This window comes from Enhydra lutris, unplaced genomic scaffold (genome assembly GCF_002288905.1).
Source record: "Enhydra lutris kenyoni isolate GAN:26980312 unplaced genomic scaffold, ASM228890v2 scaffoldscaffold55, whole genome shotgun sequence".
NCBI classification, from domain to species: Eukaryota; Metazoa; Chordata; class Mammalia; order Carnivora; family Mustelidae; genus Enhydra; species Enhydra lutris.
Window position 1 is genome coordinate 11,340,179 of NW_019154139.1, and position 67,461 is coordinate 11,407,639.

The 67,461-nt window shown below is 52.2% G+C and overlaps 2 protein-coding genes across 2 annotated transcripts; both read left to right on the plus strand.

Moving 5' to 3' along the window:
- The first annotated feature begins 26,148 nt into the window (after positions 1-26,148).
- LOC111157554 (eukaryotic translation initiation factor 3 subunit D) lies at positions 26,149-39,941 on the plus strand. Its single transcript, XM_022519060.1, has 15 exons — positions 26,149-26,290; positions 28,881-29,013; positions 29,321-29,366; positions 30,231-30,367; positions 30,869-30,954; positions 31,738-31,810; positions 32,692-32,804; positions 33,556-33,688; positions 34,167-34,314; positions 35,192-35,322; positions 35,981-36,066; positions 36,144-36,273; positions 38,753-38,895; positions 39,055-39,338; positions 39,792-39,941. The coding sequence occupies exons 2-15, from the start codon at positions 28,891-28,893 to the stop codon at positions 39,803-39,805; spliced, it is 1,647 nt and encodes a 548-aa protein (XP_022374768.1). The 5' UTR covers positions 26,149-26,290; positions 28,881-28,890; the 3' UTR covers positions 39,806-39,941.
- A 2,818-nt stretch (positions 39,942-42,759) lies between these two features.
- Positions 42,760-58,316, plus strand: LOC111157549 (FAD dependent oxidoreductase domain containing 2). The gene is made up of 8 exons (XM_022519056.1): positions 42,760-43,702; positions 45,183-45,434; positions 45,583-45,852; positions 46,817-46,983; positions 49,278-49,443; positions 50,698-50,939; positions 52,313-52,483; positions 56,177-58,316. Exons 1-8 carry the CDS (start codon positions 43,155-43,157, stop codon positions 56,419-56,421), a joined length of 2,061 nt encoding a protein of 686 aa, XP_022374764.1. The 5' UTR covers positions 42,760-43,154; the 3' UTR covers positions 56,422-58,316.
- The last annotated feature ends 9,145 nt before the right edge of the window (positions 58,317-67,461 follow it).

Below are 67,461 nucleotides of genomic sequence, written 5' to 3' on the forward strand. Positions count from 1 at the left end.
GGCTGCCATAGGCTTGCGAGATGCCGGAACCCTGGAATCCTCAGGGTGAGCTTCTTGGGGTCACCACCCCACGCTCCTGCCCTTAAGCAGGAGATGCTCACTCCCCGGGGGGGATATAAAGCAGCTCTCCCTCCTCACCTCTCACCTCAGGGCCACCTGATGACCCTGGGGCGATGGTGGACCCCCAGACTCATAGGCCCCCCTGCCCCCCTGGGAAGGGGGCTTATTGACCCTTTGGGGGTCCTTGGACTCACTGAAGCCCCCCTGGGGCCCAGCGGGTCCAACAACGACACTGCAAAAAGGTTTCTTTTTACAAAAGAAAAAGGAAAAACAAGTGGTGATTTTTTTTAATAAAAAAACCACAGACTATAAATAAATGTAAATATATAATAAGTGGATTTACTTGCAAGAAAATCAGATAGTATTTTTCTTTTAATTCTTTTCCAGCTTTAAACTGTGAAACAAAACAATGGGGTGGGGTGGGGGACTTAAAATTTAGCAGGGAACTTGTAAAGAGAAAACAGAAAACAAATATACAAATCCATTAAAAAAAGAAAAAAAAAAAAACACCTGCTGGGAGAGATCAGGGCTGGGCTCAAGGGGGAGGCCCAGGAGGAAGGCCCCCGGGGGGTTGGCAGGGAAGTCGTAAGACAGAGATCTCTTCCTTATACCAGGAAGGTGCTGCTAATGCGGAAGAGAAAGAGAATCACGACGGAGAACCAGGTCTACAAGAAGGAGATCGCACACCCACTCACACACACACACACACACACACACACACACACACAGTCCTCCAGGCCCCACGCTCCAATCCACCGGGATACACAGTCTAAACCCTTCCCTCCCCATACACAGCCAGAAGTAGGGTTCAGAGAACACTGACTCCTGCCCTCCAAAGCCATTGACAACAGGAACACCACTGACGCACACGTGCGTGTGCGCGCGCACACACACACACACGCACACATACACACCTCATTGGCATGCATGGAAAGGACCCCAGTCAAAAACCCAGCTCTGGATTCTGAAATCCCTTGCTGCGGTGGCCTCTCTGGGCCTCAGTTTCCCCCATATGTAAGCATATGGATTGACCTAGATGAGCTCCAAAGGCCTATTCTTATTCTTGGTGTTGAGGACTTTAAAATCTGCCACCTGCCCAGAGGAAGATGCCAGGGATGACCGAAATAGCAGCCATCCAGCCCCCAGACATCGAGAACATTCCCAAATCATCAGTCAGCCTCTCAGCCACACACACACACACACACACACACACACACACACACACACCCCATATGCCTCCTCACTGTGCTCCCAAACCCCTGCCCCCACATCAGATGTCAGAGCAAAAATACATACCTATGAGCAAACGTATCCTGCCATTCAGAGAAAGGGAAAGCCACCAGAGGTCCCCAAAGTCACTCTTCATTTTGTGTCCCCTTTCTTTAGTGCCCTAACCCAGTCACAGAGATTGAAGGGGGCTTCTTCGAGAGAAGAGATCAGCTGCCAGGCCTTCCCCGCTCTCTTTGGGCGTCAGAGAAAAAGAGGATCCTCTGGGGTTGGCTGGGAGGGGTTAAGGTCAAGGGGATGGAGGAGATGGCTTTACAGAATTTGGTCGCAGGTTGAGAACCAACCCCCAAAATAAAGCTGATGCCTCGGACTAAAGTCTGGGGCACCCCATGTTGCTCCCTATTCTTCCCAGACCAACAAGGCCCAGTTCAGACAGAGAAACCCAACAGCTGTCAGCCCAGCCTGCCGGCTACTTTGCTGCAGGAGGGGGCCCCCCCACCAGACCCATCGGCAGGTCTCGCGCTTTGCCTCTTCCCTGACCCCCGCCCAGCCTGAAGTTCTGAAGCAGGGAGTGGTTCTCGAGGCTTTGCGAGCGCTGGCACACTCCCAGCCTCCCTTCCCATGTTTTGTGGGGGAAACGAGAGCTCTGTTTTCAAGTTGGCTGCAGCAGGAACCCCAAACTCAGCCTGAGCCACAAGGCAGAGCCTCTGCCTACCCAGCCCCCAAGTGCACCGAAGGCCCCACAGGCTCCAGACAGAGCACGGGCGGCCAAGGCTGGTGCGGTGACGACCCAGCACCGGTCACTCTGGGCAGAAATCTCAGTCTCTCCCTCCCTTGCCCCACCAGCTCCCAAACCCAAACCAGAAAAGATGAAGGACTAGAGGGATGGAGAGGCCCCGAGGAGACAGTAAACAAGTGGGTGCCGTTCCAAGAGCAAAATTGGCCCCAGTTGTGGCAGAGGGTTTGGGATGGCGGCCGGGGCTTCTTTCCAGGCTGAAGCCCAGGGTCCCAGGGCTGCCTGAAGAAGGCCATCTGGGTGTGGAGTGCAGCCAGCACTGCTAAGAAAGGGCTAGGGGGCACCCCCTCGAGGGAAGGAGCGGGTAGTGGGATGCAAAGGGCGCTGCTTGCCAGGGGGGACAATTGCTCATGTCCAGCTCAAACCAGTTCAAGAAACCAACTTCTGTTTTATTTTCTTGGTGGGTCCTTTTTTTTTTTTTTTTTCCAGACTGTTAAAAGAAAAAAAAAATTTTAAAAAGCAGAAAACTTAAAAAAGAAAAAAAAAAGAAAAAAATCCTGGTACATGAAATAAAGATTTTTTTTTATAGCTTGGTCCTCATGTCAGTGGATTTCTTTCATTGCTTTCCCAATCCTGGCATCCCCATTTAACACAATCCTAAAGCCGCAGATTCTGAGAGCTGGGGAATGGGAGGCTTAGAAGCCATGCAGTAGAGTGTCGTCCCCCCGCCCCTGTCACGAATCTCCTCTTAAATATCCCTTAGGGATGTTTGCATACCGTCAGTGACAGGGAGCTCACCCCCCACAATAAGCAGCCCTGCCTGGGCTGGGCAGTGTTTATTCAACAGAGTCTCCTCCACAAGATGATTTTCAATCCACATCCTCCTTTGAATCCAGCAACACTGAACGAATGCCTTCCCTTTCCAACACAATCATCCTTCGGATACTTGAAGATCGCCGGCATGACGTCCTTGAGTTTCCTGTTTTAGAATAAACCAGCTCCACTCCACAGCCCAGCAACTCTCCAGGGTTTCAGTTTTTCCCATGAAAGTGTGCAGCCTGGAATGAACATGACCCTGCAGGTGTACTCAGAGGGCTCCCTGCACAGGGCTGCTCCCTGGAGAGGACTGTGGATTGGGAGACAAATGGGGAGGGGATAATAGGGAGTCCTGGGGATTCTCCTAACTTGGAGAGCTAGGAAAGGCAAAAAGGGACGTGTCCTAGTCTGCTCAGGTTGCCATAACAACAAACACGCCCTAGTCTGGGGGGCTGAAACAGCTGACATTTACTTCTCACAGTTCTGGAAGCTGGTCCGGAATCAAGGAGCCGGCAGATTCAGTTCCTGGTAAGAACTCTCTTCCTGACTTATAGATGGCCACCTTCTCTCCTGTGCTCATGGGGCACCAAGCTCTGGGCTCTCTTCCTCTTCATATAAGGTCACTAATGCCATTGTGGAAGCCCCACCCTCCTGACCTCATCTGACCCATGATCTCCCAAAGACCCCCACCTCCAAACATCCTCACACTGGAGGCTAAAGTTTCAATATATGTATTTCAGGGGGCTGCAAACGTTCAGCCCATCACAGGAGGCCAACAGTAGAATCTGACCCTCGACATTGACACTGGCGAAAGGCCCCATTTGCAGGGCGCTAAAGAGCCAGCCCGCCGATGTCTCGCCCTGGTCTGTTCCAACTGCCAGCATCAGCTATCTGAAAGATGGCTATGAACACCTCTCAAAACCCATCAAATACATTTAATCTAGTTCCTTTTAACTTTAAAAAAAACTGTCACGTTGGAGAGGAGGGGAGGAAAGAAGGTATTTCAAAATCAAATCAAGATTTAAAAAGCAAACAAAAAAGAACTCCTCTGCCGGCAAATTGTAAAATGCTTCCTTCCTCCTTCTTCTATTGCTTCCCGGGGCCCACCTTTCCATTACCACCTTCCTGAATTTATTATCCTTAACTAGGAAGGTCAGGTGCAGAGCACGTGACAAATAGGAAAACGGAAAGCTAACCAAAGCTTGTTTAAAAGGAAAACACGTTGTTCTGAAAAGAGAAAAGAGCTTCGTTCTGTCTTACTGACATCCACCATCACGGACAAAAAAAAAAAAAAAAAAGCATGGAGGTCTCATTCATGACAATAGCTGGACTTCTTTGGCCTGGTTATTTTCATATTTTCATTTGGAAAGCCAGAAGAGTGACCTGTGTGTGATCTTAGAAACAGCCAGGATAACACACAGTGATTGGCACTGGGGAGGGTCCCAGATGTCACGACCCCTGTCCTGACATCGACCGGGGTTTCTTCTTGAGCTCTGGAAGGTGGGGGTCCCTGGAGGGAGGAGGACACTGTGTACGATGTGGGAAGGAAACTTAGTCATTGTACATGTCTCATTGGGGCCCAAGAGAAAGGAGACCCAAGTGACACAGATGGAAGAGAAGACTATCCCACACCGCGAGACTCCAGAAAACTCTGCTCTGGAACCCGCCAACATTCAGAAGTCCCTTCTTCGCGCAAGTTACCTCGGGCCACACCGCCAAGCCACTCTGGTCTCAAGCATCTCTTTCTCCACACTCCCCCCTAATATTTGCAGGCCCCAGGGTAGGAACACAAACGGATCCCACATAACATAAATCTGAATATTTAACAGCTACAAATCAAACAAACAAACTTTCAAATGTTTAATCCTTCTCTCCTGACAAACATTTCTTCACGATGACCTAAAGCGCTCGGTGCGAATTCGGAAATCTCAACCTCGTCGGAATCCTGTACCCAAAAAGCGGCCTAGGGCAAACCCACCCCGGCTCCTAGCCCCCAGCCCGGTCCCCTGCCCCTCCCACCCCCAGCTCCACCCAGCCGGAGCAAGGCCCCTCCCACAAAGGGGCTACCCCGCCCCACTGCATATCTGCGCTCCAGCTCCAGCAGCCCCAAATAAGCACTGCTTGGCTACACCTCCGGCCGCCCCAGCCTGAGGACAGGTGGTAGCCAACCCTGGAGGCCGGTTCACGATCCCCTGGACAGAAGTTCTCGAGGAGCAGGCACCAGAGAGAAGTCTGAGAAGCTCAGGGTGAGCACATCCCCATGGAGAGGGGCGTGGCCAAGGAGGGCCAGAGCAAAATTCCCCAAAGCCCAATGCCCGAAGCAGGGGTCCCTCTTGCCCACATCTGGGGTCAGCACAGCTTCTCCCACCCAAAGGTTCTGACGACCTGAGGGCAAGAGGCCACCGAGCTCAGAAGACCTATCTCTTCAGGCAAAAACGCACTCTGGAGTCCAGCGAGGGCAAGCAACACGTCCACACCCGCACAGTGAACCGGATTCCAGCAGGCTCCAGGCCCCAGGCTCCAGGCCCCAGGCTCCAGGCCCCAGCCTCCCGACCCCCGCTGTCCCCAGCCACCCCTTCGGACAGAGGTTTGAAGAATCCCTTCTCCTTCTCCTGCACTCGTGCTCCAGGCTTAGCGCTCCCTCCTCGCAGTAGTGCTGACCTCCCCAAACTCCGAAGGCACTGGGAGCGTCTGCAGGAGGGGTGGGGGCCCAGGGAGGGAAGGCGGCTGTCTCGGGGAGTGTGTAGACCTGTCTACCAAGGAGCATCAGTTTGGACTGGCTGCTCCAATCCTGCGAACGCTGGCTGGTAGTCAACAGCCGCCTGCTCCCCTGGGGCACAGGCTCTGTGAAGATGTGTCTCTGGGGGTCGGAGGAACTTGACCACGGGCTGGCTCCAGCGTCCATCCAGCCGTGTGCTGGGACTGCCTCCTACAGGCTCACGGGGGCCAACCCTGCGTTCCCCCCAACTCTGTGTCCAAGATGCCACGTGGTGGAACCTCGAAAACAGCTACAAACAGAGTGTTTGCACTACAGAAAGGGGCAAATGCTATAAACTAGGGACCTTTCTTTAAATAAAGAGCAGATTATCAAACATTTACCTGCACACCATTGCATAAAACCGTAGATACAGTGCGTGCATATAGGTTCCCTGGGACACACCTTCCAGATACATCCATACCCCCCTCCACAGCGTGTGTGCCTGTGTGTGTGCTCACTTACATATTTTTACGCGTGTTCACACTTACACACACGCGCGCATGCGCTTCTGGAGTTAGACCCCTGACACAAACACATTCCTTCAGTCTGTCAGCTTTACTGACCACGTCCCCTCTTCCTAGTCTTCGATCTTGGTCCCAAGTGTACAGACATGACAAAGATATGAGCTGTCCTGCAGGGATGGGGACCGTGAACAGGGAAACAGAGGATTGCTGAGAAGTGGGATCAAGCTGGGGCACCTGGGTGGCTCAGTAGGTTAAGCCTCTGCCTTAGGCTCAGGTCCTGATCCCAGAATCCTGGGATCGAGACCCGCTGTATCAGGCTCTCCGCTCAGCGGGGAGCCTGCTTCCTCCTCTCTCTCTCTCTGCCTGCCTCTCTGCCTACTTGTGATCTGTCTGTCAAATAAATAAAAATAAAATCTTTAAAAAAAAAAAAAAAAGAAGTGGGATCAAGCTACATCAGGGCGTGGAGAGGCGTGGGAACTCCTCCAGGGTGCGGGGTGACCAGAGCAGGTGCCCAGAGACTCATCTGTGCACCCCCTTCCTGGTGCTGCCCTGGCCTGATTCTCAGAGACAGAACAGGACTGCTCTGATGCTTTTCATTCGTTCGTTCATTTATTCATTCATTTATTCAGATCCCATCACCTGCGGTACCTGCTCAATACTGGGGGGAGTGATCATGAAGACAGACCGGGTCCCAGCCTCCTGTAAGTCCCGTTCCAGAGGGGAAGCAGGAAAATTAGCAAGTTCAGAATCAAATAATCATAGAATCACAAATTTTCATGAGGGCTAGAAAGCACATGCATTGAGGCAATGATCTAAAAAAATAGCAGGGTTTGACCTCGCCTTCCGTCATCTGAAACTTAGTAGTTTAAAACCACAGTAGCCATTTTTCTTATTCCTCACAATCCCATGGTTCTTCTGGGCCCCAGGATGACAACGGGGGTGGAGGGGGGGCTGTGGTCATCCGGGGGCCCAGCCTTAGAAATCTCAGCAAGTCACCTCCACTACATTCTGTCGGTCAAAGCAAGTCTCCAGGCCAGTTCAGGGTGGGGAGGGGGAGGAGAAATTGAGCCATCAGGCTCCACCTCCAAAAGTTAGACACTGGGACCCCTGTAGATAGAACAGTCAGCAGAGGCTCTTGAGGATGCTTTCAGCTGCAATTGGCAAGGTAAGGAGGGTGAGCCGGGCAAAAAAGGGAGATGGGAGAGGAGGGAACAGCATGGGTAAAGCTCCTTTTTCTAAGGCAGAAAGAATCTGGCCTGTGAGTAGACGTAAAAGATGACCCAGGTGATTATCCTGATGAACAAGGGACAAGTGACATGGGATGAGTAGAAAGAGGTGGAAAGGGGTCAGTCCTCACGGGACAGGACTTTGGATTTTATTCTAAGCACAAGGAGAGCCCCTGACCCAGGCATGACGGGGAAAATCACCACTGAGCTTTCTATGCGAAATTCACCAAGCCAGGGCTAGACAATCTAAGGGGGCAGAGAGAAGGAAGGTACATCCCTTTCCTAAATCCGTGCACCCTGGAAAGGAAAAAGAAGCAATAGGACAAAAAGTACAAGCTTCCCGGCAGGCAAAGCAAGAAGGGAAACGTCACAAGTTCCATAGCGTTCATTGTCAAAGTCAACACTTTGGTTGCTACAGAGAAGAAAAATTGTTTCTCGACCTCGAGCTCTCTGAAGAAGAGAGGAAACACACATGAAGTGACAATTAACAACTTGGAGCTAAAAGTTAAAAAGGCCAGAAGAGCAGCTCAGGCAGAACCAAGATGGAAATCTCAGCGTCCTTGCGTGTGTCTCGTGTCTCGGTGCAGCCATCCTCTGAAAACAGCAGGGAAGGGCAGCTGGGAAAGCATGGGCAGGAGAGTTAGAAAGGCCTATATTTGCAGCCCAGCTCGCCCCTTCACCACCTTTGTGATGCACGCAGGAGCTGGCCTCCCAGAGCCTTTATCATTTCCTCCGCAGAATGGGTTTGATAATCCCTCCATAGGCTTGGCAGCCAGGATGCCCCCAGGAGACCTTGAATGTGAAAGCTCCTAGCACAGTGCCTAGATGTAGATGGGGCTCAATGAAGAGTCATAATAACACGGCAGAAGCTAGCCGGCTTTCCTTTTGTGTCGGGCATTAATTTAAACATTTTACTTTTTTTTTAAGATTTTATTTATTTATTTGAAACAGAGAGAGAGAGATCACAAGTAGGCAGAGAGGCAGGCATAGAGAGGAGAAAGCAGGCTCCCCGCTGAGCAGAGAGCCCGATGCGGGCCTCGATCCCAGGACCCTGAGATCATGACCTGAGCCGAAGGCAGAGGCTTAACCCACTGAGCCACCCAGGCACCCTAAACATTTTACATTTTAATGCCAACAGCAAAACTGTGAGATAGTTCCTACTTATTAGCCCCATTTTACAAATGAGGAAATGAGCATGGAGAGGTTAGGACACAGGACCAAAGTCACACAGCAGGAATATGGTGGAGCTGGGACAGTAAGCCAGGCAGTCTATTTGCTCCCCCTTCTAACTCCCATTCTACCCCACTTCTCTAACAGGGGTCTCTAACTTGTTCCCCTTTTTATCTTCATCCCCTAGTGCGTACCCATTCAGTCTTGCTAGACTCCCCACCGCTGACTTTTTTTTTTTTTTTTAAGATTTTATTTGTCAGAGAGAAGGAGAGGGAGAGAGCATACAAGCAGGTAGAGAGCCAGGCAGAAGCAGAGAGAGAAGCAGGCTCCCTGCCAAGCAAGGAGCCCGATTCGGGACTCGATCCCAGGACCCTGAGATCATAACCTGAGCCGAAGGCAGCAGCTTAACCCGCTGAGCCACCTAGGCGTCCCAACCACTGACTTTTGATAGAACCAAAACCCCTGGCCCATTGGCTCGCCTCACACTCACCTCCCTCTCTCCCATCTCCCAGAGTTGCTCTGCCTCTCTCCTTGTCTTAACTCTCCCCGATGGAAGTCTTGAAAAACCAGATTACATTTTTTTTCCCGTAGGACAGTCCTTTAGAGTCCATTGCTTCTGCCTAACAGACTGGCAAAGGGCTAACAGAGGGAAGGCTCAAAGCTCACCATGAAAGATGAAGAGGATTCTCACGGGCTCCTTGACCACAGAGACGCGACTCACTTGTCCCCTGCTTGGCCCACGGCAAGACCTCATCATTTCAGGAAGTGAATAAAGGTGAACGGGATTGAAGTGAACTTAGTTGGGTTGGACTGGATTGGCCTCAGCTGAATTGTAAGGCTGACTGGATGGAGGGTGAGTGGGTAGAGAGATGGATAGATGGATAGGTAGACAGTCGTTGGTTGGATGGAAGGGCGGATAGATGGATGATTGGATGGTGTTTAGATGAATGGTTGGTTGGATACATGGGAAAACAGGTGAATTTTTAAATGCTAAGATGATGGATGGATGGATGGATGGATGTAGATGTAGTGATTGTAGCAGGTAGGAAAATCTGGTACTGAGGTTGGAAACACTGAATAAATCAGTATGGCAGGGGCAGAGAGCTCATGCCAGGAAGAAATAGAAAAAGAAATTCTCCCTCCTATACGGACAGACGGAGGTTCTGGGGACGGTGTGATATACAAGTCACCTGCTCTGTGGCTGCTGGGAAGGGAGGAGTTAACAGCAGGATGGCTCCCCCACCACCAGCGACCAGGGTGACACTGACAGATTACAGCGTGTCCTCCGCACTAATAACACTGCGGCATCCTCCTCCTGCCGCTGCCCAGCCAGTCCGGCTCCAGTGGATCGATACCAAAAGACACACTGAAAATCCTCCGCCGACTCCCTCCAGGGCCTGGACACTTGAAAGCACAGAACTGCAGAAGGGACCTCGAAGATCAATTCATTCCCTGGGTGCTCCCTGGGCTAGGAACGGCATCCCATTCACCTTGGCATCCCCTCTCTCAACCTCTGTTTGGGCAAAAGGACCGGGAGGATTTCAGAAGTTTGCTGAGTGAATAAATCAACCTCTCGGCCTCACAGAAACCTATCTGTGCCAATGGTCCCTCTGCCTCTACTTACATACTTCTAGTCACAGGAGGCTCTCCCCCTTTCCCAAGCAAACAGAACCTTCCTTTGTTGGACAGATCTGACCGTTAAAATCATCTTCCCAATTTTGAACTACCCGCCCCCCGCTCCATTTATTTGTCCACAAACATCTATTTCCCAGTTTCTTCCTCTTCCATAGTCACCTCCCTTCCCCTGTCCCAAACCATCCAGTAATCCGGTCCTGGCCTCCTGGGATGCTGAAGTCCCGTGGTCGAGGAGGGATGAGAAGGGAATTCACACTCACTGAGCACCTGCTCTAAGCGAGATGGGTCAGAAATCGAAGCGCGTTGTCTCCTGTCATTTTCATGGTAACAAGAGGTAAGTGCTATTATGCCCATCTCACAGATGAGGATCCTGAGGCTCAGAGAGGGTAAGTCACATGCCCGGAGTCACTCAGACGCACAGCAGCAGAGCTGGGGCTTGAATCCAGGTCCACGGCAGCCCAGGGGTACATAGCTGGAATATTCCCCATGTCTTTGTCCTCGGCTTCAGATGAGTCTGGAAAGGCCCTAACCAGACCTCCAGTCCCCCACCCCCAGGGGAGGTGGAAGGGGCTGCCAGACTGTGGGCTCCTCGCCCAGAACTTGCTGCTTCTCTCTGTCTCCCCAGCCCAGAGTGTGGCCTCCGACTGGCGTTTCTCATGGAAGGGACCCAGGGCTCCTCAGAGAGATGGCCGATTCCAGGACTTGGGAAGGGAAGGCACAAAATGTTCTTCCAGAAAGCCAGGAAGTTATCAAAGATGACGCAGGCTGGGTCACAAGGCTCAGCGTCCAGCTTGAAGGGGCTCCCAGGGGTCACAGAGGAGACCATCTCAGCATGGAGAAGGGGAGGACACCAGAGAGACCCGCTTGTTATTTTGAAAACTGGTTTCACCCCAGGAGGAGGAGACAGTCCAACAAAATAATGTATATAGTACATATGATTCATGCATTATGCACACATTAGATGTAATGTGGAATAGTGTGTCGATACAGAGGCTCCCACCCTCTCCCTAGGAGAGCCCTGCAGCTGGGAACACTTGCTCAGAGGCAGCCTGGAAACGTCCAGAGAAGGATCCCATGCCCCCAGCCCATTCCAGCCCAGGGCCTCTCTCGAGCCCTTCCACTCCCCACCATGGTGAAGAATGACGGGGTAATGATCCTCTGGGAAGCGCTAACCAGCCCTGAAGCTCGGGGAGGGAAGCAGCTTGTACAGAATTCCCTCTCAGGCTGGACCTCTCGAACTCCTGAGTCCGTGGCCTTGCCATCAGCCCAGGACCAGCAACTCAGCTCTGGTGTGTATCAGACGAGCTGGAACTGCTCCAGGAGTCATGATGAGGGACTGTCCCCGCCCCCCATGGGCCACGGGTCTCCCTCGAAGCACCCTTCCAGCCCTGCTAACCAGCTGCCTTTTGTGGCGCCCCGCCACAATCTGCCCCCCCCCAGTCCCTCTTTGGGCCCCACTGGTCCTCATTCCCTCTCCTCCGTCCTGTCACTGTGTTGTCCCTCCACCCCCACACAGATACACCTTGCCATGTGCCCCTCTCCCTCCAAGCCTTCCTGCCCCTTGCTCAAACCCTAATTTAGGGATAAGACTCTTCACAATCACCTGAAAAAGTCAGGATTCAATCCCCCACGGGCTGCTCCCAAAGCCCAGGCGTGTGAATAGCATGCACTTGGCTTTTCTTACCCTTCGGGCTTCAGTCTGGGTAGAATATCTCCAAAAGAAAACACCGGTAACTACTAAGAGTGGTCCCTCTCTGGGGAGGGTGGGCTAGAAGGGGTTGTAAGCAAGAGCACCTTCCCTGGGCACCTTCTAAATTTTGTACATACGCATGAAAAATCTATATAAAATTAACGACTTAGCTTTCGTAAAGGTGACCGTTGAAAAGCAAAAAAAAAAAAAAAAAAAAGGCAAGTCTTGGCTCTAGTTCTGTGACCTCAGACAAGTCGCTGAAGCATATCCAGCCTCCAATTACTCATCTGAAAAATGGGAAGGATAACAGCACCCGCCTTGTAAGGTCAATAACAAGCCAGCGCTCGGGAAGGAGTTAGCATCGCGCACGGCAAACCGGCGGCGCTCCGTAAAGGTGAGCCAGGGTCTTCTCTTGTCCACGTTCTCCAGGACGTTCTGAGCTCTCTGATGGCAAGAACCACAGCGCTCAACTCTTGGTCTCAAGTCCAGCACGGCTCCTGGCATGATGGTTAAAAGTCTTGAAATGTTTTCTTTCGTCGATGAGAGGACAATCCGCTGTCCTTGGGATGGCTTCGAGGCCCCTCTGTGGCTGCCCCATGGTTTTTCCGGCTGCATCTCCTCCCCGTCCCCAAATGCACGACGACTTTGACAACTCTGCTTCTGTACGCACAGCATCGTCCCTGATCCTCCCTTCCCTCCGCCTGCAGGCTCCTTTGGCCGGTTTAATATGCAAATGTGTCTCATCTTTCAAGATCCCTCAAAAGGCTCCATCCCCTGGGTAGCCTGCTCCCTCAGCCCTGGTAGACCCCCCATGAACTTAGAACAGACCTCCAAGCCACACCGGCCAAACTCTATTGCTCACTATTTGCCCTCCCTCTTCCCCACTGCTCTGAAAGTCCCAGGAGGACAGGGACTGTGTTTTGCGTCTCTGTGTCCCTCGTGGTGGGCACATAGCGGGCTCTTAGGGAGGGTTTGTTGAATGAATAAATGCGTGAACGGATGAATGAATCATTCCCCACCACTCGGTCACCTGGCAGCCTTCGGGGGCCAAATTATGGTGAGTCACTCACACACTGGCCATACCTCGTGGTGAAAACGGTGACCTCTCCTTGCGGTCTCCTCACAGGCTGCGCCTCTCAGCCCGAGCATCCGGAGAGCCTTCCAGGCCTGGCCTGGAAGCTGCAGCTGGCGGGCTGTTGGGCTCTGCAGCTTCGGGGAGGCCGAGTGGCCTGAGGGAGCCCGCCTGCCTCTCCTCTCCCTACTACAGACGCCTGCTGATGCCCTCGGCAAGGACAGGGAGGGGTGCGGACAGAGAGCCCAAAAGGGCAGCCCCGTCCTCACAGACCTAGACTGGCAAGGGAGGACGTGTCTGGTCTCCCCCGTTCAGGCTACCACCTATGATTCATTGAGTCCCCAGCGTGTCGCTCTACTCTGAGCCTTTACGCGAGCTCTGGCACCTCTCTGAGCCTCAGTTTCCTCCTCGGACGTGGGTGGAAAGACTCTCCACAGCCGATATATCAGGGTTATTTAGCGAATGGAACCAGGTAATCTATGTTCCAGCAGCACTGGTTTTGTTGTTGTTTTCTTGTTCATGTATCTTAATAGGACAATAGTGACTAACTGAAGCCGTCTTCTCAGCGACCGCGGTGACTTGGCACCCAGTAGGTGCTTAATTGATATCTAAGTCTTTGAAATGCCTTCCTGGTGAGGGGCTGGACTTTTCATGGCTTGGGGAGCAGCGCCACCCTGTGGCCAGAACTCGAAACACATGCACCTTCTGGTAACGGGATCAGGCTGGGAGGGGACTGCTGGGAACCACCCCCCAGGTGGTTCTAGGACACAGGCCAGGAAAAGTCAGTCTGACACCACAGCACAAGGAGAAGTTTCTACACACACACACACACACCCTAGAGGTGGTATAGGCTCGGAGTATAAATAAAGGTACAACAAGGATTTGAAGCAACACTCCGGATTATTTTTCCATAAAGGGGTCTTTAGAAGAACCGGAGTGGCCAAGGAGCTGCCCAACTACATAAGCAGGTGGTCTGGCCTGGCCCTGTGGATGACACTGCACGTCCTTCATCTGAGAAGACTTGAACTGGCTCTTCCATTCACGGGCTGTGTGACCTGGAGCAGACTACTGCCCTCTCTGGGCTCCAGTGTTCTCATCTGTGCAATGAGGTCATAATCCCTGTACAAAGAGCTGTGAGGGTCAAATGGTATAAGAGAGGCACAACCAGTTCGTAAATGCTTAAATGCTGCACAAACATGACGTGTGGTTTTTATGACTATTTCCAATAACAATAATATTTGGCACTTATGGAGCCATTCACTATGCCAAGCCCTTCACCATATAATTTCACTTAATTCCCACAAAGCCCTACAAAAGAGGTACTTTTAGGAAGCCCATTTTGCAGATGAAGGCACTGAAGTTTAGAGAAGTTTAAAATTGTGTTCAGCACACTCAGCTAACAAGGAGGAAAGTCAATATTTGAACTCAGGACAGTGGAACCCCCAGATCAAGGTAGTCAACCACAATGCTATGTTGTGTCAATAGTTTAAGCCACTGAACAGGGATTTAAAGATAGCCCCTGGAGGCACTTGGCTGGTTCAGTCTGGTAGAGCAAGTGACTCTCAATCTCTGGGTCATGAGTCCAAGCCCCACACTGGGCATTGAGCTTACTTTAAAAAATAAAAGATAAAAAATAAATAGGGGCACCTGGGTGGCTCGGTCGAGTAAGTGTCCAACTCTTAATTTCTGCTCAGATCATGATCTCAGGGTCATGAGATCGAGCCCCGCAGCGGGTGGGGGGGGAATGTCTGCTTGAGATTCTTTTCCTTTCCCTCTCCATCTACACTTCACCCCTGCTCATGCTTGTTCCCTCATAAACAAACAAACAAACAAAATAACAGTGGCCCCCGGTATGCAATGGTAGATGTCTTAAAAGAAAATACTTATTGACCTTTCTCCTCTTTTCCCCAGGGAATTTGGCTTCATTCTCATCCCTATCTCAGCATCTCCTTTGACCTTGGAGCCTCCTGAAAGAGGGGAGTCCTTAGGCTCTGCACCTGGGATCCCATTCACAGTCAAGGTCAGAGAATCCCTAAACATTCCTCCCGGGTCCATGCCTGGAAAAACCCGTTCATGTTCCCACATGCAAAGGAGTGGGCATGGGCGTGGCAAAGGAGGGGGACAGGGGGACAGGTGTCTGAAGGGGGACCCTTCAAGGTGTCTGCTGAACAGATGTGCCAAGTCTGTTGGAAGAAAGTGGCTATTTCTCAACAGTCCTGATGCCCCTCACAGGTCTAGAGTCCTTTTGAACTTATGAGTGTCCCCCTATCCATTTTCTCATTATCTCGTCCCCAGAACACTCCCTTGAGGTCAGAATCCTTAGCCCTACTCCACAAGCAAGGAAACCGAGGCTTAAGAAGATGAAATGAGTTACCCATGGTCACACTGCAGGTAAGTGGCAGAGACAGGATCAAGATTCCCGAGTACAAACTGCAGACTCCCAAGGCCCATGGCTATTTCTGGTGGAAATTTCTGGTCCTGGTTCTTAGCTGGGTGTGCCATCAGCTGGCTGTGTCATCACACAAGCCCTGAGCCTTGGTCGCTTTATGGCAGAGATCCCCATCAACTCAGAGGACTTGGTGTCCTCTGTTCACATCCTTGAGCCATAAAGACAAGGGAGTTCAGCAGCATTCACAAGTAGTATAGAGAAGCAGCTGGGACGTGGCCTTCCCTGGGAAGCTTTTCCTGGCCGCTCACAGCTGAATTATTACCCCTTGTTGTACTCCCAATGCACTCACAGCATCAAGTTGTAATTTACCAGCAAATTCCCAAGGCCAGGCCGCAGGCTTGAACATGAACATGAAGATGGGCAGGTAGAACGCAATAGGGAAGAGTGAGGAGTGAGGCAACGTAGAGACACCCCAGCCTGGACGGCAGTACCTGTGCTGCTCCGGCTTCTTACCATGACACACGAAAGCCAACCTGCTGTTGCTAGATCATAAAAGAAGCCCAAAATCTGGGGGTTTATGTGAAATCTGCTTTTGAAATGCAGACTGAAAATTTCATTAAGCACTTTATAGGTATTGTACCCCCTGAATCGGCCACACCCGCTTTCCCACTAGACTTAGAGCTACTTCGGAGCATAACTGGCTCTTTCTCTGAACTCTGAGTGGCCAGCTTGGGGCCTGGATCCCCTACAAGTGACCAAAGATTGCTTTTGGAATGCTGCAAGATCTTGCCTCCATCAAAGCCGCCACAGGCTTCTGGTAACCATGCTAACTGGACTGGCATGGATTAAGAGTTTATTTGCATACTAGGCGCTGCTTTAAGCACTTTCCACATCATCTGACTTAATTCTCATTACCTACTTACTATAATTCCACCCATCTTACAGATGAGGAAGCTGAGACTCAAAGGATTACATGACCTGCCCAAGGCAACACAGCTAGTGGTAACCTGGGTTCAAATGCAGACAGTCTGTCTCCACAGATGCCTGTTTTCATTGCCATGATACTGTATTGCCCTAGGAGACCTCCTTCAGTAACCCCCTGCCGTCACTTGGCCCCAACAAGTCTCTCCAGGCACCTGCCAGGCACGTTTCTAGTTTTTCTAGTTTTCTAGTTTTCTAGTTTTCTAGGTTTCTAGTCCTAAAGCCACGGGGAGCCAGGGCGGGTAGCGTGAACAGAGGAAGAGAGCAACGTCTGTGCCGTGGAAAGTGGGCCTGAGGTTTAGAGAGGGGTACCTATTGGCTCAACAGCCACACAAACACAAAACCGGTGTTTGCCTTTGTCCCCAGGACACCGCATCCCAGCTTCTATTTGAAGAACAAGTATAGGGTGGAGAGAAGGAGCCAGGGAGAGGCCTGTTATTGCTCACCCCAGTGAAACAATCAAGCAGTCCCAAAACCAGCTAAATGGTTCCAAAGGAAATGGGAGTCTATTTTGTCTCCTGTCACCAGAGCTGCAAATCCTGATATATCTCGGGCCCCGGCGGAGAAGCGGATGGCTCAGCACTTGGAGAGATGCCCGCACAAGGCAGGAAGTGGGGTAGTTGGTTCAACAGGTGGTTCTCTGTTCTGACAGCTGATGCTGTGATGTGAGAGTGTACCCCCCGCTGAGATAAAAAATAAATTTGAATGCAGACCATCCGGACACGCAGTAAGCCTCCCTTTCTTCCTGGGGGCGGGGGGACTTGAAGCGTCCTTTGGGGCTTTCATCCCTCCAGGTTTTCTATTTTTAAAAATTTGCTGGGGCAACAAGGCTCTTCGGAGGCCAGGTGAGGATGGTGACTCAAAGGCTTCCCTTCCTCCCGGCACCCGCTCTGACAGATGGTAAAATGCTGTGGTTCTATGGAGACAGCCTAGGGCATCATGGTCCCCACCCTCCGTCTTTCTCATCTGTAAAATGGGGCAGTGGTCTCTATGTTCTCACTGAGACAGAAAAGGTTAGTGTGAGTCCCCAATTTCTCATCTGAAACCCTTGGTGTTTGCATTCGAAAATGCATTTTGCAAAAATGCTCTTTGCATTCAAAAATGCATATGGAGAGTCTCTATTATGGAATATGCCCAGTGAGCTCTGGGACGTTTTAAGGGACCGTGGGTACTCCATAAACTCTTTCATTTTTATGCAGCAAAATGTGAAAATGGTCATACTGGGTGGGATAAGATAAAGGTTGTAAGTAACATCCTGTTCAATTCACATCCGGTTGGCCAACAAGGGCTTGCCCCAACCTCATGAGAAAGATTCTGGTCTTCCAAGCTTGTGGGGGTTTGGGGATTGTGTCTGAGTGCCCGCTTTGGTTTCAGGCCCAGCTGGATTGCCATTCCAATTACAACTCTCCCAGCTGGCTGCCTCGTCACTGTCTCTCTATTTTCTCACCTAGAAAATGGGGCAGTAATCCCTGCGGAGGTTCATGGAAGACGCACAAGGAGGGGCAGGTCGCCGGCCATGCTGTCGGATCACCACCAGGAGACCTGGGGGAATCCAACAGAATAGTTTAGGGTCTCTTTGCACACAAGGCAGGGGCCGACTCCCTTTCACCAATCTCGTGAGGCCGCCGGGGAAACAGAGGATCCATCTATTAACAGAGAGCTCAAGAAATGCAACCACTAGCAGGACAGGGCGCTTTTGTTAGGCTGCCCAGCATCGCCCGCTCCCCCCCGCCCCCCCCAGTAAAAGCTCTGGGAGGATTCACGTCTCCCGGGGCCATGGGGCAGGAGGGAGGCAGAACAAGGAATAGCATTATTCTGAAGAAGCGTTTCTCAGCAGAGGTAGCTCGAGGGGACAGCCCTGCCCGGGAAACAGGGGTGCTGTCCCAGCCCGTGCGGCCAAGAACCCCCTCCTCGGACAAGGCCAGCCCCCCCGCTCTGTGACTCTCCATTTCTGTGCCTCCTCCCAGCCAGATTTCATCAGAAACTCTCCAGTCACACATTTGCTGATGACCAACCGGCGACTCAGAAAAGGCCGGTTTGGGCCACCTGGGAGGCACACTTGGTTGAGCATCCGACTCTCGGTTTTCGCTCCGGTGGTGATCTCAGGGTCATGGGATCGAGCCCCATGTTGGGCTCCGCATTCCATGTGGAATCTGCTCGGGACTCTGTCTCGCCCTCTCCCCCTGCCCCTCCTCACTGAGCGCTCTCTCTCTCTCTCTCTCTCAAAATAAATACATAAATCTTACAAAAAGAAAAGGCCAGTTTATATCAGTGGTGGATTTTAAGTTCCTCAGATGGTGCCGACGGTATCATTCCACAGGTTCTTCCCGAACCTTGTGCCTCGGCTCTGGGCAGGCCTGTGACTCGCTGGTAACCAACGGGACCGACGCTGCCTGACATCTGAGACTGGGCTCGTTAGCCAGAGCTCTTGCTCTAGAAATCTTCAGCCCCATGTACGTGGTCTGACTGCCCTGAGGCTGCCACTTCATGAGAAAGCCCAGCTCTCAGGGCGCCTGGGTGGCTCAGTGGGTTAACCCTCTGCCTTCAGCTCGGGTCATGATCTCAGGGTCCTGGGATCGAGCCCCACATCGGGCTCTTTGCTTGGCGAGGAACCTGCTTCCCCTTCTCTCTCTGCCTACTTGTTATCTCTCTCTCTCTCTCTGTAAAATAAATAAAATCTTTAAAAAAAAAAAAAAAGGAAAGAAAGAAAGCCATCTCTCTGCGTGGACTTGCCACATGGGAGACCCCGACACTAAACAGAGACGAAGAGAGAAGGTTCTAGCCACCCCCCAGTGACTCCAGCTCCACACGCATCCTAATACAGCATAGGAGACCCCAGGCTAGAAGCAGCCAACCCCTTCCCAAACTCCTGACTTGCAGAAACCAACAGAGATAACGAGAGGGTAACTGTTGTTTTAAGCTGCGTGTTGTGCGACACAGCAGCAGACAACCAGAACACAGGGCCATTTTACTTCCCTCCTGCCTAGGGTCACCAAACTCCCAGTTTGCCTGGAACTGTCCCAATGCATACCTTTTGTCTGGTATAATTTTTGATAGGGACTCCTTTGTCTCTCAAAAGGGCCCCCATATGGACAGTAAATGATATGGTCTGGTCAAGCTCTCAAGCACACCACAGATCTGACAACTCTTCACCTCACAGTCTAGAATAATCCAAATACACGAGACGCCTCACGTGTAGGCAGCCCTCAAGGAATTGATGCTTGCTTTCTTGTCCCTTCCCCTTGTCCCCGTTTTGTTCTATCTGAATGCTTGGCCAAGGGATGTCTTCAGGAACAGCCCCCTCACAAGCTCCAGAGTGCCTTCCCCCCCCCAATTAATGGGCTTCAGGGAAAAGAGGGGATCTGCTAGCAAACACAGCTTCAAGACAAGCCCAGGGCTCCCCCCTTTCCACCAGATTCCTGTCACTGAGCCCCTCCCATGGGAAAATTCCAGAGCTACCACCAAGATTCAAAATAGGAAGGGTCTGAGTAAACTTGAGATGGCTGAGGCAAGAGACAGAGGAGGGGAGTGAGAAAGAGAAGCTTCCAAACCTCAGGAAAGGCCTTCCCCACCACCCTGTAAGGAATGGAAGCTTTTGAGTCCACGAAAGTGTTCTCAAATCCTGGCTCGGCTGATTCTCACTGGGCCAAGGACCCAACGGGCCCGAGCTTGCTTCTCCCCACCCACATCAATGCGAGGGTGGATGCCTGTCTCAGAAAGCTCTCAGGGAGAATCGAAGAGATGATTAATGATACAAAGCACGAACCCATCGCCTGGCATATAGTAAGCACTCAAAAATGCTACTTCCCTTTTGAAGGTATTGGAGGTTCCTATTAGCGAATGACTTTGCCTTACCAGGCAGGGACAGGCCAGGACAGACTAGCACAAGAGGCTGGTCAGAAAAAAGGAATAAGGGTGCCTCCCCCTTCTAGACATGACACAAGGGGGTGTCTATGGGGGGATCTGCCGGTCACCTGTGGCTCTCCCTTTTTCAGTTTAGGAATTGCTTTGCCAGTCACTAACTCAGCTGGACCGGAAGCTATTTGAAGACAAGAATCTCACTATCAATCATTATATACACAGAGTCCTGCTGCAAAGGGATGCCTTTCAGTGATACCCACTGAAGGAATCATCACAGACCAGTTCTGACCCTTTAATCCATTGACTTAGTCAACCAATACTAATTGGGCACCTTATTTGATGTCAAGCACTGTTCTAGCCACTGGGAATACAAGCCCTATCCCCACCTTCTCAGGGTGCTCCATGTAAATGAAGAGACACGTAGATCAAATACATACACACATAATCATTTAATTACCACTGCCCTAAGTGTTCAGAAGGGAGAGCACAGGGAGCAGGAAGGAAGGTGTCCCCAAAGAAGTGACAGTTGACCAGGAGCTGAAAACTCATCAAAGAACAGAGATGCCTTCCAAGCAGAGGCAACAGCTTTGGAGGAGACCCCGAGGAAGAAGGAATGGAGGAATCTGGGCACTGGAAAGAATGTGGGCCGGTCAAGCTCAATGAAGATTCCCAAGCCAGCTGCTGGGAAGGAGCTCATCTACCCGGGCACTGAGCAGACTCCAAGGAGATGAGGGTGCCCGGATAGTGCCAGAGAGGTCAGAGGAGAGAGAATGGGTTCATGTGTGGGGGGTAGGGTGTAGAGAAGGAAGTTAAGAAGTCCCCCAAAAGGAGGGAAGAACCAAGCAGGAATCAGAGATCCCAGAGGAAGGGAAAAGAGTGATTCCAGAAGTGGCCGTTTTGTTAGAATTCTGGCAAAGCGGAAGGCATGGGGAAATGAGGACCAAGTGGCACTAGAGGTGACACCAGGAAATAAACAAAAGAACTGGAGGGGCGCCTGGGTGGCCCAGTGGGTTAAAGCCTCTGCCTTAGGCTCGGGTCATGATCCCAGGGTCCTGGGATCGAGCCCCACATCAGGCTCTCTGCTTAGCAGGGAGCCTGCTTCCTCCTCTCTCTCTCTGCTGGCCTCCCTGCCTACTGGTGATCTCTGTCAAATAAATAATAAATAAAATATTTTTTTTAAAAAAGGAACTGGAAATGTTAACCAAAAAGAAGTCCATAGAGGATAGAGTGGCGTCAGAGAATGAGCTCTCCAGCACTGGGGACATCCAAGCAGATGTAAGCCGTCTCCAGGCTCTTCCCCGCTCGCTCCCTTTTACCCTCCAGTCTCTGCTCAAGTGTCAAGTGTCCCCAGGGGGGCATCCCTGAACTCCACCCTCATAAGCACTGCATGCCAGACCATTCTTGAACACAGAGCCCTGGTGCAGCATCTTTACCTACTGGTCACATCTCTACACACCTGCCCCCATTTAAAGTATCCTCCTTGAGAGCAAGCCCCTCACTCAGTCTGCCGCCTGCTACATCCCACACCCAGCCTCTACCAGGCATGTGGAAGGCACTCTGCAATTTGTCTGTGGGATGAGGAAATAAAATCCCAGCTTTGCCTCTCACTGGCTGTGTGACCTTGTGTTCGTGACTGTACCTCTCTGAGCCTCATCCTATCAACTGTAAAATTTGTATTAAACTATGGTCGTCATGAGGTTCAAAATAAATTAAGGACCGTGTCACTTTTCAATTGCAATGCTACTGTGAGCCATTGTTGCTAATGACGAAAAATTGGGCACTCAGTCACCCAAAGGCAGGGTTTGTGCCTCTCCACCATGGGAAGACGCTGTGAAACCTTTCGAGAAATGGGGATCTGCCCTAAAAACCTACATTTTCTGGCAAGAATGTTAAGGTTTTTATTTTATTGCCTCTAAAAGCAGGCTCCAAGGGCGCCTGGGTGGCTCAGTCATTAAGCGTCTGCCTTGGGCTCAGGTCATGATCCCAAGGTCCTGGGATCGAGCCCCGCATCGGGCTCCCTGCTCTGCGGGAAGCCTGCTTCTCCTTCACCCACTTCCCCTGTTTATATTCCCTCTTGCAGTCTCTCACTCTCTCTCCCTCTCTCCCTGTCAAATAAATAAAATATTTAAAATAAAATAAATAAAAGCAGGATCCAGAGGCCCTGGATTCATTAGGCGTTTCCTGGACATGCTCTGTGCGCCAGGCCCTGTGCGGGGCCAAGAGGAGGAAAGGATGTGTCCGCAGAGATCACTGAATGAGACAAGTATGACCCACCTCTCGTGAGGCTTCCATTTTTCCTAAGGAGATAAAAAAAAACTAAACAAATAATTGTTTACAAGACAAATGTTAGTGACCCAGTAAAATACTAACAGTGAAGCAAAAGAAGCAGGAGCCAGGTGGCATCATGAGTTCGAGACCCTGGTTTCTCTATGCGCTGCTCAGCCTAGAGCACTCCTCTATAGCTCCATCTGGAAAATGGGAAGGCTAGTAGGCTCGACCTCACACAGCTGTGGTGAGAATTAAATGAGCTCATGTAAATCCCCAGAGTGCCAAGCCCGTGGTACAGAAAAAGCACGGTGCTGGGCTCCTTGGAGGGGTGGTGAGGAAATGTCTGCTTGATGAGGACACGAGTGCCTGAAGATCTAGGGGAGATGCATTCTGGGCACCAGAGGACTGTGGGTAAAGAGGTCTCTGGGCAGTGATGAGCCTGGGTATGACCCAGAAAGAGAATGCTGCCAGTGAGAAGCGGCCATTTCGAAATCTGCAGGCCACAGAACAGAGTGCAGGATTTTATCCCCAGGCTAGAGGTAAGCTACTAAACCATCTTGAGGAGGGAAGACGGGAGGCGGGTCCACTTCGATTTAATGTCAAGGAGGGTCATCCCGGCTGCACGTGGACAGTGGGCTAGACAGAGGCAGCAGGGGTGTCGGTTGAGAGAAGGAGTGAAGGCAAGATCTCCCACCCAAGGCCAGGGACCCGCTACTGAGAATGAGACAGGACACTCCAAATCCTTCTCCATCTGGGGAGACGTCTGGGCCAAATATGGGAAAGATGATTAAACTCTGACACAAGGGAGAGACGGAAGCAGATGGCCTGTGAACCCACAGCAAAAAAAAGAAAGAAGACATGATCTAAGCCCTTGAGCAAAAATACATCTCCCCTTACATTTTGGAACATATCACAATTAATATTGATCTTAATTACACTAACGTTAGTCGAGTGCTTATTTATGTGCCCAGGATAATGGGCTTAAATTATTTTCTCATTCAATTCCCTTAAAAGCCTCACGCCTTCATTCAACAATTCAGTAAATATGTATTACTGGCACTGCTCTAGGTGAGAAAAACAAAGTGTCTACTCTTACGGAGTTTATACTCTAGAGATAGAGACAGAACCCAAATAAGGAAACAAAAATATTTCAGAGTGCGATGAGAACTAGGAAGGAAACAAAGCAGGGTAAGGGGCGAAGAGGGATGTGGGAGGAGCAGCCTTTTTAGGAACAGTGGTCAGAGATCTCATGGAGGAGATAACTCTTGGAACAGAGGCATAAATGATGAGACCAAGACACTCATGATTAAACCTGGGAAAGAGTGTTCCGTGCAGAAGGCCGGGCAAGTACAGAGGCCCTGCTGAGCTAGGTGTGAAGTTGATGTACTTGAAGCATAGAAAAAAGACCAAGGTAGCTACAGCACAGTGAGTAGAGAAAGGCAGGGTATAGGGGCACTGGGGCTGTAGTGTTGGTTAAGCATCTGCCTCTTGGTTTCAGCTCAGGTCGTGATCTCATGGTCATGATATCAAGCCCCATGTAGGGAATCCACACTCAGCGGGGAGTCTGCTTCAGATTCTTTCTCCCTCTCCCTCTGCCCCCACCCCTGCTGTGCTTGCACGCTCTCGCTATCTCTCTCTCTCAAATAATTTTTTTTAAAAAAGGGAGGCTATAAAGATGAAAGATAGCCAGGGACCAGACAGGCCACAGAAGACATTCATGTTTCACTCTAAGCACATAGTAGGAAGCTGCTAGAAAACTGTGAACTGATTGCCTTGGGTACCACTAGGACAGGAATCCTAGAGAAGCAAGAGTGGACACTGGAAGTCTAAATAGGCTGGATATGGTGGGGAAAGTAGTAGCATTCAAGATGTATTTTGAGGGACGCCTGGGTAGCTCGTTAAGCATCTGCCTTCAGCTCAGATCATGATCCCAGAGTCCTGGGATCAAGCCTGGCATCCAGCTCCCTGCTCGAGGGGGAAGCCTGCTTCTCCCTCTCCCACTCCCCCTGCTTGTGTTCCTTCTCTCGCTGTGTCTCTGTCAAATAAATAAATCTTAAAAAAAAAAAAAAAAAAAAAAGATGCATTTTGAAAGTTGGGATGCCTGGGCGGTGACTTAGTTGTTTAAGTGCCTGCCTTCAGCTCAGGTGGGATCGAGTCCCAACAGGCTCCTTGCTCTTCAAGGAATCTGCTTCCCACTCTGCCTGCTACTCCCCCTGCCTGTGCTCTCTCCCCCTCTCTCTGATGAATAAATAAATAAGATCTTTAAAAAAAAAAATGTATTTTGAAAGTAGAGCAAAGAGCATTGGATAAAGGACTTAATGTGGAAATGTGGTGGGAAAGGGAAAGGGAAAAGGAACTATTAATGATGACTACAAGGTTTTATACTGGGCACCATTAACCAAGTGCCATCAGCAAAAATTAGGAACATGAGCAGGTTGGGAGAAAATTTATGGAAACAAATGCACTTATTAAAATTTTTTTTAAATAAAGATTTTATTTATTTATTTATTTGACAGAGAGAGGGAGCATAAGCAGGGAGAGCTGCAGAGGGAAATAGAGAAGCAGACTCCCCGCTGAGCAGGGAGCACATGAGGTTGGATCCCAGGACCCTAAGATCATGACCTGACAGAAAGGCTAACCCACTGAGCCACCCAAGCGCCCCCCCATTAACATTTTCATTTCACAGATGAATAAATAGCTTGAGAATGATCAAATAACCTGTCCAAGTTCACACAACTGGTAAGTGGAATTACTATTTTCACATGAATTTATTTTTATTCTCATAGGGCCCAATTATTAATCTTCTCCAATTTACAGATAAGGAAACAGACCCAGAGATGTGAAGCCTACACAGCTAGCAAGTGGCAGAGGCGAGCAGATATCAGATCTAACAGATGTATTTTCCAATAAAGGAGTCAGTCAGGCTGGGAGACTGATAAGGAATCCCAGCAGACCAGATAGAAAAGAACGTGAAGTTTGAATAAAAACACATCCTCAGATTCTCTTTCAATGTTCTGAAATTCCCGAATATGATTCAAGGACAAATTCCAGAGGCCAAGAATTGCGGAAAGGACAGCACCGTTGTCCTTTGTAGCAAAGTGGTTCCCCAGCCGCCACATCAGAATCACAATCGCTACCTAACAAGCAGATTCCCGGCCTCCTGCCTAGCCGTCGCTGAATAACGATCAATGGAAGTCAGACCCGGAGTCTCCATTCTACACATTAGCGCTCCAGAAATCGTCGTCTAGGACAAGGCTTGAGAACCGTGAAGCATGGTTTGAATCCTGGCGGCTACCCCTACACTAGCAGCCGTGCTACTCGGGATGCCCCAGCCCTCCGGGCCTCAGTTTCCAAAACTAAAAGAAGGGGCGGGAGCGGGGCAGGGGAGGGGCGGAGGAATGGTAACCATAACCTCTGCCCCGGACCCTCGACCTGCCCCCAGCTGTGAGACCCGAGCCACACCACTGGCCAGTGCAGGCCGGAGCCCCGGTCACTCTGCGATACAGAAGGGCCGAAGCGATACCCGTGAACCGCTACGGGACCGGGAGAGGCCGTCACCGCTCCCCGCCTCCAGCTTCCAGTGCACCGCCGCCACGTTTCAAAAATTCGGGACGCCCTCTGGGGGCGTCGCCGGATGCGCCCATGACGTAACTGTAAACACACCCCCGGCCTTTTAGCTCCTCGGAAACCATGTGTACACCTCTCAAAGAATAGTGACGAATTTCCGAGTGTGCCGTCGCTTTACGGCTCGTGCGTTCTGCCGTTGATTCCGGAGGAAGCTAGAGAGCAGTTTACGACAACGCCGATTGTGTTTACGGCGCCGGCCGGTGCGCGCGCATCTTTCTTCCTTTTCCCCTGTTCCTTGGAGGGTAGCCGGGTGTTTGGTCTCCAGCCTGGACCATCTCTCGCCATCCGGGCCCAGTACAGGCCTTTACAGGTGAGTGGAATGTTCCCTAGGGTTCCGTGGATCTCTGGAGCTGGCTTGGGCTAGGCCCGGCCTTCGGAGGCCTCCAGGAAGAGACCTCCCGTACGTCTGTGGCCGCCTTTGGCCCTCCGCTGGGCGGGGCAGAATCCACCTTCGGGGACCCCAGGCCGGACACACTTAGGGATGCGGCTCACGGCCTTGTGGGTGAGGTCCCCTGGCCTTAGGCTTCGCTTTGCGGCCACGGGCTGAGGGACTTTGATAGTACTTGTTCACCCCGTTGGGTCTCAGGGTCTTCAAAGTAGCCAGAGGCTCCCAGAATGTCTGTGAAGGAGGTATTTGGGGGGTTCCAGGCTGAGCAGTGTTTGAGCCTAACGTGAGGAGTTCACAGTCCAAAGGCTTTCTTCCCTTTTCTGTGAAGTGGAAGGCTGTGGTGGCATAGGTTTGATCTCTGATCTGAAACTGTCTCCCCTCCGGAATGATGGCATCCGATCTGGAGTGGCTGTGATAATCTACACAACACCGTGGCCTGCCAGCCACAGGGCGCCTTCTGAGTGCCCCGGGGGGTGCCTCCGCTGCCGAGGGTGCAGCTGTCACTCCGATGCGACTGACCGGCTGTTTCTGCTTCTGGTTCCGTTCTGCTCATGGTGTATGCGCTGAAGTCGGGCGAATTCCTCCCACCCGCTGGAGAAATGCATGCCAAGCCTTGGGTCTGTTTCCTTCTTGAACTGTCGCGGAACAACTGGACTTTTTTTTTTTTTTTCTTACACCTTTTTGAAATATTGTTAACTGGGTTACTGGGTGGGGATACAACCCCGTTTCTTCTCGGGTGGCTGCCGAGCTGTAACATAATGGGAAGAATGCTGGATTTAGGGCAGACAATCCTGGAAATCTGCTGTTTTGAAACAGTGGCCAGATCAGCAGCTTAACTGGCCGAGCTGCGGGTGTTTAATCGCTGAAATGTGGGGTGTGGGGGAGTTAGTGCTGTTAAGTCACGTAGCACGGTGTCTGACACTCTGTAGGGGCTCGATAAATAGTCATTGTAACGAGACTGGTCTTGAAGCTGCCATCCCTTCTCGGTCCTCTTCCCGTGGTTTATCTTAAGTTTAGAGTCGGAGCATGAAGCCCGCTGGTACGTTCCCTGTTGCTGTCATCCCGGTTCACTTCCGCAGGAAGCCTCAGTCTCCCCATCGTGGGACACTGTGGAGAGCTTCCTGTGATCACTGTGCTGTGCACTTTAATTGCTCCGGAAATATTTGTGCAACGGATTTTCGTCCAGGAACGCACCTGAGGATTACAATGATCAGTGCATAGGTTTTTGTTTTGTTTTGTTTTTTAGATTTTATTTATTTATTTGACAGAACAGAAGTAGGCAGGGCGGGGGCGGGGGGGGGGGAAGCAGGCTCCCTGCTGAGCAGAGAGCCCGACATGGGCCACGATCCCAGGACCCTGGGATCATGACCTGAGCCAAAGGCAGAGGCTTTAACCCACTGAGCCACCCAGGGGCCCCAAGTGCATAGGTTTTTGATAAGAACCGTCAGGTGAAGATCTATTTGAGAGGAGCTATAGCATGACCAGAGCGCGGATTCCAGCCAGGCTGCTTTGGTTCCGATTTTTTTCATCAACTAGCATTGCAAATTTGAACAATTTCTTAGCTTCTCTGTGCTTCAATGTTGTGAAGTGAAGAGGGGGGATGATACTAGAAGCTACCTCAGGATTGTTCGGGGCATTTACTGGGTTTATGCAGGGTAGACACCAAGAACAATAACTGGTACTCGTAAACATCTACAAACATGGGACGTATGGACACTTACGACCTAGGGCTTATGGTAACCTCAGCTTTCTGACAGGCTTTTTGCTTGGCTCTGTGTCCCCTTGTACTGCATAAGGATTTGCATTGATGACAGAAAATCAGAAGAACCAAGAAAGAAAGGTTACACATCAGGCTATACTACGGACTTCTTTTTTTCAGCACTCTGTGTTAAATGCATTTTTTGCAAGTCCCAGATGTAATTGTGTGACATTTTACAGTGGAAACATTTTCATATGTGTAACTACCTAGTCTTTAGCAATGACTCCATGCCATGAATTTAACCAGGGTCTTATTCATTTAACAGATGAAAAGATTGAGTCTTAGAGAAGCTATGGATTGTATGACTTGGTGAAGGTGTTTCTGAGAACTAGAACATGGTTATTACACTGGAGAAAGGGTACTACGTTCCATCAAAGCTGAGACACTACTGAATTAAAGAAGCATTCGTACGTTATGTAGCACCAAGAAGGACAAACTGCCAATTAGGATAAGAGAGCCGATCAAGCATAAGGTGCAGCCTCCTTTCAAAGACATTATAGTGGGGAAAGTGGGTGTCAGAGAATCGGTGCAGTATGGTAGATCAGTTTTGTTGGTGGTCTTCTGCGTTTTAAGTATTCACGATATTATCTACAAGAAAACAAATTCAGTTAGTAGGAGCTCAACAGCTGAGTGTTCCATTTTGTGTGTTGCCTTTCAGATTTTATCATTATGTCTTAGCTTCCCGCAGCGGAAGCCTGCTTGTACTCAGAGGCCTTTCTTCATGAAGCTACTCACATTATTTGTATTTTTAAGGTTTTAGAAGATGGCGAAGTTCATGACCCCCGTGATCCAGGACAACCCCTCCGGCTGGGGTCCCTGTGCCGTGCCCGAGCAGTTTCGGGATATGCCCTACCAACCGTTCAGCAAAGGAGATCGGCTAGGAAAGGTACTTGCCTGTTGGTGAGAGTGAATCTTTTAAGCTGTGGCTACGGCCCTCCGTTACTCCATTCTGGGTTTGTTCTTTCCAAAGCGTAACTCCTGTCTGTGTTCCTTAGGGGGACACCAGCTGGGGAAGGCTGTAACGCCTGCATACTTAACAGTAGTCCTAACAGAGCTAGGCACTTAAAGGCCTTATGATCCCCAGTCTGTCTTACGTTATTCCCAGATGGCGTCTTCACTTACAGGGGTTTCTGGGTCCACAGAAACGTGTCTAACTGACCTGTGTGCTCTCTCTTGTGCTGCTGCTCTCACAGGTTGCAGACTGGACGGGTGCCACATACCAAGATAAGAGGTACACGAGTAAGTGTTCAACAGACTGCCCAGACCAGAGCCTTGGGAGGATTGTTACTTTTTCTAGTAACCTCCATCCAAAAGCATTCTAGAACAGGAACAAAATGATGATGATGATAATTCATAGTTTTTAGGGCTGTCTGAACTGTAGGCAGTATCCACTTTTTTTTTTTTAATGGCCCCAAAACTTGGACTGCTCATTAAAGAGATTTAATCTGTTATAGTGGGATTTTTTTTTTCCTTCCCACTTTCAGGGAGCTATGAACCTTTTTACGTATCCTTTGAACTCATTCCCATTTTGTACTGCAGTGCCTAGGATTTACTGAACCTGGGAGGCCAGTCAGAGGACTCCACATATTAAGATTTCGATCCAGTAAATGGGTGGTGGTGGTGGTGGTTTTTCTGTGCCAGCTGAGATTGCTGGAAGGGGCTGCTTGTAACACCAAGTGACGATTATCTGAGGCCGAGGTCAGCAGTAAAGTGTTACATGACCTGTTGGACGTGTCTGCCTCGAGCACCAGGTGGTGCAGGTGTTTGCTGTTTGCTTAGCGCACGCCCCATGTCTGCCCCTTCTGGGAGAGTAAAGGTGGACTCCTCTTCTTACAGACCAAGGCAGGGCATGAAATGGGCTTGACATCCTCAGACTCTGTCTTGACTTAGTTCTTTAGATCAGAGCTGTTCAGACTTGAATGTGCACATGAATCACCTGGGGATCTTAAAACTCTGATTCTGATTTGGTGGTTGTGGGGTGAGTCCGTCAGCACACACCTCTGCTAAGGGTCCAGAGGGCACAGTTTGAATAGGAGGGCTCTAGACCAGCATGTGTGTAAAGTAACAGTAGCAGCTGTTACACATCCCTGCCTTTGCCTGCAGATAAGTACTCCTCTCAGTTCGGTGGTGGAAGTCAATATGCTTATTTCCACGAGGAAGACGAAACTAGTTTCCAGCTGGTGGACACGGCACGCACACAGAAGACCGCCTACCAGCGGAATCGGATGCGATTTGCCCAGGTAGGCCAGGAACCAGCAATCCGACCGTCTTGGGGCCATTACCACTGGCGGCCACCTGCTGAAAATGCTACCTTGTGTGTACTGATGAAAGCGCATTTTCATGGGTCTTCCAGTGACTTCCAAGTAGCTGACCATTGGTACATTGTGCTGAAGTAAACTTACTGGGTCCAGGGATAGGTTTAAATGGTTTGGCTTTTTGTCGTAGGCTAGGACATCGTACCTCTGTGCCAAGAGGGGGTGCTTGTGTCAGGTAAAAAGGTGCCTGTTGCCTCATTTAATCACTGTGTGCAGGCTTTATTAAGTAGATGGTCCAGTTGGGCTGTGTCTTACTACATAAAGTGCCAAACTGCAACTCTAATAAAAGCCCGTAAACCTACTTCAATAAAAAATACGTGACTGTGTGTCCATGCAAATGCCAGGAAAAGCTCTCCCATTAAGCCTTGCCTCTTGTCCCTCAAATCCCCAGGATTTTAACACGGGTGTTTTTTTCTTACTTCCCAGCGGAACCTCCGCAGAGACAAAGATCGACGGAACATGTTGCAGTTCAACCTGCAGACCCTGCCTAAGAGCGCCAAGCAGAAAGAGAGGTGAGGTTTCCTATCCTCACCCTTCCAGGGCCGAGCGTACTCTGAAATCACTGGGCCAGAGCAGGAGGACAGTTGTCTTCCCTAGCATTGCAGACAAAAACAAAAACCTTCCTGACACCAGCAAAGCCACTGTTTGAGCTTGCCCTCGTTCTCCGAGGGCCATCGTTGGCAGGTAGCAGGGCAGGAGAGTACTTGGCAGTGGCCGTGCTCTGGTAGGAAATGAGGGCAGGTAAGAAAAGCTCTGGTGCTTCCCTTGGTCAGTTCTGCTGCAGCCCAAGCCCAGGGCCTCCTCCACACGGGGCCCTGGGAGCCACGTCGGCCAGCAGCCCTGCCCAGGCCGGGGCTGCTAGCGGCCGGTGTTGGGGGCAGTGTACCTCTTCTAGCACTCGTGTGTACACTCGTGCTCTGCTCTTTTTCACGAGGCCCCTGTTTTCTTGGTTCCAAGAAGTCAGTGACAGTGTTGCAGGTTAGCAGAAGAGGGTGGCAGCTTCTGCCCTTCAAAAACCCGCTGATTTGGGGCGCCTGGGTGGCTCAGTGGGTTAAGCCGCTGCCTTCGGCTCAGGTCGTGATCTCGGGGTCCTGGGATCGAGTCCCGCATCAGGCTCTCTGCTCAGCAGGGAGCCTGCTTCCCTCTCTCTCTCTCTCTCTGCCTGCCTCTCCGTCTACTTGTGATCTCTCTCTCTGTCAAATAAATAAATAAAATCTTTAAAAAAAAAAAAACAAAAAAAAAAACCCGCTGATTTAAAGATCTGCACCAAAAGCAAAGTCTTCTTGTCTTTCTAGAGAGCGCATACGACTGCAGAAAAAATTCCAGAAACAATTCGGAGTGAGGCAGAAGTGGGACCAGAAGTCACAGGTAGTGTATCCACACCAGAGTTCTATCTAGAAATTCAGTTTTGTCTGCTTATTTGGTTTTATAACTGCTTTACTGGAATCTTCACGCACTATGCAGTCCACCCATTTCAAGTGTACAGTTCGGAGGTTCTTGGTATATTCACGGATGTGGGCCTGCAGCCAGTTCCAGACAGTCTCGTCATTCTGAAAAGAACCCCATGCCCTTCAGCAGCCAGCCTTTGCTCTCTCTACACAGCCCTCGGCTACTACCAGTCCCTTCTGTCTCTGGGTTTGCCTCTTGCAGACATTTCCTATACAGAGACTCCTGTGACACGCGGGCCTTTGTGTCTGGCTCCTTCCACGGAGCACGTTTTCAGGTTCATCCAGGGCCTCCTTATTGCCGAGTCTGTGGTACGAGTGTACCACGTTTCGTTACCCGTTCCTTGGGACACAGATGTCTGGGTGGGTTCCGCTTGCTGCTGGTGTGGAAGTGCTGCTGTAAACGTTCATGCGCGGGTGCTCGTGGGGACGCCGTGAGGGCGGGAGGCACGCGAGCAGGAGACGGCTCCGGCGGCAGCAGTTCAGTTTCGTGGGTTGCGATGCTTGCTGGGCTGACATCCCGTGAGAGAGAAGCTGCTGGAATTTTTATACGTGTGAAAGAGCTGGTGTGCCCTGGGTGCGACATCACCTAGGAGGAAAATTCCTGGTTGTTTTTGACCTCTTGCCTCCTTCGGTCCTCTTCTAGACTGCAGAACCCAGAGTCGGGGTGCTGTCTCAGAAAGCAGCTGGCGCGTGGCACGGGCTCTGGAGGGATTTACTGACTAAGAGCCCTCCACGCTGTTAACCTGTCTTCTCCTTCTGTTACATGCTGGCTGTCATCCTCCCTCCACTGGTTCTGCACAGAAACCCCGAGACTCTTCGGTGGAAGTCCGTAGTGACTGGGAGGTGAAGGAGGAGATGGACTTTCCTCAGTTGATGAAGATGCGCTACTTGGAAGTGTCGGAGCCACAGGACATGTAAGTCGTGTCTTCTGCCACCTCCTGCCACACGCGTGTGTGTGTGGACCAGCGAGTTGTGTGGCTCTTTCGGCAGGAAGAGACAGACCGAAGTTCAGCAGAGGCAGAGCTTCTCCTGATGTCACAAAGAGCTGTTTCCCTCAAGTGGTAGATAGAAGTCAGTCAGTGGGGGCCAGAGCGCCAGGCCAGGAACCTGCATGCCCAGATGCCTCCGTAACTGCCCGTGTCCCTGTCTTGGCCTTAGTCTCCCCATCATTAAAGTGGGGAGTCTGCGTCAGTCAGTTGTGTTCACTCTGTTCTGTGGAGCCATATCCAGAGCTTAGCAGACAGGGACCTGTGTGAACTCTGGGAGCTTGTCTCTCCTGTTCGCAACAGAGGAACCCTCTCTCCTTTTATAGGTGGGATTTCTGGATAAGACTTTGGCTTGCACAGCTTTTTTCTTTTTTTTCTTTCTTTCTTTCTTTTTTTTTTCCTAAAGATTGATTTATTTCTTAGAAAGAGAAAGCAAACACGGAAGCAGAGGGAGGGGCCGGGGGAGAGGGAGAGAATGTCAGGCAGACTCCGAGTCCCCTCCGGGCGTAGAGCCTGCTGTGGGGCCTCGTCTCACCGCGCTGAGAGCCTGGCCTAAGCTGAAATCAAGAGTCAGGCGCTCAGCCGGCCGAGCCACGCAGGCACCGCTCTGTGGCTTTTTAAAAACAAAGACAAAAAGCTGATGGTGCCGTTTCCCTCATCGCCTGGCCACCGGCCTCAGCGAGTGCTGCGGGGCCCTGGAGTACTACGACAAAGCCTTCGACCGCATCACCACGAGGAGCGAGAAGCCACTGCGGAGCATCAAGCGCATCTTCCACACCGTCACCACCACAGACGACCCTGTCATCCGAAAGGTGGGCCCCGTGGGCGTCCGCGTGGATTCCTGGGCCTCGGAACCCCCTCCGTCTCTGATGCTCCCAGATGGGGCAGGGGCCGCTGGGACATGGTCACCCTGCGGGCTATGCCGTGACACGGGCGTTAAGTGGAGCTGGACCCGAACCCCAGCCCTGCCACCCTTCCTCACGCCGCCTGCCTGAGCCCTCCATTCCTCACCTGGGAAGCGGGGCGGAGTGTGCTTAACACAAGCCACTGGGGTGAGGCGAGAGCATCACGACATGCTATCCTGGAATGTGGCACATGCTCAGTGAGCTGCGGTCCCTTGGGGCGGGGGCGGGGGGTGGCGGCAACACGCCTGACTGCGGGAGCTTGTGGACTACCCCCTCCACCCGCTAGCGGGGTGTGTACTTGGATGTGAGGGCGTGAGAGCTCCCTGCAGAGGGCCAGTTAGATCTGAGAGTATCCTCACCTCTTTCTCCCCTGTCCTCTTTGCAGTTGGCGAAAACCCAGGGGAACGTGTTCGCCACGGACGCCATCCTCGCCACGCTGATGGGCTGCACGCGCTCCGTGTACTCCTGGGACATCGTCGTGCAGAGAGTCGGCTCCAAGCTCTTCTTTGACAAGAGGGACAACTCCGACTTTGGTAGGAAGCCTGTTTGGGAGCAGCACAAAGGTGTTGGCTGTCATGTTGGTTCAGAGCAAGTCCCTGGTTCTAGAGAATGGGCGGGAAACAGTCTGTCTCCCCACAGCACTGACAGCCGAGGCCAAGGCACCTCCTCAAGGCCCCAGTACCGAGCTTCCAAATGTTACTTCTTTGGAATGTAGGGGTGGCACTTTCCTGACTTCTGCCAGTGCTCCGTACCACCTTTGATGTTTACTTCATATCTTTCTTCAAGTTAAGGTCTTTTTTCCTTTACTCCAGCGTATTTTTTTTTTTTCAAAGATTTTATTTATTTACTTGACAGAGACACAGCAAGAGAGGGAACACAAGCAGGGGGAGGGAGAGGGAGAAGCAGGCTTCCCGCTGAGCAGGGTGTCTGACGCGGGGCTGGGTCCCAGGACCCGGGGATCATGACCTGAGTCGAAGGCATACTTCAGTGTATTTATGAAGGGAAAACTACGCGTGCATGTGTTCGATACCACACAAACACGAATATGCAGGCCCTGAAGGGAAACCAGGTCACTAAAGCATGATAGCAGCAAGGCGGAACGATACAATTCCATACCTGAGGCTTAAGATCTTTTTTTAGTCAAAAAGCTAACAAAATCAGACATTCTCTTGAATCCAAAAAGATTGAAACGGGATTGGTTTCTTGAATTTAACATTAGAGAAGATGTGAAGTCACCCAGCAGCGTTCCCCTCTCCTCCCCTCTGCGCACCCCCCCTCCCCTCCCCCCTTGGGAGAGCTGGCTTGGCAGGTGGTGGTTCCTTGAAGGATGGGCCTGTGCCCCTCCCCGTAGTGCCAGGCACGTTAACGGCTCGGTTTCGTGGGTGGGTGACCACACCGCCGCTTTTGCAGACCTCCTGACAGTGAGTGAGACCGCCAACGAGCCCCCGCAAGATGAAGGCAATTCCTTCAATTCGCCACGCAACTTGGCCATGGAAGCGACCTACATCAACCACAACTTTTCCCAGCAGTGCTTGAGAATGGTGAGGCAGTGAAAGCCTCCGGGCTTCAGTTTCCAGAACATCTGCTTGGTGGTGGGCTCTGGGGTGGTGGGACTGAGCGGGGCAGACGGGGTCCCTGTCTGTCACAGAGGAGCCCACACTGGGGCTTTGAGGTCAGGCTGCCTGACCGGATCCTAGACTGAGCACTTCACAGATCTGTGGTGTGCGGGACGTTCTCTGTGGGGCTGGAGTCCTAGGAACACTTGTCTTGGCCAGACAGGCTGTAGGGATCCTTTCAGCTCTTTGACAGACACTCGGTTTGATACAAACACATTGTTCAGGTGCTGGAGATCTAGCAGTGAGCTAAGTTCCTACCCTCAGGAGGCTTCATTCTAACGAAGGAGGAAAGACAGTAAACGAATAAACCTGTGTATGACAAGTGGTGGCGTGCGCTCTAGAAAAATGAAACGGGAGGGGGGTGTGGCTGCTAATTCAGACACACGAAGCACCCAGGCGGCCCGTGCAAGCATTTGGGATCTCTCCGGGTTCATGCTCGAGGTCGGGAAGGGTAAACGGCACCCACCCCGCCCTGGAGGGCTGCAGGGGGCCGGCCATGCCTGTAACTAAGCGAGCGCAGGGTCTGGCCAATGGGCGCGGCCGCGAGTGCTCGCTGTCTGCTGACACCTCTGTCTCTTGGCAGGGGAAGGAAAGATACAACTTCCCCAACCCAAACCCATTCGTGGAGGATGACATGGACAAGAATGAAGTTGCCTCAGTCGCCTACCGGTATGTCAGCCGCCCGGGGGGGTGGGCTCTCTGAAAGCCGGGGTCTCGGTGGCTGAACAAGCTCCTGTTCGCTGCAGGTACCGCAGGTGGAAGCTTGGAGACGACATCGACCTTATTGTCCGTTGTGAGCATGATGGCGTCATGACCGGAGCCAACGGGGAAGTGTCCTTCATCAACATCAAGACCCTCAACGAGTGGGATTCCAGGGTGAGGCATGCTTGGTCACCCTGTCTGGTTCCTGTGGGTCCTGCTGTCCCTGGCTAGCCTTTGTGAGCCTTGGTCTTGTGGTCTTGTGTCCCTGTGCGTCACTTACACAGCTACCAAGATTTTTTTTTTTTTTTTTTTTTTTTGTCTTTGGGTTTTTTCTCCCCTTAGTTCCTCATTGAGAAAGAGATCGTGCCTGTGTAGAATGTGGCTAAGGCTAGAACTTTTCTGCTCGTATGGCACGCAGGAGGCACGCAGGAACCAGGAGTAGTGATGTTCTCACAGGACTTTGTCCCTCTCTATTCCACTCTGCCCTCCCGTGGGCTTCTCTCTGCGAGCGTCTGGTTTTGATCTCTCGTCATCCGGGTTGGCAGGTGTCCTGTAAGCCCCGGAGCTCTTTTTTTTGATCTGTTCTTTCGCTTAGAGCAGCCACAACCTTCCCTCCAACCTTCTGATTTCTTCTTCCAACTCCTTCCCTTCTTGAACTTCGAGATTCTCAGATCAGCGAAGATTTGGCTCTTCAGGAGGCCTCTTGAAAGAAATGGGCTTCCTTCATCTCTCCTCTTTCTGCTTCCCTCTCCTGCTGGTGCTGCAGGATCGTTGGGCTGCGCCCCTCTCTGAAGCTGCCCGGGTTTCTGACTCGGCTGCGGGGGGCAGTGCTCCAGGGCGCCGCTGTACCCAACAAAGGGTCCTCCGCGGCAAGGACAGCTCAGGCGCACATTGAACAGCGTCTAATGAGACGGAGTCTGTGGGCCGTTGTGCTCTGCCTTCATTAGAGACTCCGGGACCCGTATTTACTGCTGCTGATTCCCACTCCCCAGGCAGCCTTGGCCTCTGCCACCTGATGAAGGAGCGCCCCAGAAGCCCTGCTGCAAACTCGGCTCTGGGGCCAGTGGCCTCTTCTCAGTCTTTCCGCCAGTCCCCCTGATAGCATTCAGCGTCACTGTTACCATGTGGCTTTGCCCTCTGTGGTTCTCCCGGACTCCAGCCTTGCACGTTTTTCAGTCCTTCTCTTGCTCTCTGCTGGCTCTCCTCCTTTCTGACTTCCAGTGGAGCCGCCTTTCAGGTTGGTCCCTCCACAGCTCTCTATGCCACAGTTACTTCTCCATAGAGCTCTGTGTTCGTTTTCTCTTGCTCCGCAACAAAGGCTCAAAATGAATCTGAAGGTTCTGGAAGAAACATCCAGGCTCATTCTAGTTAGTAGAATTCAGAGATCCTTGCCGTTGTGGGCTGAGTGCCCCATTCTCATACCAGCTGTCCGCTGGGGCTTCTCGGCTCCTCGAGGTCCCCCACACCCCTTGCCCGAGGGTCCCCTCTGTCTTCAGATCAGCAACAGCTCAGCAGATTGTTCTCGTGCGTCCAGCCTCTGACTTGACTTCTCTGTGTCCGGCTTGCACCCAGGTGGTCTCCCTATCTTAAGGGTCCTTAGTTATATGCGCAGAATGCCCTTGACATAGAAGGTGCATAACCATGGGCATGACCTTTCCTCATCGGCACGGTTTCCCCCCACACAAGGGTTGGAGCCGTCGGGAGTCATCTCCCGATGACTTAGTAGAATTGTGCCTACCCCAAGCCTCAACCTTGAACTGTAACCGTGGTTCCTCAGATCTGCTTGGGCTTCTCCGATCTGCGGTCCGTCTTCTCCCTCGGTTCTGCCGTCATCGCCCACTTCAGGATGCTGTTGATCGCGCCTGTTACTGTGCACTTGCTGGTCTAGCTGACCTCCTCCGTGCCCCCCCCCACACTCGCTTGATCTCTGCCAACTCATTGTCCAAAACACTGCTCCCACCGCGCAGCACAGCTATGTGGAGAGACTCTTGAAATGCCACAGCAAACTCGCAAGAGTGGTCTTGAGGGAATCGTATCTAAGTCCTATTCCTGAACGGTTTGGGCCTGACTACTTAAAGGACTAGTATTTTGGGAGGCCTCTGGTTGCCATGAACCAAGACAATCTGAGAATCTCTGCCACATGACCTTCAGCCAGTTACTTCACTTTGGGTCCCAAGTCCCCACATCTGTGCATAAGGTGGTTGGAGCAGACGATCTCTTTGTTTGCCCAAGCATATACACAAGGTCAGACTCTGGCCTCCTCCACCCCCACCCAGGGCTGACCCGACCTGCAGCCTGTCTTTCCCTCTGTACCTCTCCTGTCACTCCACCTCCAGCCTCCGTCAGCGTCCTCCCGAGGGGAGCCATTGCCTTCCCTCCAGGGAGCCCTCCCTTCCCACACTGCACACAGTGAACGCTTGCCGCTGCCATTCATACGGTCCCTGTGTCACTGTGCACGCGTGGGTCCTGGTCTAGACAAGAGGGATAGGGGTTTGCCGGGCGCCCAGGGGCCGTGTCTCTGCCTGTGATTTACCTGCGGACTCCCCGCTTCCGAGCCGAGCCCACAAAGGAGTCCCTTCTCTGCCGGAGGAGGTCCCAGGCCTCAGGCAGTAGGGGCCCCCCTTCACGCCTGGGCCTGGCTTGCCTCCCACAGCACTGCAACGGCGTTGACTGGCGTCAGAAGCTGGACTCGCAGCGAGGTGCTGTCATCGCCACTGAGCTGAAGAACAACAGCTACAAGCTGGCCCGGTGGACGTGCTGCGCCTTGCTGGCCGGCTCCGAGTATCTCAAGCTGGGGTGAGGTTCGCGCGGGCACCCGGAATTCACCGGCTGCGAGGGGTGGTCCACGGGCGGGGCAGGCCTCGCCGCTGTCCCTGGGGGAGAACTCGGGGCCCCAGGTGTGGCTGTGCCCCTGTGCGGCCCGCCCCCACCACGGTCGCCCCTCTCCCCCGCTAGGTATGTGTCCCGGTACCACGTGAAGGACTCCTCGCGCCACGTCATCCTGGGTACCCAGCAGTTCAAGCCCAATGAGTTCGCCAGCCAGATCAACCTGAGCGTGGAGAACGCCTGGGGCATCCTGCGCTGCGTCATCGACATCTGCATGAAGCTGGAGGAGGGCAAGTACCTCATCCTCAAGGACCCCAACAAGCAGGTCATCCGCGTCTACAGCCTGCCCGACGGCACGTTCAGCTCCGATGAGGACGATGAGGATGAAGAGGAGGAGGAGGAGGAGGAGGAAGGTGTGTGGCAGGCCTCCTTCTGAAGTCCAGGCAGCGCTGTTAGGCTAGCTAGGGACCGAGCTCCGCGGCCGCTGTTCTCTGGAGCCCTGACGCGGGACCAGCTGAGCGCTTCCGGAGACTAGACTCTGCAGCAGCCTGCCCTCCGGCGCCCGGAGCTGCTTCCAGAGCCTTCAGATCCCATGAGGGGTGCGGGGGGAGAGGGGCCTCCTGGAGGCCAGGGTGGGAAAGAAGCATGGAGGGACAGGCAGTGGAATGGTTAGCCAGTGGTCTGGGGGAGGAAAGATGCTCTGGGCTGGTTACACGGGCCGGGCTGCCTCTTTCCTGCTCCATTCACCAGCTGGTGACTGCAGGAAATTCCTCGTAGCCCCATGACGATCCAGAACGCGGTGGGGAAAATCATAAGCACTTCCCCAGCGTGACATGGCTCATTTCTCTAACGTTTCTGTCTTTCAGAGGAAGAAACTTAAACCAGATGGTGACGGGAAGCCAGAGTTTGTCGTTCCACTGAGCCTGGAAGGGTTTTGGATGCGTAGTGGAATGCTGATCTGATTCGTGCTGTCTGAAGTGTGACGGTGGAATAAAGTATAACTGTTTAGTCTCTTACCTTTATCATGTGCTGCACTGGGACTGGCAGCCTCTCTGCCTTCCCCCAGTAGCGCCTGGGAGAGGGAAGGTGAGACATGGCTGTGTTCTATCTGGAGTTCATCATTGGGCTCCTTCGTTTGTTACTCATTTCATACTCCTGTTAGAGGGTGAATGTCCTAGATGTTTCTGTTCTTGGAACCACCTGACATGGTCCTTTGCCGGGGATGGTTGTCAGTTTTCTGAGGCACCTAACAGAGGTCCCCCTGAGAGGTCTGTTTCTACGGGCAGGGGTGCCTGCTGGCCATGTGCCAGACTCAGCTCCTGCCCTTAGAGACACGATCACTAGTAAAGGGAAGGAGGGCACGGTCTTTGAAGGTTGAGGTGGGTGTGCAGCTTACGAAGGAGACTGCCCCAGGAGATTCTGATGGGTGTCCCACTGGGTGGTGATGACTGGTTTGTAAACTGTCTTCAAGCTTGGTTTGGGCTGGTGACAGAGTCTTAAGCTGGCACCCTCAAGGCAGTGTGTCATAAATCAGCTACAGAATGCTTAGGATATGTAAACTTTTTATAAGTGAATAGCATTGTATTCCTGATGGTTTGAGGTAGTTACCCTACCTGGTATTACACCAAGCTTTCTATAGATAGCTCATCTCGGCCTGGCGCAGAACAGGAGCACTGGTCAGAGGCGTCGTTGTACTGAGGAGGAAACAGGCTCAGCTCTTGAGTAACATTCCTGGCTACTGCTTTAATCAGAACAATTGAGCCCAGGGGGTCGTGGTGGCTCAGTGGGAAATCTGGTTGTCCCTCTGCCCTTCCTCTTGCTCATGGTCTCTCTCTCTTTCTCAGAATCTTTAAAAATAATAGTAGTAATTGAGCCTCAGCAACCAAACATTTATTGGTTTCGCTGAAGTTAGTTAAGGCATGCGACATGCTTCTTGGGGAGTTTTCAAAATAGGTAGATTGTCCAAAAGCACACGCGAAAGTGTTAAGTGCCATGAGGTTTCGGAGTTGAGCCTGGTCCTCACCAGACTGGCTTTGCAGACCAGGATGCATTCCGGGGGGATTAGCCGGGGGATGAGTGGGCAGGTGGAAGTCAGTTTCAGCCTCGGACCCTAAAAACTGCACCAGCTTCCACAGGCTTCGTTTGCTTTATCTGTCCACTACTTTTCTCCATCCTTCTTGGGACCATCAAGCTGATGGCTTCAGTCCTGACTCAAACCTTCCACCGCATCCTGCTGCCTGTGAGCCCACTGTCAAGGCCCGGCCATACTTCATCAGTCCTGATTTCCCTCTGCTCACCAGATAAGACCAGCAGCTAATTCCAGTGCTTCATTTACCTGCACCCATTCTCACATCGTCCCAACCACCAAGAAGCAGATGTTCCTACTTTGTTTCTGGCAAGGTACTTCTGCTTTCAGGGTTTATTCAACAAATGCTTACTGGTGGCTTGCTGTATCCGAGGTCCTGGAGGAAGCACAGAGGCCACCAGAGTGACTAAGATCATTTCTGCTCCATTGACCTTTTCTCTGAGGCAGACACAAGCTATAAATAGATACGTGGCACTCCTTGGGGGTACTTTTGTTCTGAGAGGTCAAGGAAGACTTCTCCAGGAAAGGTCCCAGGGACAATTTTTAATAAAAAGCTCCAGCCGTGCAAAGTTAGATCATCGAGTTCTCTCCACACCAGGCATGGCTGCCTTTCCATGAGAACACTCAGCCCCATCTCATTGGACTACTTAATGCCCCTCCAAGGTTTCTGTACCTCTCAGAAAAGGACATATGTTCTGCCCCTGTAAATCTGAAGCGGGATCCACATTCCCCCTGCGCAAAGCCAGCCTCGATTATCCAGTTCACCTGAACAGTGGTTCAGGATCATCTCCCACCTTTCCCGTTCCCTCTCCTGCAGCCAGGCCCATTGCTGTGCATTTGCAGCGGGTTTGTGTCTACACTGGCATACCATGGGCCACTTTGTTTACATTACCAAGAATGAAAACATGACAAAAAACTTCTTGGAGAGCTCATAATTTAGTGTAAGGGGGACGGGGGGATTAATTCCAGGTTCCACTTAACCGTTTGGTCCCTCAGGCAAATCACAGCTAAACCTCCATTTGGCCAGTGACTACAGAATGTGGGAAACAGAATCGCCTACCTCTCCTGGTTGGTGGGACAACCAGCCAGTCGTGCATGTTACTGAGGAAATAACAGACCGAATCACTGTGGCAAACACCCGTTTTTTCTGTCCCGACTTCGACCTGGTTTCCAGTCCCCCCAAAACTGGTTAACCAACAAGTGTCCGGCTACGTTAACGATAGAGTGTTAAGAACTAGGTTTATCTCCAAAAGCCATCTGCTCCCGCGCCTCCCCTGCACGTGGACAGGCACAGCTTTAACACAAGAGCCCTGCGCCCCAGCGTGACCCAATCCGCAGCGGTACCAGCTCCCCCGCTCCCAGCCCGCAGGCAGCACGTGCGCGCTTTGCCCGGCGCCCCCCGAGCCGGTGCCCACCCCGCCCCTCCCGGCGTGCCGCGCGCCGCGCACGTGACCCCGCCCCCTGCCATTGGCCGGGCGGGGGGGGGCGGGGCCGCCGCGGCGCCAGCGGGCCGAGGGCGGCCTCAGTCGACTGCTGGCTGTCGCCCGTGCGGCAGGGAGGTCTGCGGTCCGTGCAGAGAGGCAGGCGCTGCAGGCGTGGGCACCGCGCACGCTCGGAGAGAGGCCTCGCGGAGAGCTGCGCCGGCAAGAGGGTGGCCTTGCGTCGCGTGGAGCCAGGTGTGCTGGGCCAGCACTGTCACGTGATCGAGGAGTCCGGCGCGCGGGGCACCCGGAGGGGGCGGGGCCCCGCAGGCCACACCTCCTTCGGTCTCGAGGGCGGGGACGTAACCAAAGAGACCTGTTTCTCTAGGGTATGAGCTGGGGAGGGCTCTGGAAGGGTGTCAGGCTCCCCTCAAATTAGGGGAAGAATGGGGGAACACCCACCCTCATACCACCAGGGCAATAAGAAAGGGGGTGGCGCTCCTGGGAACCAAGGCCCTGGAGGAGACGCAGGCGTTCAAATTTCCTGGGGGGAGCCCTAGATCCGAGCTTGAAAGGATGGGGGCAGGCAGATGAGCTCACAGGGCCTTGGGCTCCAGTCCTGGCTCGACCTCCGATTGCGGTGAGCACCCAGGCGAGCCCCTGCCCCTCGCTTCGAGGGGCCATCCGGGGTGCAAGACCTCACAACCGCGGGCTGCCACAGGATGGGCCTCTGGGCCACGGCCCAGCTGTGGGGCCCGCCGGGGCTGCTCCTGACCTTGGCCCTGCACCTGGCTCTGTACCTGCACTCGGCCCAGACCTCGGTACCCCCACCCCGGGACTACTGCGTCCTGGGTGCCGGGCCCGCCGGCCTGCAGATGGCCTACTTCCTGCAGCGGGCCGGGCGGGACTATGCGGTGTTCGAGCGCGCCCCGCAGCCGGGCAGCTTCTTCACGCGCTACCCACGCCACCGCCAGCTCATCAGCATCAACAAGAGGCACACGGGCAAGGCCAATGCGGAGTTCAACTTGCGCCACGACTGGAACTCTCTGCTCAGCCACGACCCCCGGCTGCTCTTCAGACACTACTCCCGCGCCTACTTCCCCGACGCGGGAGACATGGTGCGCTACCTGGGCGACTTTGCCCAGCGCCTGGGGCTCCACGTGCTGTACAACACGACCATTACTCACGTCACTCTGCACAAGGCCCGGCAGGCCTGGAACGGCCATTACTTCCTCCTGACCGACCAGATGGGTCACACACACCAGTGCAGGTAAGGAACGCCTCCCGGAGCCCACCTGCTGGCACCCCTTGGTCAGCAGGAGATGTGGAAGAAATGAGAGAATAAGGTCTTTACTTTTTTTTTTTTTTTTTAAAGATTTTATCTATCTGTCACGGTCACTGTGACACCAGCATTGGGTACTCAGCATCGTCTAGCTTATGTACCCAAAAGTCCTTCCTGAGGAGCACATCCTAGAACTAGTGTTCCTCCGAAGACATGCTGGGGAAGATGTCCAGCAGGTGTTAGACGGGCTCAGTGGAATTTCAGACTGAACTAGAGCGGGAAGCCCCACAGGCAGAGGTGCCGGCGTTCAGTTTTAGCTTGCTTTGGCTTGGGAGAAAGCTTAATACTGTGTAGACAACCCAAACTCCAAGTCACACACTGTACTGCCCTGATTTCCTCCTCACAGTGACCCTGGGGGCGGTTCACTGATCCTCGATTTACAGATGAAGAGCTCGGGCGGGAGAAGTTGAGTCACTGGTGCTGTGTCACACAATCTGAGCCCGTCTTCCTCACCCCGAGGCCTGTACTTTTCTGCTACACCAGGCTGCCTCCCCCTCCCAGGCTCATGGGCTGCCGCTTGGCTCCAGGCAGGTGCCGGGAGGTCATCTTCTCAACGCCCTTCGCCAGAGGCCCAGCCTTGTCCTTTGCTTGTTACAGCCCAGGAAAGAAGGGCTGTGTCAGCCTGGGACCCTTGCATTTTAGCCCGCCAGACGACCGCCTAGGGGAGTCAGATCTGAGCTGGGTGGGCAGGGGTCAGAAAACAAGGAGCCACAAGGGCTGCCGATGTCTTCTACAAGCCCTCTGGTTCTGTTTTCAAAACCACCTGTAATCAAATCACCGCACAGCCCTGCCCAGGACTGTAACGCCCTCCGGCATGAATCAGTCGGGCTGATCTGGTTTCAGATTCTGACTTGGCTATTGTAGGAGCTTGGGAGGCCATAGGCCTCTAGGGCCTATGTCCCCTCACCTGGAAAGCCAAAGAACACCAACTCAGGGCTGCTTTAGGCAGTGAGGTGATGCACAAAACACTCGGTAGGGGCCTGGGACAGAATTCTGCTCGGCAATCCCCTGCATTGGCCCGGCCGTCAGAAAAGGGAAAGTGGCCCAAAGAAAAAGGGAAGAGTCATTTTCAACACTGAGGGAGACACTTGGCCTGCCTGCTGTGTTCAACATTAGGGGAATTACTTAATTTCTCGTGCTCCCTTCGCAGTCAGGGAGTTGAATGAATTCTCACGTTTGGCATCATCCCAGCGCGGGGTAAAGGAGACGTCCACTGGGGTGGGCCTGGGAGGGGCAAGGGTGAAAAGTCTGTCGGATACTCTGGGATAGGTCAGTAAACGGATGAATGAACGGACGTTCTCCTCTGGCTTTTTTAGGAGCCGGCAGCCTGGGGGAGGCGGGGGAGCTGGGTGGCAGGTGCAGGGAGTAATTTTCACGTCGCGGTCTTCCATCTGTCCCCTCCCTGCAGCGTGCTTCTCGTGGCCACCGGTTTGTCAGTCCCCAACCAGGTTGACTTCCCAGGCTCCGAGTATGTGGAGGGGTACGAGTCTGTGTCCGTGGACCCCGAGGACTTCGAGGGTCAGAATGTACTGATCCTGGGGCGCGGGAACTCTGCCTTTGAGACGGCGGAAAACATCTTAGGTGTCACCAACTTTATCCACATGCTGAGCCGCTCCCGGGTCCGGCTGTCGTGGGCCACCCACTACGTGGGAGACCTCAGGTACGTTGCGAGCTGCTCGTGGAATCCGTTCCGCCAGCCCCCTCCAAAGCCACTCCTGACCCCACTGGAACAAGCACCCCTTCTTCTGAGTCTTCTCGTGCCCCGTTCAGACTCCTTTCTCTCTCCTGGCGTTCCCCTCGGGCCCCAGGGCCATCAACAATGGGCTGCTGGACACCTACCAGCTGAAGTCCTTGGACGGGTTGCTCGAGTCCGACCTGACGGATCTGGCCATCGTGAAGGACCGCGAGGGCAAGTTCCACGTCACCCTGAAGTTCTTCCTGGAGGAAGGCAACCAGAGTGCCAACGCCGACGCCATCACCCTCCCCCAGGACGACAACGACAACTTTGCCATGCGCGTGGCCTATGACCGGGTCATCCGCTGCCTTGGCTGGAACTTCAACTTCTCTATTTTCAACAAGTGAGTCCACACAGGGTGGGAGCTGGGGTCTCCTCGCGAACCCCTTCTGATACCTCCCCAGGAGGCAGAGAGTCACCATCCCGTGGGCCGGCGGTGGGGCTCTCGGGACGGCACCATCAGGGTGGACATGGATGCCGCCTGGTCCCCCACCCAGGGTGGGAGCCTACCGTCCTGACAAGGACGGGCGGCCCAGACGCCCTCCGTCCCGGAGCAGCAGCCACAGGGGGCCTTCCTCTGCGCTGGGATCTTCCACCCGACAGACGGGAAAGGGAGCTCGGGGGAATAAGGAAGGGGAACTTGCTGAGAGACCGCGTTAGCATAGCGGCTAAGGACACAGGCTCTGAGGTCGGTTTGAGATACTCTGTGGACCAAATCTGCGGGCTCTGGGAAAGTCACTTAACCAGGCTGTGCCCACTTTCTTCATCACTAAAACGGAGAGCATAGTTCTCTCTCATAGGGCTGCTGTGAGGAATAACATGGGAAAGTACTTGGTATATCCTGTAGGCTTCATAAAATGGTGAGACACCAAGTTCACTTATAATTGTTTTCAACCGCTTTGCTTGACACATTGCTGCCCCAGTACCTTGGCAAAGCTCGGTAGCAAAGAATCCATTCAGCGTGTCTCCCTTTCCTCTGGCCAAGACACGGGCAGATGTGGAGGAACTGGAGGGCCTGAAGCGGTCCCCCCCATCCCAGCACGACCCCCAGGGCCCCGCTGGAGCCCAGAGCCTAGCCTTGAGTCAGGCTTGAACCTGGCTCTGTCCCTGACTCACCACATCTTCAGGGACTCCCTCTGTCAAACAGAGATCATCACACCCAGCTCCTAGGGGCCTGGTGTGGTTTCGACACAACAAGCAATATGAAGCACGTGCACTGAGCTCGGTGCCGAGCACACAGTACGCTCGTACACAGCAGTGTTTTGTACACAGCAGTGATTTTTACGAACAACCCTTTCGGCTCACAGGTCCCTCAGACTGTCTTCCGGGGGCGAGTTCAGCAAGAAGTACCCACTGATCAAAGCCAGCTATGAGTCCAAAGGAAGCCGGGGTCTCTTCGTGCTGGGCACTGCCAGCCACTCCGTGGATTACCGCAAGTCTGCGGGGGGCTTCATCCATGGTTTCCGTTACACAGGTGAGCCGGCAGAGAGAACCATCCCCAGGGTTCGTAAACAGACCCTGATTCACAGCAGCCTTCCCGGGAGTGCTTGTCGGTAGTCGTCTTAAAATCGCTGTCTGGGACGGAGGGCTACAGGTTTCATGGGCTGAGGACAGATCTCGAGAAGCATCAGAGAAGGTGTGAGAGCAGGGCCATGTGGGCGTGACGTGTGGCTTGCCCTAGTCCCATGCCAGTCAAGCAGCAGGCATTGGCAAGGAGGCAGAGCCTGAAGAGGGGTTGTGGGGGTCCCTCCCCAGCAGGGCGGGCTGAGAGGTGAGCCTTCGTGACCTCTCTAGGAGCCTCTTTCGGACGCGGTGGCGTCCGAGGCGTAAACGAGGTGAACTCTTGGCCGTCGCAGGGCTGTCGTAAGAACTAAGACGATACCTGGGGACCTTGGAGCTACAAAGCATCGTGCACAGATGCTTTGGGTAGCCACAAATCCCAGTAAAAACTATGGGCTGGATGACGTCAGTTCTGAGGGTATAAACGCTCTGCGCGCCAGACAGGCTGATGGTGGGCGCCTGTTACATGGGCCTGGTCTGATTTTGCCACAAACACCAGAAGGGTCCTCCGTCCTGCACTCCGGCGTTTCTGTATTTAATTTGATGACTCCCATTGGCTTAATGCTTATGTTTGCATTTTACTGTCCTTCCAGTTTGGCAGGGAAAAAGAGCCGTGTTTGATTTTCCAGACGATGTATTTTATGTCCTGTGTGTGATCAGAGAAGGAAACCAGAGAGAGGGTGTTAGCTGTCTGTAAACCAGGACATCCACAGATCAAATACACACATATGTGCGCGCGCACACACACATACCTGGAATGGAAGTGTCTGTCCCTTTAGCTGTGTCTCCCCACTAAGAAATCCTCATCAGTGTTTTCCTCCCTGCACCTGCTGTCCTGGCAGATTCTGCCCCGTCTCCCCCACTTCCTTCTGTCCCCCGATCTTTCCTCAGCTCCAAGACTGAATCCTCACGGCAGCTCCGTGAGGCAGGGCCTGTCATTTCCGCTCCACTTCCCGATAAGGAAACTAGGGCACAGAGAGCTTAAGTAACTTCCCCCAAGTCCCCCAGCCGGTGGATGGCAGACGGGTAATTTGAATCCACGAGTGTTGTCTGACCTTCAAGCTTGCAGCCAACCACTGAGCTTTGGGCATGTGGGCGACAGTCCTGGGTGTTCATGCGCCGACCGCTGTGTGGTCACTACTAGGAGCGGAGGGCCCTGCGGGGGGAGGGCCCGTGCGACTGTGCACATCCCGTTCATCCTGCCCCAACCTAAGAAACCGGTCCCCGGGGAGACCAGAAGCAGTCAGTAAGGCAGAGGAAAGCCAACAGAAGAGAAAGTAGGAAGGGCACAGACCGTAACTGTGTGGACAATTACTCCCGACGCCCAGCCCGTCCGTCCCCACACTGTATCTGTCAGCCCACCGGCCTCCCTTTGCTGACCCGGGCGTCTTTGTCTCTCCTGACGGGTCTTCCCACTACCAGAGGTTTCTCTGGCCTCCTATCCAGCTGCAGGGTCTCTGCCAAAACACCTCTTTCTTAAAGAAATTTTCCCTTTTCTCTGCTTACAGCTTAAGTCTCTCTCCACACTCCCCTTCTCCCCCAGGACCGCTCCAGCTCCTCGGGGTGCCATGCCGAGCTTTGCCAGGCCCCGGCCAGCTCGCCTTTCCAGGCTGGTCCCTCGCCTGCTTCTCAGAATGGGCCAGGCTCTCTCAAGACGGTCGCCCTTTCATCAGGAGCCCGTCCCCAAACTCCATTCGCTGTGTCCGTCCTGAACTCTGTGCAGAGGGACAGCTGTCGCTTTCCTGCCCTTACATCAGTCTGTCTTTGTGACAGTTTGGAGTTAGTGAAGGAGAGGGGACGCTGAAAGGGTCTCCAGCTGGGGCCTGAGAGAAAGGGGAACTGTGGCCAGGGGAGCAGGGTGAGAGGCCGGCACAGGGTCTGGGGCTCACAGAGCAGCTGGGAGGGGTGGTGTGGGTGGCCTGGAGCCCGAGCCTGCCACGCCCATCCTTGCAGCTACCATCAGGGCTGGTTTCACACCGGAAGCAGAACTGGGGAGCCTGACCGATTAGGCAGCAGAGCCCAAAACACTGTCTATCTGGCCCATAGTGTAGGAAGCCTCCGCTGACCCCGCCACAAAGGCCTCCTCTTGGTGCCACACATGCAGGCGTGTCTTGAGTTCCAAGAAGTCCGTGAGGACTGGACAGGCATCAGGCGGTGAAGGAGCAGATCTTAAGGGCATCATGCCTTCCCTCCCTCTGGTCTTTCCAGTGCGTGCTGTTCACCGCCTGCTGGAGCATCGCCACCACGGCGTCGCCTGGCCCTCCACCGAGCTCCCCACCTCACAGCTGACCAGCGCCATCGTCCGGCGTGTGAATGAGGCTTCTGGGCTCTACCAGATGTTCAGTGTGCTGGCTGACGTCGTCCTGCTGAAGGAGTGAGTAGCCCGGCTTCACCGTTCTTTACCCTGTCCTAGCTCTTCTCTGCCTATTCCAGGTGTCCAGGGGCTCTGGGGCTCCCTCCTCAGGTGAAGCCTGCGGGGAGACAGGGGAGATCGATTCTGGGGGCAAACATCAGGGAAATCGACACCACAGGTAGACAGACAGCCCTAGATGTCCGTTGTAGCTTTGCCACTTTCGACCTGTGTGACCTGGACCAAGTCATGTAGCCTCTCTGAGCCTTTCTCTCACCCGCACAGTGGGGATAATCACACCTGGTGGGCAGAAGTAAAAGCCACTGGGAGACCACAGTTGGCCCCAGGTGGACGAGCAGTAAACCGCAGTGATGTGAACCCCCAGTGTGGATCGGCGGGCTCCCTCGGGCCAGGACCGGCTGGGCTCTTTATCAATTAAGTGACAGGTGGCAGATCCCAGGTGACACCCAGCAGAGCAGGGAGGGAGAGGGGCTGTGGGTGAGGGTGCTCCGAGGACAGGTGGCAGGTGAGAAACAGAGGGGATCCCTCAGTCAGAGGGGGAGTAGCCCGACCCAAAGCCAGGGAGGGCCACATGCACCAAGTTCAGGGACACACAAGGATTTCACAGTGATCAGCGCAAGGTATCCCATCCCCCTGACTCCTCTCTTCCATTCCCATTCTCCACCTTCAGACTCTCCATAAACCCCGTAAATCCTACCTTCAAATTACATCAAGAATCTGACCGCCTCTCCCCAGCCCCAAGACTGCCGCCTTAGTCCAGAGGCACAGCGTCTGTCACCTGAACTAACCACGGCCTCCCACCTTGGCCCCGTGGTCTGCTTTCCACACAGCTCCCTGGCAGTCCTCTCAAAACACAAGTCACACATAGTCAGCTCTGCTCAGTACTCTCCAGGGGCCAGGGGGCCATCAGAGCACACACGAGCCCTCCTCGACCTGCCCCCGGGGCCACTCCAGCCACTTCGGCCTTCTTCCTGTCCCTGGAAGACACCACAGCAGTCGCTCCGTCCCAGGGCCTTCCTGTTACTGTCCTGTCAGCCTGGGTCACCCACTCCCCAGATACATTTCAGGTTGCTTGGAGTTTTCTGGAATCTGTCCCAGTGTAAGCCAGGGCTCAGTGTGACAGTAATGGTAAAGTGAGGTGTGTGGGGATGACCAGCAGCTGTGCACTGTACAGGGGACACGCACGCGCACGCACACACTCCTCAGCTCTGCCACAGCACTGAGGGTCTCGCCCTCTCGCGCTGCCATTGTCCCCAGGAACGCCACGACATTTGAGTACCTGGAGGAGTTCCCCGTGCAGATGCTGGCCCAGCTGGAGACCATCACGGGAAGGAAGGCCAGGCACGGGCTGTTCGTCATCAACATGGAGTACGGCAGAAACTTCTCTGGGCCTGACAAGGACGTCTTCTTTTATGACCGGTCTGTGGGGCACACGGAAGACGCCTGGCAGTCTAACTTCCTCCATCCTGTCATCTACTACTACAGGCATCTTCCCACCGGTGAGCCGGGCCTCTGCTCTCCCCTGAGCGCAGGCTTCCTTCCAGGGGCTGGGCGCTGCTCAGACCCCGGGTCTCTCTCCTGTCACACCTGTCACCTCTCACACAACTTTTCCCGGCTGGCAGAGGACACTGGGGAGCTCCACCCAGAAACCCAATGGGGCAGAAGGTCCAGGAATAAGAAACAGTGTTCCCAGATTCGGGTGCATACCGTGATCTGGGCAGGCCACACGTGGAGTGTCGTGACCCCCTCCAGGCGCCACACAGCAAGAGGGACAGCCTTGCTGTGTGTGTCCAAAGGAGGGCGAACGTGGAGGGAGAGGGGACCTGGAGACAGACTCTCAGAGGGACCGGGGAGAGGTGCTGGAGGTAGTTACCACAAGCCGGTAGCCTGAAAAGCACAGAAAAGCTGGGCAGTGTTCTCAGGCCGTGCTTTCCTTGCTGTGTGGCCTGGGACCATTCCTGGAACTCTCTGAGCCTCCGCTTCCTCATTTGAAAAATGGGGATAACAGCAGGATTATGTGAGGATAAATGAGATGAAGAACACAGAATGTGGGGCGCCTGGCCAGCTCAGGCGGTGGAGCATGTGATTCTTGATCTTAGGTTGTGAGTTCAAGCCCCACTTTGGGTGTAGAGATTATTTAAAAGATAAATAAAATCTTCCCCAAAAAAGCACAGCACACCAGCGCGGTACCTGGCACAGAGTAGCTACCAGTAGGTGAACCCCCCCCTCCCCACCCCCGGGGACACCACTCCTGCTTCAGAAACTGAAGAGCTGTCCCTTGGAAGAGGATGCCCTAAAAACAGACAGAGGTGGTGTCAGCAGGTAGAAGGGACAGGAACTCCGGGTTCTCGTCAGAATCGGGAGCAGCAACTAATCAGAGCTGTCACAGTGGAACGGGTCACCCCTAGAGTCGAGTTTCCCAGTACGAGGGTGGTTGAGTCCTGGCTTAATGGCCGCCTGCCTGGGATGCCACAGAAGGGTCCCCACAGCAGGCACGAAGCTGGCCTAGGTGAGCCCTTGGGCCCCTTTCAAGGCAGGGCCTCTGAGCCGTGTCCCAGAAAGGGCCGTCCGGAAGCCGTCACAAAGAACCTCAGTCCACTTGCGCCTTAGAAAGACCCCGGGCGCGAGTCATTAGTCTTGGTTCCACTTTCTGACACCACAAGGAACAGATCTAGTCTCTTCCTCATGCCAGCCTTGCGGACACAGCGATGGCTGTGGGACAGGCCAGCAGCTGCCCAGCACAGTGTGTCGGGAAAGCCGAGCACAAGGGAGCGAGGGAAGCACCTGGGACGTGTGGGAACCACATTGTCATCTCCGGGATGGGAAGCCCAACCTCCAGGCTCTGACACGACTCCCCCTCTCCGCCCCACAGAGCAGGAGGTGAGGTTCCGCCCTGCCGGCTGGGCCCTGCCTAGGCCCACGGCCATCCACCACGTCGTGGAAGATTTCTTGACCGACTGGACCGCCCCGGTGGGGCATATCCTGCCTCTGAGGCGCTTCCTGGAGAACTGTTTGGACACCGATTTGCGAAGCTTCTATGCAGGTAACCTAAGTTCCTAGAAGGACCAAAAGGACTGAGCAGGAGGTCGAGAAAAGATGGGATCAATCCGTGCCCTGCGGAGTTTTCAGAATTCATAACGAGAACCCACACCCGAGAATTCTGTTATCCACAAGGTAGAGATGTTCAGAGAGACCCTTACCAGTCCAGCACACCTGAAGTCGCTGAGTAGAATTCATTTCTTAAAGAACTGGCAGGGGGAGAAAAGGGAGCTCTGAGAAAACCATAAAGCCCCTGCTGGACGTGGGGTAGCTGCCAGCCATCAGCAGGAGCCAAGAGCCTGGGTAACTGAACCATGCTTGGGGGCGGGAAGGTGAGGCTGGGGCGGGGAGGGAGGTCTGTTTAGAGACCTTCACCTAAGCTCAGATCTCAGTGGCTCAAGGAGGCACAAAACACTCTCAAGAGGGAGATGGCGGAGACTCGGGCTTTTTGGTTCTGGGTAGAATAAGGGAAAATCTCCCCCTGAGAATTTCTAACCACTAAGCCTCCCTCATGTGAGTTTGGGGCCAAACTTCACACTGTCCTCATAGTGTAAAAATCACAGAAGGAAATGCAAGTCTTCTATGAAGAAACAAACTTTTTTTTTTTTTTTAAAGATTTTATTTGTTAGAGATCACAAGTAGGCAGAGAGGCAGGCAGAGAGAGAGGAGGAAGCAGGCTCGCCACTGAGCAGAGAGCCCGACGCAGGGCTCGGTCCCAGGACCCAAGGATCATGACCTGAGCCAAAAGCAGAGGCTTTAACCCACTGAACCACTCAGGCGCCCCAAGAAACAAACTTTAAAACCAGAGAAAGGGGGGGGCACCTGGCTGGCTTAGTCAGTTAACGGCTGCTTTTGGCTCAGGTCAAAATCCCAGGGCCCTGGGATCGAGGCCCAAGTCAGGCTCCTTGTTCAGTGGGGAGCCTGCTTCTCCCTCTGCCTCTGCCCCTCCCCCCTTCTTGTACACACGCATACATTCACGTGCACTGTCTCTCAAATAATAAAACTTTTAAAAAAATAAAACTGGAGAAATACATATATACATAAAAGAAAACTAGGGCTCAGGGAGCCTAGATTCAGTCAGTTAAGCGACTGAATCTTGGTTTCAGCTCAGATCATGACTCAGGGTCCTGGGATTGAGCCCCGAGTTGGGTTCCACACTCAGCATGGAATCTGCTTGTCCCTCCTGCTCTACTTCTCCCCCTGGCCCCGCTCTCTTCCTCTCTCTCTCTCGAATAAATAAAGAAAGAAAAATTTAGAGCTCAAAAAGTTTCCACAGATAAAGTTCCAAGTAAGTTGAACCCACCCCCAACCTCCAAGCAAAAAGCACTTAACACATAAGGACACAAACCTCTGTGAGGGAGTGTCAGCAGAAAAAAAAAAAAAAAAAAAAAAAACTTCTGGATCAAACCAAAAAGACTACGGGAATTGGAATAGTTAAAAATAGAGGATACAAAGTCTGCCTAAAATATCTAAAGAAATGAGAAAACAGATTATCAAAGATGTAATTGGGCAGCATTCAGGAAGAACCAAATAAAACTTGTGGAAATGAAAAAATATATAACTAGAAACAACCTAGGGGCGCCTGGAGGGCTCAACCAGTTAAGCATCTGACTTGTGATTTCAGCTCAGGTCATGCTCTCAGGGTCCTGGGATCGAGCCCTGTGTCAAGGCTCTGTGCTCAGCAGGGAGTCTGCTTGGGATTCTCTCTTTCCCTCCATCCCTCTACCCTGCTCACAAGCTCACTTTCTCAAAAGCAAGTAAATAAATGTAAAAAAAAGAAAAAGAACTCAACCTAAAGATAAAGTAGCACATTAGACAGAGATGAAGAGAGAATCGGTGAACTGGAAGGTAGCTCCGACAGAAGTCTGAGGACCCGGAGGGAGAAGTGACAGAAACAGGCCCAATTTCGGTCTTTTTTAAAACCCACTGAATGCCTAGAATATCTGCCCTTTTCTGTTCAGCAAACGTGTTGAACAGCAGTCGTATGTCAGGTGCTATTCAAATCAAATCAGGTGCAAGATGGTCAGTGTCTGGCCTGCAGGTCAGAGGACACATGTCCTTGTTTCAGCCCCAGGCGACATCGTCGGCCAACCTCAAAATCAAGATGTATACACTGAGAAGTCTGGCTTAAAACAGCAGTGCAGGCTGATTGTCTAAATATATGTAGATGCTCAGACGTCATTCACAGCACAGGGCTAAACAACTTCCAAGTGCTGGCCTTCTGCAGACCATCAGCTGCCTTCCCGTGCTCGCCCGGGAAATGACGGGAGGCAGGTCTAGAACTCTCCACTACAAAATGGCTCCCTGTTTCTCAAGGTTTCAGGATTACTCAAAGATGGCCATGTCCCTGAGGGAGCATGTCCCGCCCTAGGTTACGGCTGCCTCAAGTACATCATCCAGACCTCGGGGCCCACTGGCAGAGGGCACTGCCATCCACTCCCTTGGTTGATGTGCGGCCGCTAGCTCTGGCCCTGGATTCTGCTGGGCTTCTCTGCCCCCTCCCTGCCCCCCTGGGGCCCTGAAGAAGCGGTGACCTATGTCATCATAAGGTGGTGCTTGCCCAAAGCCCCCTTTCTGCCACTCTCCCAGCCTCCCCCTGCACCACAGTCCTCCCTGCTCGGGGAGGACTGTCATGCCCTGTGTTGCCAGGGGAACATCTGGACCGGAAGTCAGAACTGAGGTCGGAAGTGCCGTCCGCATGGCCTCTTAGAGCCTGTTCACCCATGTGGACCTCACAACATCCTTTGTAACGTGCCCGAGTTTCTTGAGATCAAAGGCTCAAGACAGTTTTTGGATGTGCACTCTTTCCCATCCTGTCTCTAAATCCCCGAGAAGACCGAGTCCCTTATCTGTTTCATCTTTTCTGTTGTTTTAAGACTTTATTTATTTGACACAGAGAGAGAGAGACAGTAAGAGAGGGAACACAAGCAGGGGGAGTATGAGAGGGAGAAGCAGGCTTCCCGCTGAGCGGAGAGCCCAAGGGGCTCAATCTCAGGACCCTGAGAGCATGACCTGAGCCGAAGGTGGATGCTTAACGACTGAGCCACCCGGTTGGCCCTCTTTTCTGTTTTTTTTTTAAGTCAAAGTTACATAAGCACTCAGCTAAAAGACTTTTTCTCACTTCCACCCTCAGTCCCAGAAGGAAGTACTTCTGGCTCTTCTGGTGGTTTCTTTGTATTTCTGAATAAAAAGTACCCACAGCTGTTTCCTGACAGGGCCGACTTGACCCGTGCACCAGCTTTGCGCTGTTCCCCAGTGTTCTCTTCCCTCCCCCACCCCCACACAGGGCTCACACCAGTGCTTTCCACACCGTATCTGCAACCCAGAGATGGCTGAGGGAATGAAGCCTTGCAGGCAGCTCTGAGCTCCCGGCAGGACTGACCTCTGAGCTCCCAGCCCCAGCCAGGCCAGCTTCCAGAAGGGAAGGCTGAGGGTCTGCTCCGCAGTAGCTGAGCTCCCAGTGGACTGGGCCCAGATCTCGGGACCTGAGTCATTTCTGTGGTTTGCTTTCCGTCTAGAGCCTCGTTCTTCCAGAATGTCCGGGCACCATCCTTGGAACTTCAGGGAGGGATGAGCCCCACAAAAGTCAGCTCCCGGGCTCACAGGGTGGAGGGCCCTGGGTGAGGCCCTGGGGCATCAGTACCCTCCTCCCCCCACACCTCTCGGTCTTACTCATTCATCTTTTGCTTTTGTGTAGAATCCTGCTTCCTGTTTGCGCTAACACACCAGAAGCTGCCGCCCTTCTGCCAGCAGGGGTACCTGAGAGCACAGGGGCTCATGGGGACCGAGAGCCTCCGGCGGCACGGATTAGAGAGCGGGCTCCTGCGGGACTACACCACGGCGGATAGGCGCCATGAGGACAGGGCCCACAGGCCACTGGGTAGCTCCCAGGCCCCGGGGCCCCCAGTCCGGCCCCTCGAGAGCAACAAGGAGGAGCTGTGACTACCAGGAGGCTCCCAGCCAGGCCCCCAGCTGGCTCCTCCATCCCACTGACACATGGTTGCCAGAGACACTCAGACTGTCACGGTGACCAAGGCCACTGTGAGGGGTGGCCATGCGGTGGTCTCCCCTCCAGTCTGGTCCTTGGGCGCCTGGGAGATGAGATCCTGAGAAAGCCACCCTCGGCCAGGCTTGTCTGCGAGTGAACTGTCACTGGGCACCAGGCTGGCTCGGTTCTGTCCCCATAAGTGCCCAGTGGTCCCATTTCCTTCTGGTCCACTCATCAGGTGAACTGGGATCCCACCCGCCTGCGGACTGTGTCCCCAGTTGAGCTGTCCTCATCTTCAGAAGGGTTCGAGGCAGGCACTTCAAACCGAAGCTCTAACATCCTCAGCCATCTGGGGCAGGTGGGACTGTCACCCCTGATGAAGCGATCAGATAAGAGAAGTTAGGTGACTCCCAGGGTCCCACCAGGCATCCCTGTCTGGGTCCCCTGAGGCCTGTGCCACCCTGCCTGCCTCACCACTCTGCCTCGCCCTGCCCCCATCCCTGTTTCCAGAACCCGGGGCGGGGGCCAGCCCAGCTTATCATCTGTCACCAGGCAGAGACGGGACAGCTCCTGCAGAGCCCCCTTATCTCACCGGGCTTCTGCCCGAGCAGCAGGACTCAGAGCGGCGCCTGCCCCAAGACTGTGCTCCCTGACTTCTGTCTTCAGCACCTGCGCCGTCTGCGCTCCCCTCCTGCTCAGCACTTGCCGCTCGCCCTGCCCCTGCCCTCTGACAGCCCAAACAGCGCCCTGCCTCTGGTCTGCCTGAGCAAGTTGTGTAAAACTGTCCCCATGCTGGAAGGGAGGATTCTTTGCGAGGGGTCTGCTCCACTTGTTGTTGGTTCAAAGCGTGTGCGAGGAGGCGTTTCTGTGTCTGTGTGACGACGACAAGGCCTCTGCTCTCTGGTTGCCCAGCGGTCCTCACTCTTCTTCCCCACCAGGAATCTGCTCCCTTCATATGCGCCCGTCAGGCCGCGTAAAGCATTCATACAGAAGAAGAATCATGGTGATTTTTTCAAAGCCAGGACCCAGATGATTCCTTTTTCATCCGTTCTGACTGGGTCCCTGCATCCACGCAGAATTCAAGGGACGCAGGCTTTCTGGATCCACGGCCCTTTTCTGGAAACTTCCTCTTGGCTTCCACTACTGGGCCCACGTCCTGTCTGCAGATCCCTCTCTCTCCAGTCGTGTGCAGTTAGAGCCGTGACACTCTGCAGCCCAAGCGTGTGACAATACTTGGCATAGCTTCCCCGGGGGCGGGAACATCTAAAGATCTCTCCCTGATCCCAGAGCGTTGGGTCTGCCGTGTTTCTTACACAAGATACGTGAACCGGATTTGGGCCCCGTCAGCGCCTCCCCCTTCCTTTCCTAAGACTTTTTTTTAAAACAAATCTTTTCACTAGGACTGTTCCCATATTGCCGACCCTGCCACACACATCACACCTTACCAGCCACTGAAGGCAGCTGAGCGCCTTCTCCCAGTCGAAGTTCACGGTGCTGCTACAAACAATTCACCGACGCCTGCGCGACCTCGGCTTCTGCTCCCGTCCTCTGCCAAACCGTCGATGCCCTCAGAATTTCAGCCAGCTTCGTCTGTGTTTCATAAGACCTGGCTCCATGGTGCAGCTGATCAGATGCCTTCCCTGGTATTCTCCATGTAAAACTGGTCAGTAATGTGGAAAAGAAAATAAATCTCACTTCAGATCCCTATTTCATACTTCAGAATTAAGTTCAGAGCAATTTTTAAAAGCCGTATGGAAACGAGGTGACAAGGAAAAGCAAGGACTGTCCGACTTCAGAAGCAATGGGAAATTCCCCAGAGGAGAAGGTTTAACGTTTCCAACCCATACCTATTTTTTTTTTAAGTTTTTATTTAAATTCCAGTTAGTTAATGTTCCAGGTGAAATTTTGTGTTTTGTTTTTTTTAACTGATCTCTACACCCAACGTGGGGCTCGAACTCCTGACTCCAAGATCAAGTGTCACATTCCACTGACCGTGCCAACCAGGCGCCCTCCCTCCCATACTTAACTAATGTCGGTAATGTGACCATTTAAAGAAAAGGATAAAATTAAAAGGCAAACGGCATGGGTAAAAACAGTGACAGCAGAATACAACACACAAAAATACTATTACACAACCTATTGGAGTTAATGAGGAAAAAAAGACTAAGTAACTGATGGGACATTCACCCAATAAAATACCACATGGCTCTCAAAACCTCCCAGAGATGAGGAAGGGCCATGCCATAAAACATACATGTGTGACAAAACCAATAGAAAAGAAGCAGGCGACGAGAGGGTAGTTAGTTGTGAACTACTTAAAGCTGTGTAAAGCTGGAAAGCCACAGATGGGGGAGACTGGAAAGGACATATCACAGAATGTCAACAGTAGTCCTATGAGGTTTCTGGAGGCATTTTTCTTTCTCCAAATGTGTGGTTACACTGTATAGTGAAATAAATATTTATTTTTTTAAAAAATCATCTTTGCTTTTGGGATTTAAATTGCTGGGGGTGATAGGAGCCGGAAGCCCTCCCAGGGGACATGCTCTGCCTGGGTCCTCGTGGTGCCCATGGTTTCATCCCTCTCTCAAGTCCAGAAGACACCACATCCAGTGTTGAGGGGGAAGATGTACCCCCCCCCCAAGAAGGGAATTTTAAGTGGTGACCGCTCCTCTGCTAGTCTTCCGACCGACATCCAATACAACAGAGGAGATCTCTGGAGAAATCTTCTCTCCCTCCCAGTGACAGAAAATGGAAGGTAAAAAAATCCTCATCTTGTACAGGTCCCCCAGGCATAACCTCCAATCCACTGTAGAGCCCCAAATTCCTTCTGTTCCTCAAATAAAAATGAGGGTGTCACTAAAGTCTGTCTAGAAAGTATATCACCAAGAAGTGAATTTATCTAAATTAACCCTAACATCTAATCATTTACCAAGTATTTACTATGTACCCAGAACTGTGCCGTGGCCTGAAAGGAAAGCTCACAAATTCTCTGCTGCTTCTCCTCCACAGAGCTGGCGCTCATTCCCCTCCTGCTGGGTGAGAGCAGGACCAAGTGATTCACTAACGGCAAACGAGGAGAAGCCACAGGATGTCATTTTCATGATTAGGTTATAAAAAGACTAGCATTCACCCGCCCAGAGACCGTTCTCTCTCTCTCATCGCTCTGGCGGGCCATGTTGCAAAGACATCCAGGCACCTATGGAGAGCTCCTTGGCCATGTGGCAAGGAACTAATGCCTGTCAAGAGCCAAGTGTGTAAGCCTGGAAGCAGATCGTCCTCCAGTCCAGCCTTTACATGGGTGCAGGGCTGGCCACCACCTTGAACACAGCCCCATGAGCGACCCCCAGCCAGAACCCACCTAGCTCAGCCACTCCCTGACTCCCGATTCACAGAACTTGGAGATAATGCCTGTTGTTGGAAGCGCCCACATTTCAGGGGCTTTGGGGGGCGTGTTTTGTTACGCAGCGATAGATAACGAATACATGCTCTAAGTAACTTACCTACATTACTTTGTCACCACAACCCTAAGAGACAGATAATCCTATCCCCCTATTCCTACCCTATTCTTCCCATTCTTATACTGAGAACAATTACACAGCAGGTCGGTGGTGAGGTGCTTTGAAAATCCACTTCCTTCCAGCCGTCCTCTAAATATTAAATCATTAACTCAGCCACATCACCTGGGGGTTTCCTTCTCGTGAACACTGGCGAACAAGAAATTAAGGGACACAACTCTCAAACCTAAGAAACAGGAAATAAAGTGTGCGTGCCCCACCGGGTGGCAGGGCAATGTTGAACTGCTGATTGCACAGAAACGTACCCTCAAAAGGAGTATTCATCCATTCCATCAGCCAGACATCCGTGCAACCCAGGTGGGGGCAGGATGACTCAGATGGGACGAGGAAAGTTCTGGAATCTGGAGCATCCGCCTCCCCCAGGCTCCAGCCTCAGTTAGGATCCTCGGTTCTCCGACCAATTACAACATCAGCCCCGAAAGCTAAATTGGATTCTTCCCTGGAAAAGAAACCCATAGGCCGCATCATTTCCCTGCAGATGCTAATTTTTTTTAATACAGTAAAAATGCTGACTGGGGAGAGGATTTTGTCAGACTGCAGGCTTTGAAGAAGCATTTAATTCAATCTGGCATCCAGACAGAATGTAAATCTGCCACCAAGGGAAGCTGATGGGCAAATGGGTGAGAGGCTTTCGCCCAAGTATTTGATCCAAGTACATCACACGACTAATCCATCAACCCTGAAATAAAAAAAACAACAGCTGTATTTAAGCAGGGAAGAAAAGACCAGCAGAATATCCTGTCTCACTCCTTTCTCAATTCTGCATACTGATTTGCCGGCTCTTCTGGAGAGAGTCCCGAGTTTCGTGCTCATTGCAAAATGTTTCAAAAGTCTGCCACCTGTTTTTTTTTCCCCCCATTCTCTTGGAGATATCACCGTCTCAGACCAGTCTCTCGAGTCATTCCAAATCATTATAAATTAGTTAGGTGCAGAAAAGTCTCACCACCAGAAAAAAAGACGATGCTATCTAGCTAGAAATGTTCACCATGTGTTATAACCCGTCATTGTAATTTAGAAATACAGCAAGTATGAAAGTGTATGAGATGAGCCCCCTTCACACCAGCTCTGTTTCAGTTTCAGATCAGTCAGTCAGGAAAAGGAGATGAATCCAGAAGCCTGTGCCATGAAGCACTATGGTACATTAAAGATGGCCGTAAAGGTTATGACAATTTCTATCAAGATGTGAGGTGTGTGTCCCCTCCCCTTGACTTAGGGTGGCTTCTGGGACTGTTTTGACCAAAAGAACATGGTAGCAATGATGCCACACCAATTTCTGGGTACAGGCCCAAGAGGACAGGCAACTTCACTGCTTCTTGGGAACCCAGCCACCCCATGGAGAAAGGCCCATGTAGACAGGAAGTGAGGCTCATGACCAGCTAATAGCCTGAACGAACTTGCAGCCATGTGGGTGTGCCGTCTTGGAAAGAGATCCTCCAGTCCCAGCTGAGCTCCCCATGCAGAGCAGAGATGAGCTATCCCCGCCAAATTTCACATCTGTGAGGAAGATGATTCTTGTCGTAAGCCACTAAGTGTTGGGATGGCTTGTGACACACCAACAGGTAACAGGGACAGACACCACGGAGAGTGGCTTCAGTGAAGGTTCCCGTGTAAAAGCAGGTATATTATCTGCATTAGCAGTTGTTTCTTGGTTTTGGTGGGTTTTGGGGGCGAGGGGGGAGCAGAGGGAGAGGTAGAATCTTAAGCAGGCTCCACACCCAGCACGGAGATCATGACCTGAGCCAAAATCAAGAGTCAGACACTTAACCTACTGAGCCACCCAGGGGCTCATTAACAATTAACAATTGTTAATGAGTGATTGCAAAGATAATTGCAAAGCACACTCATCGAAAAACTCTTAGTAAAATATAGCTATGGTTTTGCACCATCTAGAGTATATACACTGAGGGATCAATTTAAAAGACAAGAGTGGATCTGGGGCGCCTGGGTGGGTGGCTCAGCGGGTTAAAGCCTCTGCCTTTGGCTTGGGTCATGATCCCAGGGTCCTGGGATCGAGCCCCGCATCAGGCTCTCTGCTCTGCAGGGAGTCTGCTTCCTCCTCTCTCTCTCTGCCTGCCTCTCTGCCTACTTGTGATTTCTGTCTGTCAAATAAATAAAATCTTTTAAATAAATAAATAAATAAATAAAAGACAAGAGTGGGTCGGCTCCTTGGCTCAGTCGGAAGAGCATACAACTCTTGATCTCGGGGTTGAGTTTGAGCCCCACATTGGATGTAAAAAGTACTTAAATAAGTAAATACTTTCTAAGAAAAGAAAAGTTAAAGAAAAGAAGACTTTTATACACTCAATACTTGTTTTGTGGTTGCCTGAAATTAACTGGTAGAAACTCGGGAGTCTGAAGGCTGTCTTTGCCTCCAGAAAACCCCAAGTAGCCTGCTAACTCTTGTACACGTGGGCGAGTCAACAAGACAAACCAGTATTTCACTGCACTCAAACACCGCACTTGAAAGGGATTTTTCACCTAAACTGGCCCAACACAAATTTTTGATCGAAGGAACCTCCTCCAGCATCAAAGTCATCCCAACTTTGTCACGCATGAATTGATCAAAGAGGCCTAGGGAAGGATTATTGGACTTGAAGCAAAGGGTCCTTAGTACAAGCATGTTTGTGATCCGCAGGCCTTCCCCTGGAGAACCCACTGAGTGTCCACCCAACTCCATGGGACCCCCCATCACGGGGAAGACACAGAATACAGACTGGCCAATCAGAGAATGAACCACAGCTGGACACGTGACCCAAACAGAGCCAATCACAGCCTTGTCTGAGACTCCACATAAGGACACTGGGAGGGAAGGGGACTTCCTATTCTCAGACTGTACACCCAAAGCTGGACTTCTTGTGGCTGGTAGTGGCCATCTTCCCCACCACATAGGGAATGAAACCAGCATGCTGAGGAAAGCAAAACAAGCGGAGGAAAGCCCATGGAGCTCTGCAACATTACGGAGTGATGATCCCCGGCGCCTAAGCTAGCTGCATCCTGAACGTGCCAGTTCCATGAGCTAACAAGTCCCTTTTCATGAGCGGGTTTGAGCTGGTTCCCGAAGGAGTCGCCAAAGGGGCTTGGGCTTGTCATGAGAAGAATTCAAAGACAGAGAGGCAGCACAGTGGACCCGGCAACACCAGGAAAGTTCATTACAACACTCTTGACGGCACAAAGGAGGGTATTTTGTTGGAAAAATATGGACATTGATGTCCATGAGTCAAGAAGGGATTCAAAAGAGCTGGATTCTGAATATGTGAAACTTAGCAATTTCTTTTTTTTTTTTTTAGGTTTTTTATTTATTGGGGCGCCTGGGTGGCTCAGTGGGTTAAAGCCTCTGCCTTCGGCTCTGGTCATGATCCCTGGGTCCTGGGATCGAGCCCCACATCCGGCTCTCTGCTCAGCCTGCTTCCTCCTCTTTCTCTCTCTGCCTGCCTCTCTGCCTGCTTGTGATCTCTGTCTGTCAAATAAATAAAATCTTAAAAAAGAAGAAGAGAGGAAAAAATGTAAGTTTAAAAAAAATAAAATAAAGATTTTTATTTATTTATTCATGAGAGAGAGGCAGAGGCAGAAGCAAGCTCCCCACAGAGCAGGGAGCCGGATGAGGGACTCAATCCCAGGACCCTGGGATCATGACCTGAGCTGAAGGTAGATATTTAACCGCCTGAGCCTCCCAGGAGCCCTAGTTTAGAAATTTCCTATTAGGGATGCCTGGGTGGCTTATTCAGTTAAGCGTCTGCCTTTGGCTCAGATCATGGTCCCAGGGTCCTGGGATCAAGTCCCAAGTTGGGCTCTTTGCTCAGGGGGGAGCCTGCTTTTCCCTCTCCATCTGTCTGCCACTCCCCTGCTTACTGTACTTGTTCTCTTGCTCTGACAAAACAACTGAATAATGTCTTTAAAATAAAAAAAAATTAAAGAAATTTCTTATTAAATATACTAGTATTTTCTTTTTTATATATACACAAGACACATATTAAACTTTCTTTAAATAAATCAAAAAGAGGGGCATCTGGCTGGATCAGTCAGTAAAGCATGTGACTCTTTATCTCAGGGTTATAAGTCTGAGCCCCATATTGGGTGTATAGATTACTTAAAAATAAAATCTAGAAACTCAGTCATTCAGGGGCCCCTGGGTGTACAGTCAGTTGTGTCTCCGACTCTTGGGTTTCAGCTCAGGTCATGATCTCAGGGTCATAAGATCAAACCCCACATGGGGCTCTGCGCTCAGCACAGAGTCCACTTAAAACTCTCTTTCCCTTTGTCCCTCCCCCCAACTCTGTCTTTCTAAAATAAGTAAAATACATCTTTAAAAAAAAATTCAGCCAGTCAATCAAAAAGAACTCTTTCAATAAGCATAAAATAAGAATTCTAAGTGACAAGAAACATTGTGTCATAGTGTTATAACAGACAGTTTTATTATTCCGGGTTCAAGCAGAAAAACAGAAGCCACGCAACACATTTCAAGTGAGGAAAATTAAAAGAATCTGCTATACACACACCGAGGACCGAAGAGGCAAAGGGAATGCAGAGATAACCTGGGGGTAATATGTGCAAAACCAACACCAGCCCCACCGCGGGCTGTGCTACCTGTTGGGAGTCGCTGGGACCCAGACCTCTGAGAAGGAGGCACTGCTTGCCATCGTGCTGGTGCCCCCCAGAGGGGGATGATGAATCTGGGGCTGAGGTCCCGAAGAAAGCCACGGCTGGAGCCCGTGGCGGCTGCCTGGGTGAGGAGGAGCCAGAGCTCTGGGCAGTGGTAAGAATGGGAAGCAAGGGGCGCCTGGGTGTGTCAGGTCAGCACATGACTCTTGGTTACAGCTCGGGTCATGATCTCCGGGTGGGGAGATCTAGCACTACATCGGGCTCCCCACTCAGCAGGGAGTCTGCTTCCCTTGCCCTCTCCCCCCACCCCTCCCTCTGCTCGTGGGCACTCTCTCTCTAACATAAATAATTCTTAAAAAAAAGAAAAGAATGGGAAGCAAATAGGTAGGAACAAATCCCTTCTCCCTCCTCCTGCCTGTCGTCTCCCTCAAATGACCCTTAGCAGCAGAAGCTGGCCAGCAGGCAAAGGGGCCATGGCGTTCCCAGGTTTCTAGCGCTGTCATCACGACGCACAGTGTGGAAGAGAGGATCTGGAGCTGAGAAGCAGGCTGAGTAACAGGCACAGCAGTGTTTCTATTTCTTAGTGACACATGAAATAATTGCACAATTTACATTCAATGGCCTCTTAGGTTCTACGAAGTAAGATAGCTCAGCTAGTAATATGGAAGCTACTGCAAGGCCCCAAATCCTAGTTCTATAAAAGAAATGTTTAGTCCTCCCCAAGTAACAGGTGGCATGAGCAGTGCAGAGTGGGTATGTGGTTCCACCGGGCCAGGGACTCAAACGCCTACTTTTTTTCTCCGCCATTTTCAACATCTGACTTAAAGCCTGGGACCAAAGGAGTTACTCCAGTTCCAGCCAACACAGCCATAGTCCAATTACAGAGAAAGGGATGGCATGCCCCATCCTTTTAAAGCACAAGTTGATAAACGAGTTGGCCCCTCCCATGGGCCAAATCTGGCCTTCTGCCTATCTGTGTGAATAAAGTTTTATTGAGACACAGACATGCCTATTTATCTACGCATTATCTATTTCTGCTTTTGCACTTACAGCAGAGCTGAGTAGTTCCAACAGAGGCCTTAGGGCCTGCAAAGCCTAATGTATTTACCATCTGGACCTTTAAAGAAAGAGTTTGCTGACCCTCACTTTAAAGGAACAGCCTGGAGGTTGAACAAGCGACTTCCATTCCCACAGCCTAGTTACACGGCCAGAGGAAACCGCGAGAGATGCTGGGAAGTGCAGTCTTTAGCTGAAAAGCCTGGGCTCAACATAAAATTCTATTACTCTGGAAGCCAACAGCCCTTCCATAAATTCTGCCTCTGGCTTTCCACTCTCCTGACCTCCCCATCATCTGAGCCACTGAGTGGTCTGAACCGCTCATTTGCTGATATGAGGTGCATTTTATTTTACTGTTTTCTATAAATTTCCAGCATTTTAAACTAATTATAATACCAACTACCTACCCAGTAGCCATTGCCTCAAACTACCTATCCAGTAGCCATTCCCTCACTCCTTCCTTGAGAGCAGTTTCCTGATTTTGTTCAGAGCGGGTGTGGCTGGAGGAGCTCCGGAAAAGTGGGCGTGGCTCCACAGAATGAACCCTGCATTTGGTCAAATCCCATGGCCGCTTATCCATTTAGAAGTGACCATGTCGCCTAGTACTGGTCATGGAGAAGTAAGGAGGGTTTCAGGGGAAGATTGTCCTGCTTGATTTTTTTTTTTTAAGATTGATTGATTGATTGATTGATTTGAGAGAGTGAGCATGCGCGCACACACACACACACACACACACACACACACACACACTCATGCATGAGTTGGGGGAGGGGCTGAGGGCGAGCATCTTCAAGGCGACTCCCTGCTGAGCACGGAGCCAGACACGGGGCTCAACCCACAACCCACGAGATTGTGACCTGAGCTGAAACCAAGAGTCTGACGCTTAACCGACTGAGCCGCCTAGGCACCCCTCCAACAGCTGTTTTTATAGCACGGTATCCTGGTTCCAAAAAAGATAAAATATATATCTTTTTACTCTTGGCGAGTGTCTCAGACTGCCATAACAAAATACCACAGACCGAGTGGCTTAAACAACAGATATTCAGATATCTAGGTCTCATCGTTATGGAGCCTGAGAAGTCCAAGGTCAAGGGCCTGGCAACTTCAGTTCCCGAGGAGAGTTCTCTTTCTGTCTTGCAGATGGAAACCTTCTCGCTACCTTCTCATAACCTCATTTGACAGATAAAGAGTGAGAATGCTCTGGTCTCTCTTCCTCTTCTTGTAAGGACACTGGTCTGAGCATGGGGACCCCACCCTTATGACTTCATCTAAATTTAATTATCTCCCAAAGGGCCCCCCTCCAAACACCATCACACTGGGGATTAGAGCTTCTACATATGAATTTGGGGAGGACACAAACATTCAGCCCGTAACAGTGGGCTCTCGGCCTTACATATACATCAATGAATCTCTGTGGTGGATGACAGCAAGTGGACCACGCCCGGGACCCTAAAATAGAAACAGAGTGACCTCCTCAGAAGCCAGTCTCTGGTTTCTTTGAGGATAATCTGTCACCTTTACAGACAGGTAACTGGTTCCTTGGGGTCCCTTAACTCCTTAACTCACCCAGAGAAGCTGTTTCTAAGGATCTTTTTTTTTTTTTTTTTTTAGATTTTATTTATTTGTTTGAGAGGGAGAGAGAGAGAACATGAACAGGGGGAGGAGCAGAGGATGGGGGAGAGAGACGTAGGTGCTTAACTGAGCCACACATGTGTCCCTAGAGAACTATATATATATATATATATATATATATATATATATATA

Excerpts from the sequence above, each read along its gene's own strand:
- LOC111157549 (XM_022519056.1), top strand. The coding sequence starts at position 43,155 with ATGGGCCTCTGGGCCACGGCCCAGCTGTGGGGCCCGCCGGGGCTGCTC. Across the intron at positions 45,435-45,582 it reads CACTACGTGGGAGACCTCAG|GGCCATCAACAATGGGCTGC; the intron begins GTACGTTGCGAG and ends CTCGGGCCCCAG. Across the intron at positions 52,484-56,176 it reads TTTGCGAAGCTTCTATGCAG|AATCCTGCTTCCTGTTTGCG; the intron begins GTAACCTAAGTT and ends GCTTTTGTGTAG.
- LOC111157554 (XM_022519060.1), top strand. The coding sequence starts at position 28,891 with ATGGCGAAGTTCATGACCCCCGTGATCCAGGACAACCCCTCCGGCTGG. Across the intron at positions 29,014-29,320 it reads AAGGAGATCGGCTAGGAAAG|GTTGCAGACTGGACGGGTGC; the intron begins GTACTTGCCTGT and ends CTGCTCTCACAG. Across the intron at positions 35,323-35,980 it reads CCCAGCAGTGCTTGAGAATG|GGGAAGGAAAGATACAACTT; the intron begins GTGAGGCAGTGA and ends GTCTCTTGGCAG.